The sequence below is a fragment of the Dioscorea cayenensis genome, chromosome 16, assembly GCF_009730915.1.
Source record: "Dioscorea cayenensis subsp. rotundata cultivar TDr96_F1 chromosome 16, TDr96_F1_v2_PseudoChromosome.rev07_lg8_w22 25.fasta, whole genome shotgun sequence".
NCBI classification, from domain to species: domain Eukaryota; kingdom Viridiplantae; phylum Streptophyta; class Magnoliopsida; order Dioscoreales; family Dioscoreaceae; genus Dioscorea; species Dioscorea cayenensis.
This window is the reverse complement of record NC_052486.1, coordinates 8,264,667-8,336,755: the sequence shown is the minus strand read 5'-3', so window position 1 is coordinate 8,336,755 and position 72,089 is coordinate 8,264,667. Positions and strand designations below refer to the sequence as shown.

Genomic DNA, 72,089 nt, shown 5'->3' with positions numbered 1-72,089 from the left:
AACCTCTCATTTCTTAAACGTAAACCTCATTTGTAAAACTGCAACCATATCAAATGAAAGGGGAAATGTACATTATAAACATTACACAAATCATAACAATTGAAAACTATTTCGGTCGTGTACAAAGACGAAAATATAAAACAAAACAAAACCTTAGCCGAGAAATCTCCCTGTAGACTAACAAAACCCCAGCCGAAAAATCCCCCTACAAACTTCAATATCTTCTAATAAAAACAGAACCACAAAACAAAACCGAAAAATCTTTCTTTGTAACAGAATAGTTAACATAAAACCATAATAAATACCTTAGATTACAATTGATAAAATGCCGAATACTTGCACGGGACTTCTCCTTTGAGACACCGGTGGAAAGGGAAAAGCTGAAATTACAGAGGATGTGCCGGTAGAGACAACTTCGGAAAGGAAAAAGCTGAGTTGAGAAAAAACAAGTATACGGCTCGAGTAAAGTCGTCTCTTGGGGTTACCCTAAGAAAAACCCCCCACTTCCTCTCAAACCGCTGATATGGTTGCAGTGCCACGACTTCTCATGCAAGGGCAATTTTGTCCATAAAATTTAAAAATAACTCCGTTAACCACCGTTACATGGGTTGGGGGTTTGAAAAACATTGGGTTTAAAAGGAAGGGGTTTTTAGGGATTTCCAAATTAAAGGGGTGTTTTTGGTAATATTGCAAACTTATGGGGTTTTTTTTGGCAATTTCCACCAAATAAAATGATAAAGGAAAAAAAAAGGGCTAAGAAGGATTGGAGGTTCTCTTCTACGGTGGGACCAGAGGTATTAAAAAAAGGAAAAAATTCAGTATGGGCATGAATGAGAGGCTTTCTCTTTTCATGGTGGGCCCGCCTTGTCTTAAGAGAAATGAAGCACTTAAGTATACTGTATGCATGCTTCACTCCCTCCTCTGGTGCATCTTTCCGATGAGAATCGTTGTGGTGGTGGCTGCCGCATCGTCAGTAGCCATGTTTACTACTTCATGCTCTTCCTCGATGGCACCTCTTTGCATGCACATTGGTTGTACGCATACATGTTACTATTTCCATCTTCCATTTTCTCTTTCTCTCTAAATGCCATTACCAAAAGATTGGAGAGAGCCATGGTGGTGATGGTATACGGCTCCTCACCACCAACTTCTAGCCCTGTGACACCTATGAAGCCGCCGACGAACCAGAGTCTCTCCAGGGAAAGTTTGATCCCAAATACATCAAGGATCACGTCCACCATGGCAAGTCCCATAAGTTTGGAGGGAAGCTGAAGAAATTTAAGAAGGAGGAGCTGAGTGAGTAGAGCAAGCGCTGTTGTGTCCTCCAGGAGAAGAGTGTGTTTTCTCTTGCTGATGATGCCCGCATACTATTCCCAGCTTGGCATGGTTTCTGATGAGAACTTGTGAAGCTTGTACGTAGTCCTTATTGTCGGTGTTGTGGGCAGCGTGCAAGCTTAATCCAGACAAGTGTGCATCTCTTGCCGTCAGAATTGGACTGGCCGCCGAATATTGCTACCCTCTTCATCTCCAAGTGCAAGTTCACAAGAATCATTCAATGAAGAAGAATAAGAGCAGGAGGAAGAAGGTTGGAGATCGACGTTGTTGGAGGATGGCTAATGATGAGGTGCAGCATTACTCGGAAACAACAAGGAGATAAAAATAAAAAAAAATCATGCCATGATATGTTTGGGTCCCGTCCCGCCTACATATAATATCCATATTATACAAATCAAATGCAATACCATGCACGTGAATGTTCTCAAATGAATTTATATATATATATATATATATATATATGCAAGCATGCTTTTATATATTGCTTGCAATTACGCTCTCCTATATGTATTTTCTCTATCTCTGAATGCTATTATAAAAAAAAGGGTAAATTATCTAAATAGTCACTCAACTTTTCGGGTATTCCTATTTAAGTCACCAAACTTTTAAAAATTTCAATCAAATACCCAAACTTTAAAATCACGCCTATTTGAGTCACCGGCACTCACGTCGTTAACAACAATCCGACATGTCATGACACATCATCACGCTGTGTGGCACATCATCACGCCACATGGTAGAGCATCTTTTTTTTTTTAATCTTCGCGCCAAGGTACCGTTTTCCCCCTTTTTTTCCCCCTCGTGAACTCCGAGACCTTTCCACAAACCCTAATCGGCTGAGAACCTATCCGTTGTTTCAATTTCCCAGCTCTGCCTGCAAGAACCCTAATCTCTCAAAGAATCTTGCTTTGGGAGTGAGTTGATTCCTTGTCCCAAGCCATGGCATCAAATGAGCAAGATCTGGTTAGTGCCCCTTTTCCTCTCTTTCCATTTCTTTTTCCCCTCATGTACTAGTTACATATTACCATGTTTAAATTTCTGAATTTCTTTCCTTTATTTTGTGGTTGAGTTTGGGTTGTGATTTCGGTTTTGTCTATGGTTTTTGAAAAGGTTGGAATTTAGAAGTGTTTGGGGGTGAGAAAGATGGATTTAGTTATGGTTTACTCTCCAAATGTGTAGCTTTATTTTGTAGTTATCAGGTCTTGATTATGTGAATCTTTTAATTTGGGTTTTATTGACAGTGTTGATTTTGATTTGATTTAATTTGATTTTATTTTATTTTTTGCGTCACTGTTCTTGAGGAATGGTGTAGTGGTCTGGGTTTTTGAATTTTCATGGGTTTTAGTGATTATGAGCGTTAGTGTTATAGTGTGCTGATTAATGAGTGTCATATTCTTAGGGCATTAATCAAGAGAGTCTTATTTTTCTTTATTCTGATAGTGGGTTGGTTTGGCTGATATTTTTGTTCTTGAGTTTTGGCGATATGCTCTGGGGTTTTTTATTTCTCTTGAATTTTAGTCTTCTTTAAGTGTTGTGGTTGTGTTGGGTTCTTCATTATGAGAGTCTGATTCTTTGGGCATTGCTTAATAGAGTTCTGTTTAGCTTTGATGAGCTATGGATTGGTCTTTTGATGTTTTGTCTCAACTCTCATCACTGTCTTCTTGTTTTTTTTTCTTTGTTATGACTTAGGTTCTTGAAGTGGTTTGCCTTTTTAAACTTTTTTGGGTTTTATTCTTCCTGAATGTTGTAATTCTGTTCTTGAAATTTCATGGATTCATAACTTTGGGGTCTTATTTGCATTGAATGGTTTATAGAAGTATGAAATAATTTGAATGGGTTCATAACTTTTACTTCATAAAGGTGTGTAATTCTACAATTAAACTGTAGTTAGGCAAGATAAATCATGTTTAAGCCAACAAACTACTGTTGAATTATATCGATTATGAATTTCTACTTGACTTAGGGAAGGAGCTTATTATTCAAATCTTGGCAGACTGTGAAATTTTGATAATTTCCCTATCTGTTGTTTCACTCACAAATATAAAATAGGCATTGATATTTTCTTTTGCTTATAATTAGTTACTAATTGTTCAACCTAAGTTTGTGTCTGCCTTGTTCTCTGTATTACATTTCAACTCAAGAGAAAATGAGGACTTCTAAAATTATACTGCATTAGTTATTTAATTTAGCAAAATATTGTATGTAATATGCAATACACATTGATTTGGTTTTTTTCATGTATATCTTTATTCAACTTTCTGGTTTATTACATAATTTTTTGTTAGTTTGTATAATATTATTCAAGTTCTGAATTCTTGCAGGTTGACTTTAATGCTTTAGACCAACAACTATTTGTTGATTCAATGTCTAGCATTGAAGTAGATATGGGTGGATGTAGGGTTTAATATAGAATCTGATAATGGTAGTTCAGACTCTGATTTTCATGAGAGTGATTATGATATGGAGGATGATGATGACCAAGTATTTGAAATTAGTGTTGATCTAGGAATAGAGAGGGATATGAGTGGTGTGGACCATAATTTAGGTTATGGGTTCAGAACTGCAGTACATACTGAAGATGTAGATGGTGTGGAAATCAATGAAGAGTCAGACTATGATAGTTCAGATTCTTTGCACAGTGTTGATGATTCTGATGATGCATCTAAGAAAAGGTTTTTAGAGTTTAACACCCAAACAGATATGGGAAACCCTAATTTAGAGAAAGGCATGCTTTTTCCTAGTAGAGAATCACTTAAGGGAGTCGTGAAGCAATATGGGAGGAAGAATAGGTATAACTTGAAGTTTGTAAGGAATGACAAAAGAAGAGTTAAAGCTATATGCAAGAAAGAATGTCCATGGGTGTTGTGGGGGTCTCCATTTAATCAAAAAGATAAAATGGATAGCACATGGTAGATTAAAACATATATTGGTGAGCATACTTGCCTAAAAGAGATGAAGAATAGGAATGTCACTTCTAGGTGGATGGCTTCTCATTACTTGCATAAGTTTTCCATTGACCATCATTATTCCATCAGTTCCTTGCAACAAGATGTCAGAACAGATTTTAATTTACTAGTGCCACTCAGCAAGTGTTATAGGGCTAAAACACTAGCTCTAGAAGTGGCTTTCGGGAATGCAAAGGAACAATATGCATGGATCTATGACTATTTACAAGAGCTTCGGCAGACTAATGAAGGAACTACAACAATCTGTTTATTGGAGGCCAGATTATTCTTGTGCATGTATGTTTGTCTACAAGCATGCAAGAGTGGCTTCAAAGATGGGTGCCGATCTATTATTAGCTTAGATGCATGTTTTTTAAAGGGGTACTGATAAGGTCTCCTTGCGTATATCTCGCAAGTGCACGGGTTTGTCAAAGTAATAATCCCGGATGAGCGGGTATCGTATCCACAGGGAGTAGGGAATAAAAACACTTAATTCGCTTCTTAGCTATGTGAAAGATGAATAGTGATATGTGTGACAATGATTCAATTCTCAAAAGTAAAAAACAATAAGTAAGAGAGCACAAGTAAAGGAGAAGGTAAGGCAATCGATAAAGATGGGGTACCCGGATATTGCTCCACCTAGGACAATCATTTTAAGTACAAGAACCCTCTATTATGCTTCCTAATCAATGCAAGTGAGTCGTGGAAATCCTTAATTACATAGTCACAAATCTAAGGTCAACTATGCCTAACTCTATACATGTCCCGGAGGAGGGATTGAATAACCTCTCAACCTCGCACTCGCATAGAATTGCAATAAGTTCTAGGGATTCCAAGTGATAAATCTATTCCTAATTGTAGAACAAACCCTTTGGTCCAGGTGGAAGGTCCCTAACCATAATTAAGCCCTAGATACTAAGATCACTTCTACGCTTCACTCCGTTGCACCTGCAACTAAGCCCCAGCGGAAGGTCATCCCTTAGACCATTCACTCTATTGTAGTTGCAAAGAACTCAAGGAACGGAGGTAGAATCTAACACATCGGAGGGGAAAGGGGACGCTCCTGTACCTCTCGACTCACCCTCTCAACCCTCTCCAACCTAGCTTTGTATAACACTCGTGGTGTGTCACTCACTCACAAGGTTACCAACAAAAACTCTCAACCCTAGTGTCACTCTAGGGGAGTATTCACACAATCAAGCATTCAAAGTTGGAACTCACAATAAACATCAATTAATTGAAAGCATAATAAAGAGATTCAAAGAAATGAATACATCCTAGGGTTCACAAATACCCAAGTACCCACTAGGGGTTTAGCTCTCCATGGAGCTAAGTACAATCAAAGAAATAGAATGTAAAAGCAATGAATCCATAGAAAATCCCCTCGATAATCGTGTCGATGGTCTTGTGGAAAGTCCTCTACTTGTCGTCCAAAAATCCCTTTGTCCGGTATAGGATACGCCTCAACGGAAGCTCCCCTACCAATCTTCTTCCAAAGAGATGACGATGTCAGAGGCATAGAACCTCTCCAAAAACCTAGCCAATACCTCTCAAAACCCTAGCCGAAACCCTCTCTCAAGTTGGGGAAAAGATGGAGAAAAGAATACTAAAATCGGGGCTGAATCAGCTTTAAATAGGGCTGGAATCGGGGATCCACACGCCCCTGTGGACGCCCCTGTGGATTTTTCACACGGGCGTGTGGAATTTCCACACGGCCATGTGGACTCTCTGTTCTGCAGTTTTCTCGGCCGGCTGTGAACAATGCTGCTATAGTACTTTGCCAGATTGTTGCTACAGTGCTTTGCTACAGTATCCGGCCTGAAATACTTACCGAATCCATACTTTCATCGAGGTAATGCAAATGGGCACACGTTCACGTCGTGGATCGCTTTGCTCCTTCAATGATGCAAAAGTTGGTGGAGATCTTGTTCTATATGCATAAGTCGGAATGCTTGAGTATGACTGCTCTTGTACCCCTCCAAATGGTTGTGCTAACTTAAATACGAGGAGGTTGGCACACACTCTAGCATCTCACACCCGACTTATGTGTTCGCGTTTGAACCTTAGCAAAATTTCCTCCAAATTCGGTGCATTATGATCCACATTGGCTTCTTTCCTTCATAATCGGCCTCACAACCCTACCTGCATAAAAGTAACATAAAAACACACATATTAGTGTAAAAACCCGAGAAAGGTAATGCTTAACATAAGGAAAGAATGCTTCGCATTCATATCGCACAAGCACTTATCAGGTACTATGGAGGTCATCTAATGGTGGCAGTAGGGATTGATGCAAATGATTGCATGTACCCCATTGCCTTTGTTGCGGTTGAGAGTGAAAACTTTGATTCATGGTGTTGGTTTATTAATTTGTTGATACAGGATTTAGAGATTGTCAATTCATATCATTGGTCTTTTATGTCAGATAAAAAGAAGGTAACTTGCTTACTTTGGCTTACTGAATTTTATTATTTTTTATCTGCATTAGTTATGACAGAGTTATTACTTGGATATTTTCTTCATAGGGATTAGTTGATGGCTTAATGGAGTTGGTGCCAAATGCTGAGCACAGGAATTGTGTGAGCCATTTATACACCAACTTTAAATCTCAACCCAACACCAAAGGAAAGGCATTAAAAGATTGTTTGTGAAGAGCTGTGAGGGCGACCTACATGAAGGAGTTTGAGGATGCAATGTCTGAAATGAGATGTTTATCGGAGGCTGCACATAAATGGATGGAAGGTAAGGAGCCAAGACATTGGTCTAAGGCTCATTTCTCCACATTGAGTAGGTATGACATGTTGCTCAATAACCTCTGTGAATGCTTCAACAAATACATATTGGAGGCAAGAGGGAAGCCTATATTAACAATGATGGAGATTATAAGGACAAAATTGAGGCAGAGAATTGCAATAAAAAATGAAGTAGCCCAAAAATATACAGGACTTTTGTGCCCAAAAATCCAAAAGAAGCTAGACAAAATAATTGATGTGTCAAATAGATGCTAGGCTAGGCATGCTGGAGGCCCAAAGTACCAAGTTTCATGTGGATCGGCAGACCAACATGTGGTGGACTTGGAGCTGAAGACATGTTCATGCAGGAAATAGGATTTAACTGGCATCCCGTGTAGGCATGCAGTTGCAGTGATGTTCTCTATAGAAGAAAAGCCTGAGCAATATGTTGATGCTTGCTATCATAAGGACACTCAATTGAAAATTTATTCACATTTCATTCAACTAATCAAAGGAGCAAACCAGTGGAGTAATGTACAAAATTTGGAACCTATAATCCCTCCCATGATGAGAAGACCTCCAGATAGACCATACAAGAGTAGAAGAAAGGAAGCTGATGAACCATCTGCAAATCATTCTAGGGTTGGGAGAAAAGGAGTACAAATGACTTGTCACAAATGTTGAAAATTAGGGCACAACATTAGAACATGTAAAGCAGAGGTTGGGAGTAACAAGAGGTTGCCCAAATATGCTGTAAGTAATGTAAATTTATTTGTAGGGCAATTTACAGATACTAACAATATTGTTTGCATTTTGCATTTTAGGTTAGAAGAACTATAGGAGTAAACCCAAGGCAAGATTCAGCAACAAGGGTATAAATATAAATGGTCTTTTTATTTTTGATTTTCCATATAACCAACATTTCAAATAAAAAAAATAAACTTCCAAAAATATAAACTTCATGTTCCTAGTTATCCACACAACAGGGGCAAGCTGAAAATGCTGGTGGAGAAGAGAGAGTGGAAATGGGTGCATTCATAGAGGTGAAAATATTAATACATGATGTGTGCTTTATACAAAAGTTTACTTCTAATTTAAACATTTACATTGCAGGTAAGAAGAGCCAGGGGAAGAAGCCATAGGTAGCTTTCAATACCATAAGTGTTCATGAGGTTCAATGTGTTTTTTCACTTAAAGGCTTGTAATTTACTTGTGATATCCTAAAAAAAAATTGCAATTTATGTTTCCTAGGAATCCACCCAACAAAGACAAAATGAAATTGCAAGTGGAGGACAAAGAGAGGATACAATTGCATTGGTGAGAATGTTTTTCAAATGTATCTAAGAAAAGTAATTATTATTTTTGTAACTCTTGCAACAAACTTTAGGATGGAACAAAACTAAGTTCTAATACACTAAATTGTTCTTAAATAGGGACCTAGACCTAATCCAACTACTTCAAATGAGACAATAACCCATTCACCTGGATTTACTCTTAGGTGGATGCTTGATGTGAGTCAGTTGGCCTTGAACCTATGTTTTCCTCTTAATAAAATGCTTACATGGTTTGTGAATGCTTTCTAAGGTTCCAGTCAAGTTATTTACTCACAACAGAGCTCTATCACAAGAGTTGCAAATGCTAACCCAACATGAGGTGTCAAGGAGACAACCAAACAGGCAAGTCCTATCAAGGTACATGGAAGGAAGACCCCAAGCTGCAAATGTAGCACAAAAAAAAAAATTGCCTCAAAATGAAGGCAAAAGGTGTCTGAGGAGAGGATCCAAATGCTATTGGGGAGGTTGTGCAAACTGTAGAAATATTTTGTAGTTGGATGAATTTTTGTTGACATGTAATTTTTGTTCAATGTGGAGCAGTTGCACGTTCAGTTGTTTTGAAAATATAACTGTTTTGTGAAAGTGTTTGACTTGTCATGTAGTTTTAAAACTTTCAGTATTTTCAATCAAATATGTAAGTCTGATAAGTGCACATGATTTTTTTTTTGTTCAGTATGAAGATGTGCTTACAATAGATTTTCTTCTTAAGAAAATAGCAAAAATTTTTCTGCAATGTTCATAATTTATAAATGAATCTATTAAATATACAATGGTGCTGAGTTTCAGAAATTCTGAAAATTTAATTACTTACCTTTATGCAGTTTGAAGATGTGATTTTCTACAATGTTAATATATTTTTTTTTCTCAATATGAAGATGAGATTTGCAACAACCTGCATTCTTAACAAGGATCTTGTCTACTAGGAATGTAACAAATTATACCCAAAGAAAATTATTGGAATGTAAAATATTATATTTTGACATGAAATAAAAATCAAATAACAAGCTTGTCCCAATTAAAACAAATTGGGTTAATAAGGGTAATTAAACTTGCTGAAAAAACCAAAAGTCTCCTACAATGAAATTACAATGCTCAATAGCCTTGAAAACAAGTTCCTTAACTTTCACTTCCAAAAAATAAACAAAAAAACTGAAACCCTAATTAACGGCCAAGGGGAGTATCATGGATAAGCCAGATCTATGCTGGGACCTCTTCAGTTTAATGGTATTATCATGAGGATGTCTGTCATCAATTGATTAAAAAACAGGCTTCATCCTCTCCGACGATTAGGGTTCTTGAAAGGGCCTCAGAGTTCACGGGGACGGAGGAAGAAGGGGAAGAAGGTACTTGGCGTGAAGATTAAAAAAAAAAAAGATGCTCTGCCATGTGGCGTGATGATGTGTCATGACAAGTTGGATTGCCGTTAACGACGTGAGCGCCGGTGACTCAAATAGGCGTGATTTTAAAGTTTGGGTATCTGATTAAAATTTTTAAAAGTTTGGTAACTTAAATAGGAATACCCAAAAAGTTGAGTGACTATTTAGATAATTTACCCTAAAAAAAATTGAGAAAAAGAGTTGAGGATGAGAAAAAGTGCAGTATGGTGGTGTTGATTTATGGCTTATGTCGCCGTCACCACCCTGGCTAAATATAAGAAGGAGGACATTGTGGTGGTGACGATATATGGCTTATGCCACCGTCATCACCTTTGCAGAGCCCAAGAAGTCAACATCCTCAATATACTTATGAGGTTCGTTGAATAGATATTGTTTTAAGGAGGTAGATGCTCTTATGAAACTCCATACAAAGAAAAATTCATGCATGATCTTATATATGTTTTGGTTGCCAATTCCATGTAAAAGTGACTAGACTTTTCTTAAAAAAATTCTTTGTCATCCCATGTAAATCTCTTTCATGATGGGTCCCAATTACATATGACACCTATATTTTGACATGTCCGATGCAAAACCATGCGCTACTTTTCTTGATGAACTATAGTATGCATGCATCTTTTGCTAAAGAAGTCAAGCATGCTTCATCTATTATGCTAGGCCCACATGCATCCTTCCTCTTCCTGACCCTGCTAATGTGCAAACATGAACCAAAGTTAATATACTACACACATGTAGTCATGCCATGCATTGTACTAAAGTTCTCTCTTGGTTCATATAAAAATAAATAAAATAATAATAAAAAGAAAAGGAAAATTTTGAGGACACATATGCAAAATTGTGTGAAAATATGAAAGCTCAAGGGTTTAACTGCAAAATCCATGGAAAATATGAGAGTTGAGGGTTTATTTGCAAAATTTGATAAAATGTGTAAAAATAAAAAGCTAGAGGGTCTAAATGCAAAAAGGAAAAAAAGAAAAGAAGAAAAAAGGGTTTTTTAGCAAAGATGAGGGGTATTTTGGTAATTTCATAAGACACCCTATAAGTTTACCGTGAGGTCCAATACATGGTGACTGCTCTCCTTGAGAGGGCCTCTCCATTGTCTCTTGACAGTCACGGGAGTGGATGGGTTATTGAAACACTCTTAAAGACTCTTTTCAAGCTCGCCGCGATGTTCAATACATGGCGATAGCTCTCTTTGAGAAAACCTCTCCATTGCCTCTTGACAGTTATGGAAGTGGACAAGTTATTGAAGACTTTTAAAAAACTTTCTTGAAGCTTGTTGTGATGTTCAATGCATGGCGACTGTTCTTCTTGAGAGGGTCTTTTCATTGCCTCTTGATAGTCACACAAGCTAAAAGAGTTAAAGCTCAAAGCATTGGAGAATCAAGATGTAAGAAAAAAATCAACACAATCTTTAGTTGTGCCCAAGAACTCTTTCTCCAACCCTAAAAGACTCCTTTTATACCCCCAAGCCATACGGGTCTTATGAAGGTCGTATGAAGACCGTACGAAGCCAAAATGATAAATTCCCGCTGTATACTGGGGTCAATACCGGGGGGTATACGGGTTTGATAAGAGCCCGCATGGAGGCTTCATGACTTAGGCCAAAGTTTCTGCCTCGGAAAATCTCAAGGTGCTACAATGAAACTATTGCAGTATATCTGTTACAGTAAATCTACTACAGTAGTGCACAACCTGGTTTTCTCCTTCTTTTTGCCCTAATTGTATCCTCATGTTCTCCATGGCTTCTTTGTGCCCTACTAAGTAAATAACACACAATTAAACATAAAACGAGCATCAATTCTTAACAAAATGCATGCTAAGTGTATAAAATACATATAAGAAAATACATACATTTAGATACTTATTAAATAACATAGATATCAATAGAAGATATATAACAGTAGCGCTGAAGAATGAAAGATGAAGAGGGTGAATGTACAAGAGGGTTGGATGTACATGGATGTACATGTCTGCATGACTGCATGCAAAGTCTTGGCTGCATGTAAAAATTAAAAATAAAAATAAAAACCATTGAGGATTTACTGTTTTCCATGCGTCAAATCCTTTGTCGTTTTCCTTTGATGAATACAAAAATAGTGATTTAATCACCGTTTTGCCTAAATCAGTATTTTTTTAAAAATACTTATTTACATAATTAAAATAAAAATATATAATATTTAAAAAAAAACCTAGTAGTTTATCCAAAATAACACAGACGAAGGATGCACATTACATCAAATATGAAGTACATGCTTCAATTAATAAAATTGAAACTTTGATGACTAATTGGGAGATTGAGAATGAAACATGCTCTGGCCTAAAATTCTTTTTTAATGAATGCGATAAATGCTGCTAAGAGACAAGTAGATGCGGAAGTGCATTATTTATTATGATTTATAAGGGAAGAATGCGTATGCACCATCTCCCATAGGAACTCACCTAAATCTAATAAACAGTATCCTGAGCAATACATAAACGATACTACTATAATACTTTAGTCCATGAATTTGACCATGCGTCGTGGCCATGCATCACTTGATAACACACCACTAGTCCCTACACTCGCCCCTATTTTTCATTTTAATTTTGAAAGTCAAAGAAAAATTGCACTCCATTCGTTCCTTTTTATCTGTCGTGGTTAACCTAATCTCCTATATCAAGAAACTTAATTATTTTACAAAATTTTAAAAAATTAGTTATCTTTCCAAAATTACCCCTAAGTTATATATTCAGATTTCTCTCTCATATTTAATTCCAACAAGAGTGTTGAATATAATTTTAAGGGTAATTTTAAAAAAATATAATAAATATTTTTTAATATTAAAAAACGACAGATAAAAACAAACGTTAATTTGTTACAGACAAAAAGAAGCATAAGGAGTTTATTTTTGGCATGGCAAAACAAATTATTCTAAATAGTGATCTGGTTCAAGGGGTGTTAATGTCAGTTGATATCAGATGGTCATTAACCCTTGAATTAAATTAAACCCTTGATTAACAATTAATTACTCATGCCGTGAACTCGTACCGCATATAAATACTCTGACCGCCCTGCGGGCGAGCGAGAGAGAACAGAATCAGCTTGCATCCCAGATTCATAATCCCAGCGTGATCCCTCGCTCGGTAAAACCTTAGCATTAGCTTAATTTTTCTCCATAATTTCGAGTAATTTGAAGGATTTCGTTGTTCGAGGAAATGTTTTGTGGCCATTGATGCACTAACGGTGATGGATATCGCCTGTGATGGTTTTCTTCTGGGTTGTGATTTGTTTTGGGTTTTCCAAGGAATTGGAATTTTAGCTGTGGGTTGTATTTTTATTTATTTATTTATTTTTGAATGTTGGAGGTTGGATTATAGGTAGATATAATTTTCTTATTCTATTCAAAAATTAGAATTTTGTGGGGCATTTATTTTTCCTTTTTGGTAAATTTGGTGAAAACTTATTGCTGTTGAGGAAATGCTCTGTTTTTTTTTAGGGGAACTGTTATTAAAGGTTCTATATTGTTATTTTCTCATTCAACATGTTAAAGATTAATAAACACTTTAGAGATGCAGATTGGTCCTTTCCTTAGTGGAATCTTTTATATATGTATATATATATATATATATATATATATTTGAATGCTGATTCCGCATGTTCATACATCCAAATGTTCTTTATTTGTGTTAGTTTGGATTTTTGTTTAATCTTTACTCTCAAATTATGGGGGGTTGAAAGTTCTTTGGATTTGTCACTGGAAGGAGCCTTGTTTATTGTTCTGTTATGCTATGATTGGCCTTGTTGACAATTGCCTTACCTGCAATACATGGTGCATTTTATAATGCTGACAGTTTTTTACTTGGTTGTTTGATTAACTGTGATTGGGTTCTAGTTCCTTGTTAATAAAAGATATGGCCAAATTCAGTTTTGTTTTAGGAAATTTACCTTTGAGCCTTTTTATCTATGTGTGTCCACTTAAGTCTATGCCATGCTCTTGGGAGTTCTCTGTTTCTCAGGAAAGCTTAAAGCTAAGTATAGCATCTTGAATTTTTCTTGCCTTTAGCTTTTTGTGACATTTGATGGAATTCAATTATAGGTTTAAACTGGAAATTCCGTAATCCATGCCACACTACCGGGAAGAAACAATAGGACAACTGTCGATATAGAAGAAATAGGTAGTGCAACCATCAGCTACTTAGCATCCTAGACATTTTCAGCAGTGTGGTATAGCTTCTATAAAGAAGTCATGGGGAGATGAGTATTAAAGAACACTCGTTTGTGGAAGAGTCTACATATGTTCATCATGTGCTTATGCAATTGAGTATTAATTTATGTCATGTGCAAGGATATATATTTATTTGGCGAATAATTTTGCTAGATCCATCTACCTAAGGTAGAAGTTAGGGATTGATGAGAATTATGCTGTGGAATTGTCTCGATATATTGATTTTATACTTATGTAATTGAAGATGAATCGTTGGTTTCTGGTTAGCTTTGTTGTGTTTAGGCTTGTACACCATCAATCTCTGCTAAAGGGTACTAGATGTATACCATGAGAACAATCATATTGTGTGAGGTCTTTAAAGATCATTTTGATCTTCGTGGCCTTCTCCAATTCATTGCCAAACCGCATACTTCACATGCTGACTACAATGAGTATCTTAATTGAGTGTTGTATGAAGAGTTGATGTGTAGTTAGGTTATATACTTGTATGACAATATGACAATTTTTTTGTTTCAATTGGAATTGCCATTTCTTTGTTCCATTGTATTTTCTTGCACTGTTAACATCTGGAGCTTCTTTCTTGGTGTATTTATTTAAAGGCACCTTTCCCAAGTTTTGCTTTGCAGTTATCATATGTCATGGTTAATAATATGTTCATTCTAAGTTTTCTATATTCAATATTTTTACCTATTATTGATTTTACTTGCTGAATAACCCTACTCCGCAAGTGCTTTTCATTGTTGTGAGCCATATGTTTTTTACAAGAGAAATTAGTGGTGTAACGAATCCTGTTTACATATTTTGGTACATAACTTGATGAAGGATCTGTCCATCGTACGCGAATTTGATAACAGATGATCTCCATCAATGTTTACTAGTTATGAATAAACAAAATCAGATTGAACAGAAGTTATGCCTTCCCAATCAATTAGTTAGAATGATACTAAAGTTTGGCATTAACTATTCTAGTCAATGTAGTGAGAACTTTATTTGCAATTTTTTTTTGGACATGATTGTTCAGAAATATAAATGATTTAATCTTGTATATTGTGAGATTAGTCTTGTCCTTTGTGTCGCATAAGAAGCAGCATCTTTTTCTTTGTGTGCATTTATTTTATTTTGGTAAAAAACATGAATCTCAACTAGTGATTTCAATGCATGCTTTGTGCTTGAATACCTATTGAGAAACTTATTTGCAATTCTGAGCCCCTCGAGTTCATGTTTGTTAGGAAATTCAACTCATCTAACACGAACAAATTAAACTTCTCTGTAACCATTCATTCTGTTTGCATTTATTGTAGCCTTCATTGCAATACTTATCTAACTGTACAAAAATATATTTCAGAAGTATATAATCTTCTCATAAAATTCTCTCCATCAAAAACAAGGAGAGGCAAATAATGGCTGGTGGTGATAGTACTCAACAGAGCTTAAGGAAAGTTCTTGGAGCATTGAAAGACTCCACAACAGTTGGATTGGCCAAAGTGAACAGCTATTATTACAAGGTAGTGTTTATAGTTTTTTGTAGCTTTTATTTTTCCTATTAAGATACTGAATTTTCCTAATTCTCAGTGGGTATTTCTTGGATAACAACCATTCTCTTTCCTAATTTCTCATCCAGGATCTTGATGTGGCAATTATCAAAGCCACCAATCATGTGGAGGAATTGGCAAAGCAGAAACATATAAGAAGTGAGTTCTAGTTTCTTTTTCTCAATTTCCTTGCACATATGCTCCATTAGCTATTAATATCATTAATATTATTCAAGAGGAAGGTAGCCACAGTATTTCTTCTCACAAGCAACACTATTGATATTTCTTTCAAACTGTAAATTTCTATCTTATTTGAACGGTGTCATTTGTGAGACAATGTTGTAACAATGTTCATCTTCAAATCTTGTGCAGCTATTTTTGATGCTGTTTCAGCCACACGACCCCGTGCTGATGTTGCATATTGCATAAATGCTCTTGCTAAACGACTTGCAAAAACACACAACTGGGCTGTATGCTCTTTCAACCCATTTTGTCCAACATTTCTTTTCTTTAGCTTATGTTTTTCCAGCCATGGTGATTAATTTTTTCACATTATCCTTTTAGTTTTTATAGAATAGAGAACTAACCCACCTTGAAGGTAAACTCTACACATCCATATAAAAAAAACTGTGCTATGCGAAAACCCATTTCCATCTCTGCTGCATCTGATAGGAGAGGGAACCATAGGACAATATTTACCTTGACAATTATTCACAACATTTATGCTAAATTCTACATGGCTTTATTACATTATCCAGATCTGCACTGAAATTTTATTCCAGCAATAGCCATATGGCCATTATTTATTAGTGTCAAGCATTAGTTTGGTGACTTGTTTTTTTTATTGTTTCTGTGCTAAAACTTTAGCTTAACAATTTGAGGTTTAGCACATGAGCAGGCATGCCCTGTGTGTGTGTGTGTGTTTGTGTTGATGTGGTCCTCAAATATTACAAGTTTTCCTCAAATTACTGGCCATAAGTAACACAAAAGAAGTTGCTGCCTAATGGCTCGGACATTATGTGCCTATCTGTATGTGTCTGTGCGCGTGTGCGCGCATGCACGCAGACATAATCCTCAAATGTAGCAACTATTACTCAGATCATTGGCAAAAAGCAACATAGAAGAAGCTGATGCCTATTGGACTGGAAATCGAATAAAGCTCCTAGATATATAATTTATGGTAAGTTATCAAATTGTATAAATAATACATTTTAAATTCTTGTTAGAAATGATTTGCATATAATAGGGAATGAGCGTTTGCTCAATATATAAACAAATAAAATACTATTGATTACTGAGTCCCTTTTTATTCACTACTGAATTCAGGTTAGGACTCATGAAGTTAACCAAGAAACTGATTATGTATTCTTGCTGGAACTCCACCTTGTTGAACTTTAGACTCTGTTACAAATGAAATTCAAATCTGGATTGGTTTACACCTATTCTTTTATATTGATGGATGGTTTGGTTGGGATTCAATCTTTGAAAACACTACTCATACTTTTAGTTTTATCAGACAAGAAATTCATTAAACAATAATATGCCCTTTTGCTGACGCTTGGTCTGCTCTGGACAGGTTGCATAGGCGTTTATCATGGATGACGTGCATGATTAAACAAATATACCTATATATACAAGCCCAGTTTAGTGCTTCAAACTTGAATTTCTGAAGAAAAGTGAGCTAAAAATGAATAGCACAGTAGACTAAAAGTAAGCCATATAGATATGTAGGTCATTTTTGTTTGCGTAACTATATATAGAAAATGCAAACTTGCTTGAATTAGGTGAAGTATATCCAAATTTGAAAGGTAAATTTGCATTATTTATGTGTCTCTTGGTTCAAACGACCAGTGAGGTCACTGGCTTCTTACTCACTGGTTATTACAAAGGTTATTGTTTCTGAAGCATCCTTGTGTGGATAATCATGATTGCATCTAATCAATTTACTTTTGTTTTAGTAGGTTGCCATAAAAATCTTAATTGTCATACATCGTGCTTTAAGAGAAGTTGATCCATCATTTCGAGAGGAGCTTATCAACTACACCAAGAGCAGTGGTCATATGCTTAACCTATCACATTTCAAAGATGGCTCAAGTCTAAATGGTACTTGCTCTTGTATTTTATTTTGTTTGAACGAAAATATTTTGTGTTCCATATGCATAAATTGGCACTTGAAAAAAATTATTTTGTAGCTTCAGCAATTGCATCATTTTTCCCTCTTTCAAAGATTTCAGTGATTTCACCTTGTCCTTTGTTACAACTGCTGTATGCTTTTTGATTGAGATGGCGATTTAAGTTGCGGCACAGAATATATTGTTGCAGAGTGTTGCAATACTATTTATGAAAGATGAAAATAAACTTTTCTATTCTTTTTCTTCTCAAGCATGGGATTATTCTGCTTGGGTTCGCACTTATGCCCTATATCTGGAGGAGCGACTAGAATGCTTCCGTGTACTGAAATATGATATTGAGACTGAACGCCGTGTAAGTTGACTATGCTTGACTTAATTCATAATCTGTGTTTTTTTTTATTTGGTGTAATCTTACTAATTTCTTCTGCAAGTGCTTCTGATTGATGTATGCAAGGCTTGTTGTGATATGCGGTGGGCCCATAAATTAGAAATTTCAATTTTACTATTTACCATTTTATTAACCTTCTAAAGCCATGCTTGTTTTTCATGATAGATGCCATGAGAAAGTAGGATTTGTTGGTTCCTTTAATTCCAGCAATAATCGTGGCTTTTTAATTTGTCCTTTAACTTTTAGTCCCTTTTTCATTAGTATTTGTATAGTTCCTTGTAGTATAGTTTAGCAATAGCCTGTCTGGTTTTCTATTTTTTGACTTTGCAGCACTGAAAGTTTCATGGGATGCTGATTAACTTGTGTTTCATGATTTCATTTTAGCTCAACTTATTCTGAAATAATGTTTGTTGACAGCGAACTTCTGAACTTGACACCATTGACTTGCTTGAACATTTACCTGCTTTGCAACAGCTTCTCTTCCGACTCATCTCTTGCCAGGTTATAGCATTTATAGCATTTAACAGTATCAGTGTCTTTCTGTAAATTCTTGATGCTTGTAATGCTGTTTGGAAGGGTACACTTTTGCTATATTTACAAAACTGTGAGGTGTGTGCTACTTTTGCAGCCAGAAGGAGCAGCTGTATACAACAATGTAGTTCGATATGCACTTTCAATTGTATGTAGATGCATTGCTTGAATAATCCTCTGGTTTAACTTATTTGACTTTAGCTTCTATTATGACTGACTTGTAGTCTTGTATAGGTTGCTGGTGAAAGTGTAAATATATACAATGCAATTAATGATGGCACCCTAAATGTTGTTGACAAGGTTGGACATCTGGTTTCATTCCATCCACAAATCTCTGCGTGTGTGATTTGCATATGGCCTCTGTAAGTTCAGTAATTGCATGTGTACCCCTTTAAAGTCGAGAGTATTAAAAAAAATAAAAATAAAAATAAAAATAAAAATAAAAATAATAATAATAATAATAATAATAATAATAATAATAATAATAATAATAATAATAATAAGAACATATAGGCTCAAGAAATTGTATCGGAGAGAATTCTTGTTTCATTTCATGGAATTATCTTTTTATCCTCTAATGCCCTCCTGGAAAAGATGCTTAGGATAGATAGTTTGCATGTATGGCCACCATGATTGTCCTTTGAAATTTTGACAAAGGAAGAACCTTTTATTTTGTGCATACTCCTACATCATAGTAGGAGCAAGGAAGATGAGAAATTGAGTCATTTTAACAATAGTTTAGTATGCTATATGTACAATATACAATTTGGACTTTTTTGTGGGTGCACATGTTATTTTGAGGTTTATGAGGTATGTGCAAAGTTGCAAACCACTATACCTGTAATCCAATTAATAGACATGTTGTTAGAGTAATGGTGATCGAAAAAACCTAATGGTGCTCTTTTATTAGTTCTTTGAAATGCAGCGTCATGATGCTCTTAGGTCCCTTGAAATTTATCGGAAAGCAGGCTATCAGGTACAATACTTTTTTTTAAAACTTTTTTATAAAAATATGTAAACTTTCAGGATTGGCCCTAAAGAGAGGTGTTCGCAATAAGAGCTGTTATTTCATTTTTTGCCTTAAATTATTCTCTGGTACCTTTGGTTGCAGGCAGAGTTGTTGTCTGAGTTCTATGAAACCTGTAAGGGCCTTGATCTTCGTCCAGGCCAAGAGTTTGTTAAAGTTGAACAGGTTTATAACTTATAAATCTTTTTATTTCCAAGTGATATTTTTGCCTTCTCTTCAAGGGTGATCTTTGATTTTGAATTCTGCATGTTTACAAATTTTTCTAAACATTTCCCTATTAATTGCCTTGTTATTTTTAACCTTTTTGGCTTACTTATATGCAGCCTCCTGCATCATTCATCTCGGCCATGGAAGAGTATGTAAAGGATGCCTCACGTTCCTTAACACTCCAAAGGCATATGGTATATTCAAGTAAATTTGAGCAATTTCTGTGGACATAATAGGATATTGATACTGCTATCATCCTTGAATGATTTTGGAAATATTACTACGAAGCTTTTACATTTTCCTAGTTTTGGAGTTATTGGACAAAAATCTAAATTTCCTGCTATCATCTTTTTTCTAGACAAAACAACCAAAATTTCATCTCTAACCCATGAGATTTTCCACTTGAGGCCAACTTTTGCTGCTGTTCATTTATCAACCTCATGTATGCGTGATTTTCTGCCTTCCACTGAAAAATTTATAATTGCATTTATACTTAGACCAAGATTGAAGCATATATACTTTGTATTTAAGGTTTGCTTCCATTTGCTCCTCTATACGAGCTCACTTTTGCATGGATATGCACATGCACATGTTATGCATACTCTATAAGAGCTCAATTTTTGTGTAAAGATGTGTATTACACCATATAAAAGTATGTTTTTGAGATATATATATATATATGTATACTCTTTGAAAGCTCAGAAACTATATTTCTAAACTGACATGAAGCTGATTAAGTTACTGAGGCTGATAAGGGCTGTACCGATGAATTTGTGGCCAACATTAACTTAATTACTGTCTTGCGGGTCTAAGGTAATTATTAAAATGCAAATTAGACTAGAGTGGGGGGTTTTTTCCCAATAATTCCCTGTTCCTTTCAGAGATCTAGAAGACAAGATACTTGAGAGACCTGGAACAAGAAAATAATTCTAATAAAAAGGGAGAAAGGAAAGTTAAGTGAGGAAAATCTTTTGAAAAAACAAGTATAGGTTAATATTGTCCTTCTGGACCTACAAATCCAAAGGGAGAAAAATACCTGTTGGTTGGGACGATTTTGAATCTTTTATGTTTTCTTTAAATTTCTTTTCTTTCCTGTTTCTTTTTTAACTTCTCCTTTCGGAATTTTCTTTGCATGAGCATACACAATAAAATTATTTTTTTTAAAAAAAAATACTCTCTTGCTTAGCTACCAAATAGAGTATGACAATTGGAAGTCATGCTGATAAATGTATATTTGAGTTAAGAGTTCATATTGGGACAATAGTGTTGTAAAGGGGTTGGCAAGCTTTGTGAATGGGATCCCAAAGTCCATGGGATTTGTCCTAGTTGTGTTTCCATTGGAACAACCATTTTTTGGTTTTCTTAACTCTCAACTTTTTCTTGTACTCATTCATATTACAAATATGCTGTTTGTTCCATCAGGTTGTGAATTCTATTGGTATTTGACTTGGCAATGATTGAAATATTAAGATGGATTAATTTTCAAAGTGGGATTGAAGTTGTAAATGTTTTAGATTAGTTATCCTTTGCTAATGAGTTTATACGCATATCTAAAAGGTTTGAGGCACCTCTTATTTTTAAATTGCAAACATCATCAGGCTGATGCTGATTTAGAAATAGCGCACCAGCCTATCTTGGCCATCGAACAGAAGAAAGAAAACGATGATCAAGAAAGACCAAATTCTGAAGCAGCCTCAGTACCTCACGAACCACCTACAGTTGAACCTCCTCCTGCAGAAGCACTTGTTACTGATTTACTGGTAAGATTTTTGACTGTACATACAGTCTGAGTAACTAGATTTCTACTCAAAATTTGCCTGGAATTTGATTGATTCTGTTCATCACAGAGTTTAGATGATTTTGGCAAGTGTGCAGATGCGCTTGAGGAGAAAAATGCCTTTGCTCTTGCCATTGTTACTGATGGTGGAAGTAATTGTTGCTTATTTCATTTTTACCCTAGAGTTCTATTGTTCATTATTTTAATTTACATTATCCTGATTACAGGCAACTCTACAAATGCTATGGTAGCTTCTGATCTTGCAAGTGATACTTCTGGGTGGGAGCTTGCACTCGTTGGTGCTGCTAGTTCCACCGAAAGTTCTGCTATAGAGGTTAAACTGGTAATTTGCATTTGTCTTGCACTTTTATCACTTGCTCATGATAAGCTAACCATATGCATCATCGTGCTATATACGAAAGCTGATCATATTTTCCATCGGCAGGCTTGTGAGATAGACCAACTAACATTAGATAGTTTATACGATGATGCGATAGCCAGAAGTGCTAACCAAAATGGGAGCTACCACATGGGGCAGGTGGCCCCAAATCCGTTCGAGACTCTTCCATATCCTCAAGATCCTTTCTATGCCTCCAATAGCGTAGCACCATCCGCAAATGTGCAGATGTCTGCTATGGCCAAGCAACAATCACTTATAATGCAACAACAGCAACAGCAACCAATGGGTCTGGAGGGCAGCAATCCATTTGGTAACCCATTTGCAGGGCAAGAGGCAGGACTTCAATCTTATCTTAACCATAGCCCACAGACAGGTTTTATGTAGATAACTTCTTGTTGTGGTTGCAGGAGTATTTTTGTGTCAGGACCTAAAGTAAAGAGGTTGAGAATTTATTTGAATTCCAGAAATGTAGATAGAGGTAGACAATTTATTAAATTAGTTTAATTACACATTGACTTTTCTACCATTGTTTTGTAGTGGTTATCATGTTCTCATATGTTTTTTGCAGTACATTTTTCATAGCTCCATGACTATTTTGTCTGAGAGAACTTTCTCTGATTTAGAGACCAATTTTGATATCTTTGTTTAATATTGAGCATCTGAAAAAAGTGTGATTCAGCCAGATTATGTTAGAGAAGAGGTATGGATGTGATTTGTAGGAGTGATGGCAAAAGCACATGTTATTTTAACAAGGTTTTTGGATTGATTTCGTTTTTTACTTTTTGATATTTTTAACCTTTCAAATTACACAAGTCCTTTATGTTTGTCTTCTCTTCTTCTCCATAATTTTTTTTTTAAATGATATGGTATTATATTGAATGAAAATTGGCCTAAACACTGCTTGTGCTTTGTGAATAACTGTTTTTCCACTGTCAGTTATGAATAAGCTCTCCCACCATTTCAGGTTACATTCAGAATGTGCTCATTGTCAAGGTTGTCAGACCCAGCCCGGGCATTGACCCGGTTGAGTTCAGGGGTCAGGGGTCGATGGGTTCAACCAGATCGAACCGAGGTTGAACCGGGGTCAATAATAAAATATTAAAAAAATATTATAATAATTAATAATGATAAAAAAATAATTTAACTTATATTTTGATAATTTAAAAACATAATTATTTTAATTTATATCTTTTCTGTTATTTTTAAAATATCTAAAACATAATGAATTTAATATTCAAAATTTTAGTGTAATATATAGATTTTTAAAAAATATATAAAATATTAAAAAAACCCTAATCCAAGTCCCAAGACTTCAATCCCGGGACTCACAAAATTCAAAAACAAAATTTAAAAATACAATCTCTCTCCCCCGTCTCTCTCTTTCTCGTCTACTTGCCGCCCCCTTCCACCCAATCTCTCTCTCTCGCATCTAGCTCTCACCGTCTCTCTTCCATCTCTCTGAGTCTCTCCTCTCTCTCTCTCTCTCTCTCTCTCTCTCTCTCTCTCTCGCATCCAACTCTCACCGTCTCTCTTCTATCTCTCTTCCATCTCCCTCGCAAATCCCTGCCTCCGTCTCTCTTCCATCTCCTCTAGCTGCGGCCTCTTTTCCATCCACCGTGACCTTTATTTTTTTTATTTATTTTTAAAACTTATTATCCGGGCCAATGGATTACCGGGTAAACCGGCCGGTTCACGGTCGAACCGGCCGGGTCATTAAATTAATACCGGGTTTTTATATACTCGGTTCAAAGGTCATGCCCGGACCGGTCACATGGCCGGTTCCCGGTTTTTCTGGTTGAACCGGCCGGGCCGGTCCGGGTCTGACAACCATGCTAATTGTATGTCTTTATCAAGAATGATGTGGTGAACATGTTCATCAGTTCGCAATATTATCAGGTCATGTTAAAGTAAATTGTTGTGTAGTTGGGTTCAGAATATTGTTGTTACTTCGAACAAGGATTTGCATATATTTCTGATGTTAACCATCTAGCTACTTCATCTGATGGCTAAATGCAACTTTTGGTTTTTATATTTAATTTTATTGTTCAGTTTTATCCCCGTATTTAGCTTTCTTTATTTTAATTGGGCATACAAATTTATGTGCCAAGTTTTTTTTTTTATTTTTTTATTTTTTTTTATTTTTTATTTTTATGGAAAGACCCACAGAGTAGCTAATTTATTGATAATAAAAAAAAAGGTTCAAACAAACAGACACACAAAAAACAAATACAAAAAAACCAAATACAGGGAAACACAAACATAGAACCAACCAAAGACAAAAAGAAAAGAGAAACAAAACTTTAACCAGAAAAACCAGACTGGTTATACAACTTCATCAGCCACTTTGGAGTCTCCATACCTCGATGAAACAGCGAGAGCTTGGAAGCATGGATACCTCGAGCGGCCAGCATAGCAGCAATACTATTCCAGTGTTGGGGTATGAGCTCAAAACGAGGCTGATTCAACCGGTTCAACAACTGAGCAAGGGAAGCCTTAGCAGCACATTGACGCCAGGAAACCAAATTCTCGTTGAAGAGAAACAACCTCCACAACTCCTCAGAACATGTGTAAATATTGGAACACTTCTCCCTGGCATTCACAGTACACTGAAGAGCCCAGCTTATGGCCTGAAGATCCATTTCCAGTTTACCAGCCAAAGAGATTGGGCTAGAACCGGCATAACAAACAAAAGCATTAGAATCAATCAAAATAAAACCCATCCCACCCTTACCCGTTGCATTGTTCCACGCAGCTGCTGAGAAGACCCCCAAGAAACCAGAACAAGGTCGGTTATTCATCATATAATTTCGCAACAAGTGATTAACAGAACATAAGGAAAAATCCTTCACATGAAGCATGACCAAGTTAGCAATATTATCAATATCAGGAGAGTCCTGCCTGAAAATTTTATTACACCTGCTTTTCCAAATCTGCCAAAGAGTAGCAGCAGTGATAGAAACTAGAGCTTTAGAATTACCCTAAATACTGAAGTCGAGCCACTCACCATTAGTAAACACATTCAGAAGATGGAACTTACATTTACCAAGGGATTCAACCATCCTCCAGATCCTAATACTGACATGACAGAGTCTAAAAGATGGTCAGAAGTTTCCAAAGTCAAGCCACAAAACACACAGGGATCAGGAGGACCCAAATTAAGACGATGTAAATAGTCATATGTTTTGATTTTATCATGCATCAACAGCCATATAAAAGTTTTGGCTTTAGGAGCAATATTGAGCTTCCAATTGTTAGACCAACCACACCACTGTTGGTCCACCCAAGGGTTTTTGTTAAGGACCTTATATATATTAGAAGAGAGCCTGTTGCCATGGGAATCAGGAAACCAGACCCAATGGTTGCCATCCTCATAACTAATCTTACCAAAAGAGATAATAGGAGAGTTCCAATTACTGCCAAGAAGACAGTTCAGGGCATCCAGATTCCAACTATCATTGACGAGCAAATCACAAACTTGATAATCATTTACATTAATATTCATATTGATAAAAACAGGTTTAAAAGCAAGAGGGGTATCAAACAGCCATGGGTGATAAAGAAAAGAGGTGACAGCAGGGTTGAGGCCATTAATCCAAAGAAAAGGGTTAAGAACATAAGCAGTACAACAAAGGCCTCTGAAAAAAGCAGAACAATTGGGAGGAGGCTTCATGGTCCAAAAATTAAAATCCCCATATTTCAGATGGACAATTTTCACCCAATAAGTATCATGCTTATTAAGAAAGTTAAAAAGATTCTTTGCTATAAGAGAATGCTTAACCTTGAGTAAATTACGAATGCCTAATCCCCCCTCAGATCTACTAGAGGTGATGATATCCCAATTCACCAATGTATGTGCCAAGTTTTTTATTCTGTTTTTTAAACCAAGTAGCATTGCTTGGCATGTGGAAGTTGGTAATACCTTTTCTATGTCATACTAGTTGTAGCAGGCTTTGCGACGTCCGCCCTTGGTGGGGCGTGACCGAGTCGCTTGGACGAGATGATCGTCGAGGGCGAGCATCGGTAGCACAGATTGTATAACCGGACACCACACTCGGTCATTAGCGGGTATAACATCTCGCGCAACCTAACCTAAGGCGTGACCGAGGCGCGTCGTCAGGGTTGCACGCAATGACTGAGTGAGGTGTGGTGGTATCGGCAGTGCTAGGCCGAGAGAGGCAAAAAATATTCTAAGGCATTGGCCTATAATATATATCCATGACTTAGGTGGGTTAGGGATCAGTTACCAAGAAGCATGGCGCGGCACGGCCGAGTTACTCTCAGTAAGGTCAGGTGATGCAAACGGTATAGCTTCTGCTGACGCGAGCACATGGCGCTGTATGGCACCTGACAGGCCGGTAAGGTTGGTAAGCTGGCAGGGACTGGTATCTTGGCCAAGGACGGTGCATAGCGTTGGCAAGGCGAGGCGTCTCGGTATGGCGGGCATGATCGGATGACGTCGGTTGTACAGTTGGTTATGACGCCATGGTGTTGATATGGGCAAACGTCCAGGCATGTCCGAAGATGTGAACGGCCATACCCGAAGACAAGTGAGAATTGTGGCCTTAGGTGAAGGTTGTAAACTTTTCCACTTCAAGAGAGTTACTTTTTCTCTCTTCATACTTGGTGTCCTTTGCTTCTTTGTCTCTTTCTTGATCGGATTCTAGGGCTATTTGGGGAGAAGGCTGGGTTGGTGCAAACGAGCGTAGCCAATCGCCACATGGTGCCGATCTAGGCGGATCAGCCCTGTGATACTAGCTATAATGTGGGTTTTAATAAGAAAATCCATTGCAGTGACAACATGATGATTTGCCTCGTGATCTATCAGTGGGTTTTAAGTATATTTTTGAAATCATAAGTTAATTTTGATAGAGAAAGAGAGAGATTGGATCAAATCCTCATTCATAGCATAAGAAACATATATGACCTTAGGTCTATATATAGAAGCCAATGTTACAAATATACCCAACTACCTCTGTACATACATACATCGAACACATGTATAGCTATATATAAATACATACATCTAACACCACCTCCTCAAACTCAAGGCGGATCATGCGTCTTGAGTTTAGATAACATAAAGAGATACTGGTCACGCGTCTGTGCCTTAGTGAAAAAAATTAGCCACCTGGAGCTCTATAGAAAGATAGTGAGGTGATACTACATGGGCCCGTACATGACAGCGGATGAAGTGTGCATCCACACCAATGTGTTTGGTTAGCTCATGCTTGACCGAATCGGCAACAATCTGAAGGGCTCCAATATTATCACAGTGAATAGGAATAGGAGAAGTGATCGGTATACTTAAATCCTGCATAATCGAATGAATCTAAAGCACCTCTTGTGCAGTAGAAGCTAAAGCACGAAGCTTAGCCTCAGCACTAGACTTGGCAACAGTAGACTGTTTCATAGTCTTCTAAACAACAAGTCAAGACTCAAAAAAGATAAATAGCCAGTGATAGAGACCCAATCACTAGGAGAGCTAACCTAGGTAGCATCAGGATAGACTTGCAGCTGAAGTGTGGACTGGTGTGAGTAGAACAGACCACGCGAGGCAGTGCCACAAAGATATTACAGTACCTAGAGAAGATGCCCATAATGAGCAGAAGTGGGGGCCATAACGAACTGACTAAGAATGTGCACAATATGAGAAATGTCAGGATGTGTGATGACTAGATGTACCAAGCTACCAACTAGATGCCGATAGCGAGAAGGATCCAATAAGGGGAATCCCATCAAAAGCACGAAGCTGCAAATGTAACTTCATCAGTGTAGCGGCAGTACGAGTATCTGTTAAACCAGAGTTAGCACAAAGTTAGCAAAGATATTTAGAGTGTAACGCTGCTGAGATAGTCGATAGTCATCAGGATGAGATGTGACTCCAATACCCAGAAAGTAACGGAGCGGACCTAGATCAGTCATCAAGAAAGTCTCACATAGTTTCTGCTTCACAAAGGTAATGTGAGCAGAATTATCACCAGTAAGGATCATATCATCCGCATTCAGAAAAATAATGGTCCGCCCACAAGGTGAAGATTGTATGAAGACTGTTGGATCATGTATGCTCGGAGTAAAACCAGTAGCCTCAATGACTGTGCTGAACCTCTTAAACCAGGCTTGTGGGGCTTGCTTGAGACTATATAGAGCACGGAAAAGACAACAAACAGACCCCGAAGGCACCTAAAGGATAGGGGGACGGGTCATGTAAACCTCCTCCTTTAGGTCTCTATGAAGGAAGGCGTTCTTCACATTAAGCTAATGAAGAACCCACCTACGAATGACTGCGGTAACAACTAATGTACGCACAGTGTGTATGTAAGCCACTGGGATAAAAGTCTCCTTATAGTTATGGCCATATTCTTGCTGAAAACCGTGAGCAACAAGATGTGCTTTATAGCACTCGAGAGACCCATCAGAATAAGTCTTCACCCGGTAGATCCAGCGACAGGTGATGGGAATAGCATGGGAAGGAAGAGGGACTATATCCCACGTGTGAATCAGAGAAAAAGCATCAAACTCCTCAGCCATAACAGTTCACCACTTAGCGGATCAATCCGCTTCCCTATATGTACCTGGCTCAAAGAAATCTGAGACACTAGTGCTAGCAAAGACCTAACAAACAGGGGGATATAAAGTGGAGCGATCATGGTAGGAGTAAAGGTGAGAAGAAACCTCAAGAGCTGGATCAGTAGTAGGAAATGCGTCAGAGGACTTGCCGAGGTAGAGTTGCTGTGAGATCCCGATGATGGTAAAATAAACGGACAGGAGGGTGAGCAAGAGGAAGTGAAGAAGACCGGGGAAGACACTGCAGGAGATTCAATAGATAAAGGAGAAAGAGGATCAAGAGAAGAGGGACTAAGAAGCTTTGGAGAAGTGAGTAAGGGAGGAGAGGAAGGCATAAGGGAAGCATCCTTAGGATAATGAGTAGGGAAAAAGAAAAGATAAAGGAACCAAGGGAGAGGAAGACTCAGTAGAAGAAGGAGAAGCATAAAAGGGGGTGGACTCATCAAACTTTACATTATGAGAGATATATATACGACGAGTAACGGGGTCATAGCAATGATAACCTTTATGCTCAAGGCTATATCCCAGGAAAACACAAGAAACAGACTGGGTGGTGAGCTTGGTTCGCTCCCGAGGTGAGAGCAAAACAAAACATCAACAGTCAAAGACAAGGAGATAATCATAGCAGAGAGGTGTCCCATGAAGACACTCTTCTGGGCTGCGACCATGAAGGTGAGATAAAGGTTGAAGGTTAATTAGAGAAAAATCGTACTAACAACATTGGCCCAGAAATGAGGAGAGAGAAAGGCACTAAGAAGAAGAGCACAAGTCATTTCTAAAATAAGACGATGCTTGCATTAAGCGACCCCATTCTGAGGATGAGCCCCAGGATAAGATAACTGAGGCAAGGTGCCCTCAGAAGACTAATGCACGAAAAGCTTAAGAAGTGTACTCTCCACTAGAGTCAGATCGAAAGTTCTTGATCGAGGCAGCAAAACTGAGTGTGAACCATAGCTATAAAAGATCAATATATTGACAATAACTGACTACGATGATGCATAAAATAGATCCAAGTGAAGCGAGTGTAGTCACACTAAAAATAACATAATAACGGTTACCTCCTTTAAAAACAAAGGGAGTGGGACTCTAAACATCAAAATGAATAAGCTCAAAAAGGAGCAGTGGTTTGGGATACACTCAAAGGATAAGGGATTTGTAACTGTTTACCTAGCTTACAACCAACACAGACAACATTAGAGGAAGGAGAGATGGTTCCTAAAATGGCAAAACGAATAAGAGATGACATACAAGATGGACACAAATGACCAAGATGATGATGCTATATATGATGAGCCAAAACTGTAGTATGACATTGATGAATGGGCCCAGCTAAAGATGGGAGGTGAAGGGTATCTAACACATAAACTCCACTATGGTGGCGGTCAGCTCCAATCACCTTCCCACTATGATCCTACACACGACAAGATGTACGGTAAAAAATAACCTGATAGTTATAATCAGTAAGCTGACTAACATACATAAGGTTCATGGATAAATGATGAACATAGGGAGACAGAAGGAACAAGGAGTGTGTTGTTAGCAGTGGAACACGTGTGATAAGTAATAGTCGACGGGAATGATGAAAATGAGTGGCATCAGGAGTCATGTAAAGTGAAGCACCAGAATCAAGCCAGAGAGGACAGGGATTACTTAGAGTGGAGGGAAGGACCTGAGCCGATTTGGCATGTCTATTGGAGTCTGCTAAATGGGATTGCTGGAACTGTCGAGACATTGCCAATAGCTACTGATCACTAGTAGACAACGGAGCAAGAGATTGTGTAGCAAAAGAGGCCTGTACAGAATGTGCTTGAGGGAAGTAGGGTAGTGGGACAAAAGGTGGAGGAGGTGAAGAAGCACCATAGGTAGTAATACATGGAAGTCCATGTTGCTTCTTCTGGAAATCATGCTTAAGATGACCAAATATGCCATAGTAGTAACAAGTCACAATCTGTTTCGGCCGTGGAGAAGGTCGAGATGAGACAGTAGAAGGAGCCGGAGATCGAGTAGAGGAGGATACCGGAGAGACAAAGAAGGGCGAGAGACAAGAATACTACTCTCCTGTGAAGGAAGCCGGGAGTCGGGTTTCCTCAGCACGAATAAAAGCGAAGGCCTTATCCAAAGAGTATGCTGATGGAGCATGAAATAACTGAGCCTGAGTTGGCTCAAAGTCGATGAGGAGACATATAATGAACTCATACATACGTTGTGTCTCATCATGGCTACGGTGACAAGAGTAAGACCCAAAACAGGTAAGAATTTGCACAGCATGAACATCACAATATAGTGGGGTGAGAGCATCAATCTGATGCCATAGGGCATAGTATCGACTATAGAACTAGTCAACTGTGTCCTCATCCTGCTAGAGACTAGTGAGGGCCTAATATAAGGTGTAGAGCTACGCCTGACTAGAACTACAGTAGCGACGCCAAGATATTCCCACATCTCACAAGCAGTGGGAAGATCAGCAATCTGAGTACGAATCTCAAGAGTGACTGTCTAACAGATCATCATCTTAGTTGTAGAATCATCAACAACCCACTTCTCAAACTACTGCTCAAATGCTATGAGAAGTGCAGAGGCCTATAAGGAAGAAATGGTGTCGAGGAGAGAAGGGTCAGAAGGAGCAGTACAGGTACCATTAACGTGGCGAAGAATGCAGATGCAACAAGAATTGGCTTGATAGTGAGCCACCAAGAGATGTAGTTGGTGCCATCAAGCACCACATTTGAATGGTGGAGATTGCGGTGGCGCATCTTTGGTAACACCCCATTTGATCCATATTCCATTTTTTAATGTTATGGGCCCCACTATGTTGGTTTTTGGTAATTTGGAAAAACAATTCTGCAAAGTGGTTGGGCCCTACGATGTAGGTTGGTAATTGTTGGCACGATTTTTCATGTTAGTTGAGTGGGCCCTAGGAGATTGGTTGGTTGATAAGTGTTTGTGTATTACTAATACGAAGTATTCTTTTCTTACTATGAGCATTACTTTTATCAGGATTTAGGGCTAATGCATGTGTATTTGTAAACTTTTGTGCATGAAGGGTTGTGAAGCCGAATATGAAAGAAAGAAGCCAAAGTGGATTACGATTATACTTTGTTGATGAAGTCTTAGAGTGAACAAATGTGAAGACACAAGTTGTGATTGAAGATACGTAAATCTGTGCCAACCTCCATCCACTCAAGCAATTATAATAGTTTGGAGGGGCACAAATACAGTCACATTTGCGTATCCTGACTTATGCAATGATAGCAAGATCTTCACCATTGGGACCTTTTATTGAAGAAACGACACGATCTACGGCATAAACGTGTGCCCGTTTATGTTGCCTCGATGAAAAGTGTAGATTCGGGAGTATTTTGCCTGAGTATTGTACTAGGTTATCGTAGCAAATCACTGTAGCAATTTACTATAGCAGTTATTGTTTACATCCCGCAGAAAATCAAAGTTCAAGAAATCCACATGGACGTGTGGAAATTCCACACGCCCGTGTGGATTCTCGACTCCAGCTTATATAAAGCCGCGAACAGCCCCGATTTCAAGATCCATCATTCATTCTTTCTTCTATCTTTTCTCCAACTTTTGGGAGACCGGCGACTAGGGTTTAGAGAGGTTTTGGTAAATCTTTTGGAGTGGTTCTACGGCTTTAACACCATGTTTATCTTGGAAGATAGTTTTTTGGGGGAGCTTTCGTCGGCACTGATCTGCCGAGGTGTACCCTAGGCTTGACAAGGGTACCTTTGGAGAGGACAAGACTACTCCACAAGACCATCAAGACGAATACCTAGGGGGTCTTATTATGGATTGCATGTTTTTACTTTCGATTTCATTATGGATTGTATCTTGCTCTATGGAGAGCTAAACCCTCTAGTGAGTACTTGGATTTGTGAACTCTAGGATGTATTTGTTTCATTAACCTTTTGTTATGCTTTCCTTAATCTATGTCTTTAATTGAGTTCCAATCTTGAATGCTTGTTGAATGATTTCTCCATTAGAGTGATACTAGGATTGAGAGTCTACATTGGTAATTCTTGTGAGTGAGTGACACACCGTGAGGGTTAGACGAAGCAAGATTGGAGAGGGTCGAGAGCGTGAGTCGAGAGGTAGCAGAGCATCTCCTTTCCCCTCCGGTGTGATTTATCTTACCTCCACATTCCAAGAGATTTTTCCGGTCACAATTGAGTGAAGGGTTAAGGGATGAACTCCACTGGGGCTTACTTGTGCGAGCAACAGAGTAAAGCGTTGAAGTAACTTTAACACATGGGGTTTAATTGTGACTAGAGGTCTTTCGCTTGGACCAAAGGGTTAGATCTACATACAGAAATAGTGTTTATCAATTGTAATCCCTAGAGTTTCTTGCAACTTTACACAGTGTGAGGTATTGAGACTGGTTGATTTCTTCGCTAGGGCATTATGTAGAGTTAGTTACGGTTGACCTTAGATTTGGGACCTTGTATTTAAGGATGTCCACGACTCATTAATCATTAGTCAGGAAGCATAATAGTTGGTTTTGCACTTGAAACAATAATCCTAGGAGGAAGAATATCCGAGTACCCCAGCATGCGGAGGCCGAGGCACCCCCTGCACCATGGGAGCCACCACCAGTGCGCATGTTCTCTCCATCTCGAGCCTATGATCGATTTGAGAAGCTCGAGAGTGCTATAGGGATGTTACGGACCGAGATCGCTGAGGTTCACGTGACACAGGCCGCGCAGCACACAGAGGTGATGGCACGTCTCGACATCCTACAATAGCTATTAGAGCGAGACGTCGCCTCACCATTCATCATGAGACCCCGCATCCATCAGGCATCCACAACACCACCATCACTAGTTCAAGCATCGATTGATCCACCAGCATCCGCATCATCACCTGCATCAGCAGTAGTAGTAGAGAAGCCCCAACCAAACACCGACTCTTGATGTGTCTTTCCTTTTCTTGTCTTTTACATTTTCAAATTCCATTTCCGTATTTTATTTTGGACTTGTTTACTCAGAAATGATCCTCTTTCTGAGTTTATCTTTTATTTTTGTCAAGAGTTGTATTTTATTGCTCTATCTTTTATATACTCGAGTTTATTTTGTTTTTGTTGAGCTTCACTGAATCCCCCTTGTGTATGAGTGCAGATGGTCTTATCAGTATGGAAATTGAGAACAAGTCATGGGCACGACCAATGTGTTTTTACACTTGGCCATGTGTGCTTTACCACCCGTTGGAACTCCACTCCCAAGGAATTTAGCTCCATCAAACGCACCACTAGAACTCCAGGGGAGTATTGTTTCAATTGCCCACTCCCATATATATTTTGATTATTACATCTTTTATTGTACTTGCATGTGTACATTGGAGGCAATGTACATCTTAAGTGTGGGAGGGAGTTCACATTACACATGTTCTATACTTATGCTTTTATTGTGCATGCTAACATAGCTAATGGCGGTTCACCTTAGTTACCATGATTGTATTCTTCAGTTTAGGAGAATTTTCATCATTGAATGTTCTCATGCTCTAGTTTTTACTTGGAGTTTTAGGAATTTTTGCCAGATTCACACTTGTTGTACTACTCGTTCATTAAACTCTTTTGAAAACTCAGGTTTGATGTTTAAGGGAGTAATTATTTTTGTTTCTTGTGCTATTTTGCTAAAAAAAAAACTTGTTTTAGTTGTGCATTTGGGGTGGAAAGAGCTAGCACCTATGAAATATGAAGTTACTCTTATAAGTCGATACTAGTTATGCCCTAATGAGAGAAAGAGTTATCTCATGGGATGTGTGAAAGCTACTACCCCAGTAGATAGAGCTACTACCTCGGAAGTGTGAAAGCCACCTTAACGGCCACTTTGGAAATGGCTACCTTAGAGGATGTGTGAAGCTACTACCATCTCTTTACTTTGTTTTGTATATAAATAAGTCTCTTACGCTTAGAACTTTGAGGAGTATACTTTGGGTTGATTTGAGTGAGTTCACACACTTACACAATTTCGGGTTTGTTGTCCTTTTTTATTCGAGTTTTTAGCTAGAGCAATGATTTTTCGTATTTAGTGTTGAAATTTTTCTTACTTCTAGAATGCTTCCCTTGCATGCTTTGGTGAACCTAAGGCCAAGCACTTTCAATGTTCCCTTCATCTATGCTTCAATGTTTTATTTTTGCCTGAGGACAAGCAAAAGCTTAAGTGTGGGGGAGTTTGATAAGTTTTTGTGTATTAGTAATACGAAGTATTGTTTTCTTATTATGAGCATTCCTTTTATTAGGTTTTAACGCTAATGCATGTGTATTTGTGAACTTATGTGCATGAAGGGTTGTGAAGCCAAATATGAAAGAAAGAAGCCAAAGTGGATTGCGATTGTAATTTGTTGATGATGTGTTGGAGTGAGCAAATGTGAAGACACAAGTTGTGATTGAAGATACGTGAATGTGTGCCAACCTCCATGCGCTCAAGAAATTACAATGGTTTGGAGGGGCACAAAGGCAGTCACATTTGCGAATCCCAACTTGTGCAATAATAGCAAGATCTTTCACTAATGAGACCTTTTATCGAAGAAGCAACATGATCTACGGCATAGACGTGTGCCCGTTTATATTGCCTCGATGATAAGTTTAGATTCGGGAGTATTTTGGCGGAGTATTGCACCAGGTTACCGTAGCAAATCACTGTAGTAATTTACTATAGCAGTTACTGTTCATAGCCCACAGAAAATCAGAGTTCCAGAAATCCACATGGGCGTGTGAAAATTCCACACTCCGTGTGGATTCCCGATTCTAGCCTTTATAAAGCCGCGAACAACCCCGATTTCAGGATCCATCTTTTATCCTTTCTTTTATCTTTTCTCCAACTTTTGGGAGGCTGGCGGTTAGGGTTTAGAGAGGTTTTGGCAATTCTTTTGGAGTGGTTCTACGGCTTCGACACCATATTTCTCTTGGAAGAAAGTTATTGGGGGAGCTTTCGTCGAAACCGATCCGGCGAGGTGTGCCTAGGCTTGACAAAGGGACCTTTGGAGAGGATGAGGCTACTCCACAAGACCATCAACACGAATACCGAGGGCGTCTTATTATAAATTGCATGTTTTTACTTTCAATTTCATTTCGGATTGTATCTTGCTCTATGTAGAGCTAAACCCCCTAGTGGGTACTTGGATATGTGAACCCTAGGATGTATTTGTTTCATTAACCTTTTGTTATGCTTTCCTTAATCGATGTCTTTAATTGAGTTCTAATCTTGAATGCTTGTTGAATGATTTCTCCATTAGAGTGATACTAGGATTGAGAGTCTACATTGGTAATTCTTCTGAGTGAGTGACACACCGTGAGGGTTAGACGAAGCAAGATTGGAGAGGGTCGAGAGGGTGAGTCGAGAGGTAGCAGAGCATCCCCTTTCCCCTCCGGTGTGATTTATCTTACCTCCACATTCCAAGAGATTTTTCCGGTCACAATTGAGTGAAGGGTTAAGGGATGAACTCCACTGGGGCTTACTTGTGCGAGCAATAGAGTAAAGCGTTGAAGTGACTTTAACGCATGTGACTTAATTGTGACTAGGGATCTTTCGCTTGGACCAAAGGGTTAGATCTACATATAGGAATAGTGTTTATCACTTGGAATGCCTAGAGTTTCTTGCAACTTTACACTGTGTGAGGTGTTGAGATTGGTTGATTTCTCCGCCAGGGCATAGTATAGAGTTAGTCACGGTTGATCTTAGATTTGCGACCGTGTATTTATGGATGTCCACGACTCATTAAGAATTAGTCATGAAGCATAATAGTTGGTTTTGCACTTGAAGCAATAATCCTAGGAGGAACAATATCTGGGTACCCCACTTTTATCGATTGGCTTTCATCTCATTTTATTGTGCCTTTCGTTCTTATTTTCTTTAGTTTATTTGTATCAATTTTTATCCACACCATCATTGTTTCATTTCCACTTAGTTAAGTAGCAATCTTGGTGTTTCTATTCCTTTTCCATGTGGATACAATACCCCACTCACCTGGGATTTATTACTTCGACAAACCCGTGCACTTGCGGGTTACAAGCAAGGGGTGTGTCATTAGTAATGGTTGGCAAAATTCTTAAGCCTGGTAGCTTGTGATTGGAAAAAGATGCTCCATGTTTTATGCGAACATGTGTTTGCAAAAGTCCAACCTCCAAGGCTGAGTTTCAGATGATTAGCTGTCCGGTGGGAGCTCCGGCGGTGGCACGAGTAGCAAACTGTAGTGAATAGCATCAAGGACGCTGTGATGGCTGGTAGCAAGTGAGCATTGGTGGTGTCAGTATATGGCAATGAACGGAGATGGTGGCAACAAATAAGTAGCGAGCATTTTGAGTAGTCAACGACGGTGACGATGAAGCTTGGTGAGGCGCAGTTGCTGATGGTGCAGGTGGGGACTCCAGTGGTGGAGGTGTGGGCTATTTCTCTTTTTTTTTGGAATCAGCCAAGAGAATAAAAGAGAAAGAAGAGGTCAAGAGGATGGATAATAGTCGGGAGAATTAGCCGAGAGAGATAGTCGAAAGAAAATGGCTGAGGAGGATGGCCGGAAGAGGTAGTCGGGAAAGAAACCGAGTCTAATCTGATACCATGATAGAGAAAGAGAAAGATTGGATCAAATCCTTATTCATAGCATAAGAAATATATATGACCTTAGGTCTACATATAAAAGCCAATGATATAAATATACCCAACTACCTCTTTATATACATACATCGAACACATATATAGCCATATATACATACTGATAAGTGCTTGTGTGTTAAGAATGCAAAGTGTTCTTTCCTTATGATGAACATTAGTTTTATCAGGTTTAAGCGCTAATGCATGTGTATTTGTGTTCTTTTGCACATGTAGGGTTGTGAAGCAAAGTATTAAGAAAAGAAGCCAAAAGTAGATGGTGAACGCACTATTTGGTGGAATCTTAGAAGAAACAAACGAGAAGACAAAAGTGGGGCTCTAAATTACTGTTTACAGCCGACCGAAAATCAGTTTTCCAAAGAATCCATACAGGCGTGTGGAAATTCCATTGGTCAGTGTGAAAAATCCACAGGGACGTGTGGATGCCCGATTCCAGCCCTATTTAAGCCGCCGTCCAGCCCGATTTTGGGGGGAATCTTTCACCCTTCTCTTCAACTTTTCTCCATTCTTTGAAAGGCCGTCGGCTAGGGTTTTGAGAGGCTTTGGCAAGTCTTTGGAGTAGTTCTATGGATTCGACACCGCGATTCGCTTGGAAAAAGGTTATTGGTGGAGCTTTCGTCGGCATCAGTCCGGCAAGGTGTACCTTAGGCCGGACAAGGGGACGTTTGGAGAAGACGAGGATACTCCACAAGACCATCAACACGACTACCGAGGGCGTTTTCCTATGGATTACTTGTTTTTACTTTTGATTTCATTATTGATTGTATCTTGCTCCATGGAGAGCTAAACCCCCTAGTGGGTACTTGGATTTTGTAAACCCTAGGATGTTAATATTTCTTTTGCCATTTATTATGCCTTCCTTAATTTATGTTTTTAATTGAGTTTCAATCTTGAATGCTTGTTTAATGATTTCTTCCTTAGAGTGACACTAGAGTTGAGAGTTTATCTTGGTAACCTTTGTGGATGGGTGAAACACCATAAGGGTTAGACAAAGCTAGATTGGAGAGGATTGAGAAGGTGAGTTGTAAGGTAGCAGAGCGTCCCCTTTCCCCTCCGGTGTGATTTATCCTACTTCCAATTCCTAGAGTTCTTTGTGGTTACAATAGAGTAAAGAACTAAAGGATAAACTCCGCTGGGCTTAGTTGCACGAGCAACATAGTGAAGCGTTGAAGTGACTTTAGTATCTGGGGCTTAATTGTGACTAGGGGTCTTTCTCCTGGACCAAAGGATTAGATCTACACATAGGAATAAGGTTTATCACTTGGAATCCCTACATCTCCAGGGAGCATTGTTCGAGTACCCTACTTTTATTGATTGCCTTTCCTCTCACTTACTTTGACCTCTCATTCTTGTTTCTTTTGTTTCTGCTTACATTACACTTTATCAACACAATCATTATTCATCTTCGCTTGGTTAAGTAGTAATTTTAGTATTTTTATTTGCTACTCTCTGTGGATACGTACCCCACTCACTTGGGATATATTACTTCGACAAACCCGTGCACTTACGGGTCACACGCAAAGGGTGTTGTCAAGTTTTTGGCGCCGTTGCCATGGAGTAGGCATTTAGAGATACTTTGTACTTTTTTATCTTAGCCATTCATCATTTATTCTACTTCATATCTTTGGCAATGCCCCTTGCATGTTACCCGCAAGTGCATGGGTTTGTCGAGTAATAAATTCCCAGGTGAGTGGGGTATCGTATCCACAGGGAGTATGGAGTTAATATACTTAAATTGCTACTTAACCAGGTGAAGATGAGAAATGATTGTGTTGATAAGGTATGGTGTAAACAAGAGTAAAAGAAATAATAAAAGTAGCACAAGTAGGTGAGAGATAAGGCAATCGATAGATGTGGGGTACTTGGATACTATTCGGCCTAAGATAATTGTTTCAAGTGCAAAACCAACTATTATGCTTCCTAACTAATACATTAATGAGTCGTGGAGATCCTATGATACATGGTCCCAAATCTAATGTAAACCATGACTAACTCTACACCATTTCCCGGTGGAGATATCGATTAGTTTCAACACCTCGCACTGTGTACAATTCTAAAACGCTATAGGGATTCTAAGCGATAAACCCTATTTCTATCTGTAGACCTAACCCTTTGGTCCAGGCAGAAGGTCTGTAGTCACAATTAAGCCCTAGGTGCTAATATCTCTTCAACGCTTCACTCTGTTACCTTTGCAACTAAGCCCCAGTGGAAGGTGATCCCTTAGCCCGTTCAGTCTACTATGACCGCAAAGAACTCTTGGAACGTGGAGGTAGAGTAAATCAAATCGAAGGGGAAATAGGACGCTCCGCTACCTCGCGACTCACCATCTCAACCCTCTCTAATCTAGCTTTGTCTAACCCTCATGGCATGTCAGCCATCCACAAAGATTAACAATATAGAATCTCAACTCTAGTGTCACTCTAAGGGAGAAATCATTCAACAAGCATTCAAGATTGGAACTCAATTAAAACATCAATTAAGGAAAGCATAATAAAAGGTTTAAAGAAACAATAACATCATAGGGTTCACAAATCCAAGTACCCACTAGGGGGTTTAGCTCTCCATGGAGCTAGTTACATTCAACAATAAAATCGAATGTAAAAACATGTAATCCATAGAAAAACCCTGATAAGTGCTTGTCTGATAGGAATGCAAAGTGTTCTTTCCTTATGATGAGCATTACTTTTATCAGGTTTTAGCGCTAATATGTGTGCATTTATATTACTTTCATGCATATATGGTTGTGAAGCTGAATGTTAGAGAAAGAAGCCAATGTAGATCGTGAATGCACCATTTGGAGGAAATCTTGAGAAGGATCAAATGCGAAGACATAAGTCGGGCTCAAGATGCGAGAATGTGTGCTAACCTCCATGTATTCATGTTAGCACAATGATTTGATTTGGAGGGGCACAAAGGCAGTCACATTCGAGTATCCCAGCTTGTGCATTAATAGCAAGATCTTCACCGATGAAGCTGTTGTTGAAGAAGCAAAGAGATCTACGACATAAATGTGTGGCCGTTTATGTTACCTCGATGAAAACATAGATTCGGGAGTATTACGGGGAGGTACTATAGAAGGGCTCTATAGCAGACACTGTAGAAATTCACTGTAGCAGGTACTGTTCACAGCCGGCTGAAAAAGTGAATTCCAGAGAATCCACATGGGCGTGTGGAAATTATTCACGCCTGTGTGGAAATTCCACGAGCTGTGTGGTGAATCCACAGGGGCGTGTGGATTCCTGATTCCAGCCCTATTTAAGGCCGATTTCAGCCCCAATTTTAACATTCTTTTCTCCGTCTTTTCCCCAACTTGAGAGAGGGTGGCGGCTAGGGTTTAGAAGGGTTTTGGCAAGGCTTTTGGAGTGGTTCTTCGACTTTGACACCGTGCTCCACTTGGAAGAAAGTTATTAGGGGAGCTTTCGTCGGCAGTGATTCGGTGCGGTGTGCCCTAGGCTTGACAAGGGGACGTTTGGAGAGGACGAGGCCACTCCATAAGACCATCGACAGGAACACCGAGGGGGTTTTTCTATGGATTACTTGCTTTTACATCCGATTTCATTGTTGATTGTAACTAGCTCCATGGAGAGCTAAACCCCTAGTGAGTACTTGGATTTGTGAAAACTAGGATGATATTGTTTCTTTAAACATTTTATTATGCTTTCCTTAATTGATGTTTTAATTGAGTTCCAATCATAAATGCTTGTTGAATGATTTCTCCCTTAGAGTGACACTAGGGTTGAGAGTCTATATTGGTAACCTTTGTGGATGGGTGACACGCCATGAGGGTTAGACAAAGCTAGATTGGAGAGTGTTGAGAGGGTGAGTCGAGAGGTAGTGGAGTGTCCCCTTTCCCCTTCGATTTGATTCATCCTATCTCCATTTCCTCAAGTTCTTTGCGGTCATAGTAAAGTGAATGGGCTAAGGGATGACCTTCCACTGGAGCTTAGTTGTAGAGGTAACAAAGTGAAGTGTTGAAGTGATTTTAGCACCTAGGGCTTAATTGTGACTAGGGACCTTCCACCTGGAAAAAAAGGTTAGGTGTACACATAGGAATAGGGTTTATCACTTGGAATCCCTAGAAGTCATTGCGATTCTATACGAGTGCGAGGTTGAGAGATTATTCAATTTCTCCTCCGGGACATGTATAGAGTTAGGCATGGTTGACCTTAGATTTGGGACCATGTATCTTAGGATCTCCATGACTCATTAATGCATTAGTTAGGAAGCATAATAGTTGGTTTTGCATTTGAAGCAATAATCCTATGCGGAACAATATCCGAGTACCCCATTTACATCGATTGTTTTTTTTCCTCTCAATTATTGTGCCTCTTTCTCTTATTTCTTTTATCTCTTTTTATATCACTCTCATTCATCATACCTTCGATTTATTCTCATTATAGTTAGATAGCAATCGTTGTGTTTCTATTCACTATTCACTGTGGATACGATACCCACTCACCGGGGATTTATTACTTCGACACCCGTGCACTTGTGGTTTACACGCATATTTGGTTGTGTAAAATCCCCTCGGTATTCGTGTCGATGGTCTTGTGGAATAATTGAGTCTTCTCCAAGGGCTCCCTTGTCCAGCCTAGGGCACACCTCGCCGGATCTATGCCGATGAAAGCTCCCCCAATAACCTTCTTCCAAGCGAATCACGATATCGAATTCTTCAAACCACTCCTAAGACTTGCCACAAGCCTCTCGATATCCCAGCCAACTGCCTCCCAAAGATGGAGAAAAGTGGAAGAGAAGAGGTGAAAAAGATCCCCAAAATTTGGCTGAATCGCGGCTTAAATAGGGTTGGAATCGGGCATCCACACGCCCCTGTGGATGTTTCCCAAGGGCCTGTGGAATTTCCACACAGGTGTGGGGAATTTCCACACGCCCGTGTGGATTCTCTGGAAATCTCATCTTTTGTCCGGCTGTGAACAATAACTGCTACAGTAGTTGGCCAGAACACTCCTACTTCCACACTGTTCATCGAGGCAACATAAACGGGCACACGTTTATACCGTAGATCGCACGTTTCTTCAATCAAAAGCTTTATTGCCGGAGATCTTGTCATCAATGCACGAGTCAGGATATGCAAATATGACTGCCTTTGTGCCCTTCCAATCCATTGTAGTGACTTGAATTCATGGACTTTGGCACACATTCACGTATCTTGGAGTCCCACTTGTGTCTTCGCGTTTGTTCCTTCCAAGATTCCATCAAACAATGCGATTACGATTTACTTTTGCCTTCTTTTCTCAATAGTTAGCTTCACAACCCTATGTGCATGAAAGTAACACAAATGCACAAGTATTAGCGCTAAAACCTGATAAAAGTAATGCTCATCATAAGGAAAGAACAATTCGCATTCTTATCATACAAGCATTTATTAAACTCCCACACACTTAAGATTTTACTTGTCCTGAAGAAAAAATAAAACATTGAAGCATAGAAAAAGGAAATAATGAAAGTGCTCAGCCCTAGGTTCACCAAAGCATGCAAGGAGAGCATTCTACAAGTGACGGAAATTTCAACACTAAAAACAAAAAATCAATGCTCTAGCTAGAAACTTGAATAAAAAAAGGACAACAAACCCGAAATCATGTAAGTGTGTGTAAACTCACTCAAGTCAACCCAAATTATACTCCTCCAAGTTCTAAGTATAAGGGACTTATTTATCTACACAAAGCGACAAAAATTAAAAAGATGGCAGTAGCTTCACACGCCCTCTAAGGTAGCCTTTTCCAAAGAGACCGCTAAGGTGGCTTTCACACTTTCAAGGTGGTAGATATTTCTACCGGGGTGGTAGCTTTCACTCATCCTATGAGATAGCTCTTTCTCTCATTAAGGCATAACTAGTATCCGACTTATGATAGTAGCTTCATACTTCATAGGTGGTAGCTCTTTCCACCCCCAAATGCACAACTAAACACTATATTTTTCTTTCTTTTCTTTTCCATTTTTTTTTGACAAAATAAAGACAAGAAACAAAACTAATTAGTCCCTTTAACATTGAACTTGAGGTTCCAAAAGAGTTTAATGAACGAGTAGTGCAACAATTGTCAATCGGGTAAAACTTCCAAGAAATTCAAGCAAGAACTAGAGCATGAGAACATTCAATGTTAAAAATTCTCCTAAATTCAAGAATACAATCATTGCAACTAAGGTGAACCGCCATTGGCTATGTGAGCATGTATGTCAATCAAAACTAATATAAAAGACATGTGCACTATGAAACTCCCCCCCACACTTAAGTTGTACATTGTCCATAATGTACACATTCAAGCTCACTAACAATGTAAAACAATCAAGAATATATGTGGGAGAGGCAATCGAAACAATACTCCCCTGACTCCTAGTGTTGCATTTGATGGAGCTAAATCCATGGGAGTGAAGTACCGACGGGTTGTGAAGCACACACGACCAAGTGTAAAAACACCTTGGCCGTGTCCATGACTAGTTCTCAATTCTCATACTGAAAAGACCATCTGCACGCAGACACAAAGGGGGTCAGTGAAGCTCAATAAAACAAAAACAACCCGAGTATATAGAAGAAAAAGCAATGAATACAACTAGAGACAACAAAATGAAAATAAAAGACATACTTAGAAGGAAAATCCTTTCTGAGTAGTGCAAGTCTAACAACAATTCAAAATAAAGTAAAGTAATAAGAAAATAAAGAATGCATCAAATGTCAGTGTTTCCCGGTGTCGGCTTTGTTGCTACTTCTGCAGGATAATCGAAAGATGCTGGTGGATCAGGTGATGGTGAGGCTGGTGGGGTCGGAGGAACTGGAGGTTGGCTAGTGAATAACTGCTGTAACATGTCAATACGGGCCATCATCGCGGTATATTGCGCTGACTGTATCGCTCGAATCTTGATGATCTCTGACCATAATACACTCACAGTGCTCTCGAGCCTCTCAATATGATCATAGGCTTGGGAAGGAGTGAACGTGTGCCCTGGAGCCTTGGTCTCCATCTGTGTGGAACCCTCCGCTGCGCCTCCTCTGACCTCGGCGCTCTCGGTGGTAGATGTAACCAAAATGTAAGCTCCCAGTGCATATTTGCACACTAGTCCCATCATCCTGAGCGTATCAAGTCCAAGAGGGGTAGGAACAACTATCTGTTCGGCCCCTCGGTAGCATCCCCAAGACCCATCCTCAGGATAAGTCTAGTAATGTAGGGTCCAGCAAATAATACTCCCACTCTCCCATTCTGGCCCTGGTGCCTTAGAAAATCCCCACAACGTACCCCAGGTGAATCGGCATAATCTAGACCATGGAATATAAATAGAGTAACCCCTTGACAAGTCTGAATATGCGTGTGAACCGCAAGTGCACGGGTGTCGAAGTAATAAAATACCCCGGTGAGTGGGTAGTCGAATCCACAGGGAACATGGCTACTAGTACTAACTTCTTCTCTGCTTTCTAGCCTAATGATAAATGGAAAGTTGTGGTGATCTAATGTGCGAAGAAATGAATACCGGAGACAAATATGCAAGAGTGAAATGGATGGAGATCTCAATCAGTAAAAGTGGGGTATTCGGGCAATGCTCCCCCTAGGATTCAGGTATTAGGTACCGGATAAGCAAAGTGTTTCTATGAAGAGTAAGTTAAGTCGTAGAAATCCAAATATAATCGGATCTGGCCTCCCGATCACCGATACTAGTCCCCTACAAGGTCCTGGTGGAGAAATCGCTCAATCTCAACACCTCACAACACATATGACTGCAAAGCACTCTAGGGATTCCAAGAGGTGTATCCGATTCCTAAAGATTGATCCAACCCTAATTCCTGGCGAAGGATCCTAACCCCCTACAAGGTCCCGGCGGAGAAATCTCTCAATCTCACACCTCACACCAAATATGGTTGGATAGAGCTTAGGGAACGGAGATAGAATACACCAATCGGAGGGGAAAGGGGATGCTCTCTATCTCATGACTCACCTTCTCAACCCTCTTCAATCTTGAGGTTCTAACCCTAATGGAGACCTCTCTCTCACCAAGGTAACAAATCATACAAACCAAATAACCAAAAGATCAATAAGGCAAGCAAGTATTAAACAATCAAGATTAAAACTTAATCAAACTCGGATTAAATAGAAACACTAAGCAAATCCACAAAAGATGAGAATCCTAGGGTTCACATGCCCAAATACCCTCTAGGGTTGTAGCTCTCCATAGAGCAACATACAAAACACACCATCAATGAATGAAAGTACATTAAATCCATAGAAATAAACCCCCTTATATATGAACTGATGGCCTTGATGGAGAGCTTCGACGTCTTGAAGGACCCACTCCGAAGCTAGGTTCACCGGTGGCTTCCTTGATGCTATGACGGAGGAGGAATCGATCAAAGTTGGTGACGAAGTGCCTCCAAAGCCGCAAAGACCTCCTCTCCAAACCCTAGCCATCTCACCCCTCAAGAGCTGCACAAAAGATGAGAAAGAATAGAGCGAAACGGCTATTTATAGGCCTTAGACAGCGTCTGTCACGTGCCCCCACGCGCCCATGTGGATTTTCCACGCGCCCGCGTGGGCTGCAGGAATTTCCACCCGGGCGCGTGGAACTTCAACGCTGGCCAAACACTCTTCTCTTGAGGCCACATGTCCGGGCCAAACACTCTTCCACACGGAACAGTAATTTTGCTACATCGAAATTGCTATAGTACTTTTCACAAAAATGCGGTCCAAACACTCTTCTCTTGAGGCCACATGTCCGGGCACACGTTCATGTGGTAGGCTATAAATTTTTCTTCATCGACGTATCTTTGAGAGGTCTTGCAATCTTCACAAAGAGAAGGAATATGAAGATGTGGCTGCCTTTGTGCCCTTCCAAATAGTGAATTGACTTGAATCTTCTTGGAAATTGGCACACATCTCTACGTTTATGAACTCCTCTCTTGTCTTGGTCCTTGAATTGAACAAGAACTCCCAACATTGTGTCTTTATAGCCTATCTTTGCTTCCTTTTAACTCTTCAAGGCATTCACAACCTATATGCATAAAAGAACACCAAATACACAATATGAGACATAAACCATAGTAAAAATGATGCTCAATGCATGTAAAACATATATAAAAATATGTCTACTCAAACACTTATCATCCCTGCCAGTTCAAAACATCTGTGCTGTCACCTCGGCCATGCACAAATCTGCTAAGGACTGAGTGTAAATACCTGTAGCTCGGTCGGGACAAACATGTGGCCTTGGACACTCCCGGTTCAAACTGCCCCTGTCCACACAAAGCTTCGCATGCCTGTTGTGGGGCAAGGTGCCAGGATAATCAGTCCGCAAATGTCCATACTCCTGTCACTGTATATGTCCCGTTATACAAGCCCATACGCACTGAAAACTCAATGACACTCATGCTAAACTAACGTCCGAACGCTCTGAACTGTATGACATCAATGATGTCAAATCTCCCATACGGCTGCTCAAACTCGAAGGACACCAGTATCTCTAGCGTTAGTGGCAAGATGGCTGGCTCTCGGATCGATAATAGTCTTCGCTAGCTTCCGACGGTCAACAGCTCATCAATCTCATTGGCCAACTCATTGCCTTGCTGGACCCCACTCAGTACACTTAAATCCACAAAGCGATACCGCCCAAAACTGAGTCTCGATAACCACGCAAATCGAGTCTGATGCTTGGGATTCGAGAATTCTATGTGCACTAACTAAAGGGATGTCTCCCTCGGGCGCTTACCCTCTTGCTTCCTTGTACGACGTGCCATACCTGTAGTAATTGATGAAGAAACGATCAAAGAAGCTCATAAAAAAACAATACTACAGAAATCCACATGGTCATGTGGAAATTACCAACGCCCGTGTGGATCTGCGGGTGTGAAAGCCGCACGGCTGCTTGTCCAAATTCCAAGAATACACTAAAAATGCTATTCCTAAACTCACTCTAATCATGCACAGACCATTTATCATAAGATAGGACAACATTTACCATTTTGAATAGTTCAAAATCACGTATGGCAAATAGAAGAAAGAATAAGGGTTTACTAACGAGAAGAAGATGAGAATTTCAGAAATCGGCCGGAAAAATCTCTTAAAGCCTTGTTAAATCAACGATGACAGGTCAGGGGAGTGATTAAAGTTGTTTTTAGAGTGATTGAAGGTGTAATGTAGAAGAAAGGCAAAGAGACTTTAAGGAAAACTCGCGTCTCTGGTTTGGTTGATGAGGATCCAAACAACCATATTGAAAACTTCTTGGAAGTTTGTGACATGCTGAAGATTAACGGTGTTACGGATGATGCTATAAGATTGAGGGCTTTCCTATTCTCTCTAAAAGGAAGAGCAAAGTAGTGGCTACATTCTTTACTATGAGCATCCATCACCACATTGAATGAAATGGTCGAAGCTTTTCTTGCAAGGTATTTCCCTCTGTGGAATTCGGCAAAGCTTCATAATGAAATATCATCATTTGTTCAGATGGAGCTTCAATCCTTGTTTGAGACATGGGAGCGATTCAAGGACCTCTTGTGGAAGTGTCCACAACATGGTTTTCCCGAATGGATGATCATTCATACTTTTTACAATGAGTTGAATCCAAGTACAAGACAACTTCTAAATGCCACCGCAGGAGGTACAATGGGGAACAAGACCCCTGAAGAAGCCTGACAGTTGATAGAGGAAATGGCCATGAGATCTACCAATGGAATGCAAAGGAAAAGAAGAAAGTGCTTAGAAACCCGTATGAACGACATAGAGAAAGCCTTGACTAGATTTGTGCAATCATCGGATACACGGTTCCAATCGGTCGAATCTACACTTCACAACCATATTGCTATATTGCCCAATTTAGAAAATCAAGTGGGGCAAATTGCGAAGTCTCTATCGGAGAGACCACAAGGAAGCTTACCGAGTAACACCGAGACTATCCCGAGAGAAAATGTGAAGGCAATCACTTTGAGAAATGGTCGTGAGGTCGAGGGTAGGCTTCCAAGTGAGAAGACCAATGTTGAAGCAACTGAGGTCGTGGGGGTTGAGGAGAGAGCCAATAAAGAGAAAGAGGTGGCACCCCCATCCTACAAGCCAAGAATCCCATACCCTTCAAGATTGAAGAACGACCAAAATGATGAGCAATACAAGAAGTTCTGGGGTCTATTCAAGAAATTGCACATCAACATTCCTTTTGTGGAGGCATTGTCTCAAATGCCTCGGTATGCTAAGTTCTTCAAAAATCTTTTGACCAACAAGAGAAAGTTGGAAGAGAGTGCATCGGTGATCCTAGATGCCTCTTGTTCGGCGGTGTTGCAAAAGAATATGCCAGACAAGAAGAAAAACCCCGGAAGCTTCATCATCTTGTGCAACATTGGTAATTTGGGTGAATAAATAGCATTGGCGGATTCAGGGGGTTAGTATCAACGTCATGCCATACTCGTTCTTTCAGAAGCTAGGCTTAGGAGAGCCTAGGCTTACTCAGATGACATTGAAATTGGGGGACCGAATGGTGAGACATCCGAGGGGCATCATTGAAGATATTCTTGTCAAGGTACACAAGTACATATTTCCTATAGACTTCATAGTGTTGGACATCGATGAGGATGCTGATGTTCCTTTGATACTTCGGAGGCCTTTCTTGCACACTTTCAAGGTACTTATCGATATGGACAGAGGGATGTTTACACTGAGGGTTGGCGACGACAAGTTGACATACCGCCTCACCGAAGCCATGCCACATTCTCTCGACTTTGATGATACTCTTTATTTTCTTGACACTACCGATGAGCTAATCGATGAATATGTACATCATGCTTCCAAGTCATGGGTAACAATCTCAACAACTCTCCCTCTACCTTCAAAAGGCTATATACATCATGCTTCCAAGTCATGGGTAAGAGAGGAACCTTCATCTATGAGCCCCCGTGAGGTAAGAAAAGGTACATCAAGCTATGTGACGTTAAACAAGCGCTTCTTGGAAGGCAACTCAAGTTTTTACTGTTTTCCTAGTTTTTAGTTTAGTGTTTGCATGAATAATGCTTTAAGTGTTGGTATCTTGATTTTTAGATGCTATTGCTGTGATTTTCTCGTGGACATTTTGGTGTTATCGTGTGCTTAAATGTTTATGGCAAAGTTGTTGGTCATTTGAGCGAGTTTTTCGTGTTTTTCCCTGATATATTTTCTCTGTAAGGTAGGCTCTGAGTGTATTTATATGTTGAGGAATTTTTTGCAGAGCCTACAGAGTTTTCTAAGGCATCCAGAGAAAACGCACGGCCGTGTGAAATTTCCACACGGCCGTGGGTCTCTATTGCAAGCTCATCCTGAGAGGACACAGGGGCGTGGACTCGCCCCTATGAACGACCTTGTGACGGTCCATGCCCGTGGGTAATTTCCACATGGGCGTGTTTCGTCCTACAGAGACTTAGAGATTTTTCCCGAGAAGACACAGTAGCGTGGACTCGCCCCTGCGGATGACCCTCTGACAAACACACGAGCGTTGGTAATTTCTACACGCCCGTATGGATCTCTATAGAATAGCTCTCTTCCATCCCGAGAATACACAACTGGTCCTATGAAGGTCCATGCCCGTGTGGAATTTCCCCATGAGCGTGTGAAACACTTAGAGATTTTTCTCGGATGGACAAAGAAGCCAGAGGGGCGTGCGTCTACTCCTGACGGTCAGACACACTGGCGTGGGTAATTTCCGCACGCCCATGTGGTTGCATTTAGAAGCATTGAGTGTTATCCCAAAAGCACATAGGGGCGTGCGTCTGCTCCTGTGGAGTCACACGGGCGTGGGTAATTTCCACATGCTCGTGTGGTTGTGCAGAATTACAAGAGACGCGGGTTTTTCATAAAATCTCCTTGCGTTTCTTCTTCATTATACTCCCAATCTCTCCGAGAACACCCTTTATCATTCTCCTGACCTCGCACCACTGATTTATAGTGATTCCTATTAGATTTTTCGGCCGATTTTGAAGTTTGTATCTTCAACTCGTCGGTAAGCCTTTAATCCCTCTTTTATTCGCCATTTCTCATTCTCATTGGATTAGAACTGGTGGTTATGCTTCGGTTGAAATGTAATTACATGTTTAGAAGTAGTTTAGGAACATCTTGGAGTTGTATACTTAAATTCTTGGTGCGCAGCTGTGCAATTTTCATGCACCCCGGATCCACACGGGTGTGGGGAATTTCCATACGACCATGTGGATTTCTGCAGTATTACTTTGTGAGATTCTTTGATCATTTTTTCTTCAATTCTTGCAGATATATCACCTCGTTCGAAGAAGCAAGAGGATAAGCATCCTAGGGAGACTTTACCTAAGTTGGCACATATTGAATTTTCGAATCCTGAGCACCAGACTCGGTTTGAGCGGTTGTCGAGACTTAGGTTTGGACAGTCTTGTTTCGTGGACTTGAGTCCGCTACGAGAGGTTCGACGAGGAGATGAGTTAGCTGACGAGATAGATGAGCTGTTGGCCATGGGAAGCTGGAGGAGATTATTATCGATTTGAGAGCTAGCTTTACGCACATTGACACTGAAGGTATTGGCATCCTTCGAGTTCGATCTGTCGTATAGGAGGTTCGACAGCATTGATGTCATGCAGTTTAGGGCATTTGGACATTAGTTCAGCATGAGTGTCACTAAGTTATTAGTTCGGATGGGCTTGTTTAACGAGAGATACAGAGATACAGAGGAGTATGGACACTTGCCGACAGATTACACATATACAGAGGAGTATGGACACTTGCTGACAGATTACCCCGGCACCTTGACCCTGCAGTAGGCATACCGAGCTTTATGTAGAAAGGGGAAGTATGGATCGGGAGTTTCCAAGGCTTCATGGTTGTCTCGGCTGAGCTACAGATACTTGCACTCAGTCCTTAGCAAATGTGGGAATGGCCGAGGTAATAGCACATGTGTCTTAGCCGACAGGAGCTACTTTATTTATATTCTGTGGTCTAGGACGTGCCGATTCACCTTGGGCACATAGTAGCGGACTTCTTGAGGCACCATGGCCAGTAATCTACATGCCACAAAACTAGGATTAGCTCAACAAGACTTAGAAGTTCTTAAGGAAAACATTGAAGGATAGAACTTAGTGTTTTAAGCCTAAGTACTCAAAGTAGTGTGTTCAGCATACAAGAGAGTTAGAGTAGTCACATTGGCTATTCCCTGGGCATTGACAGAAAATTCAGTGCACAAGACAATACTAGGGGTGAAACAGGATTCAATAAGCATAAAAACAAGTAACTCACATCAATCATTAATCCAAGTGGTAAGTGTTTGTGCGATATGAATGCGAAGCATTCTTTCCTATGTTAAGCATTACCTTTCTCGGGTTTTTACACTAATATGTGTGTTTTTATGTTACTTTTATGCATGTAGGGTTGTGAGGCTGATTATGAAGGAAAGAAGCCAATGTGGATCATAATGCACCAATTTTGGAAGAAATCTTGCTAAGGTTCAAACGCGAAGACATAGGTCGGGTGTGAGATGCTAGAGTGTGTGGCAACCTCCTCGTATTTGAGTGAGCACAACAATTTGGAGGGGCACAAGGGCAGTCATACTGTAGCAAAAATGTAATAAAGTACTGTAGCAACACTGTTTACAGCCGGCCGAGAAAGCTACAAAACAGAGAATTTACACGGGCATGTGGAATTTCCACACGCCCGTGTGAAAAATCCACAGGGGCGTTCACAGGGGCGTGTGGATCCCCGATTCTAGCCCTATTTAAATCCGAGTCAGCCCCGATTTCAGTATTCTTTTGTCCATCTTTTCCCCAACCTGAGAGAGGGCTTCGGCTAGGGTTTTGGAGAGGTTCCATGGCTCCGACATCGTCATCTCTTTAGAAGAAGGTTGGTAGGGGAGCTTCCGTCGAGGCGTATCCTATACTGGATAAGGGGATCTTTGGACGTCGAGTAGAGGACTTTCCACAAGACCATCGACATAACTATCGAGGGGTTTTCTATGGATTCATTGCTTTTACATTCTATTTCTTTTATTGTACTTAGCTCCATGGAGAGCTAAACCCCTAGTGGGTACTTGGGTATTTGTGAACCCTAGGATGTATTCATTTCTTCGAATCTCTTTATTATGCTTTCAATTAATTGATGTTTATTGTGAGTTCCAACCTTGAATGTTTGATTTTGTGAATACTCCCCTAGAGTGACACTAGGGTTGGGAGTTCTTGTTGGTAACCTTGTGAGTGAGTGACACACCATGAGTGTTAGACAAAGCTAGGTTGGAAAGCGTTGAGAGGGTGAGTCGAGAGGTACAGGAGCGTCCCCTTTCCCCTCCAATGTGTTAGATTCTACCTCCGTTCGTCGAGTTCTTTGCGACCACAATAGAGTGAATGGTCTAAGGGATGACCTTCCGCTGGGGCTTAGTTGCTGGTGCAACAGAGTGAAGCGCAGAAGTGATCTTAGTATCTAGGGCTTAATTGTGGTTAGGGACCTTCCACCTGGACTAAAGGGTTAGGTCTATAATTAGGAAGAGATTTATCACTTGCAATCCCTAGAACTTATTGTAATTCTATGCGAGTGCGAGGTTGAGAGGTTATTCAATCTCTCCTCTTGGGCATGTATAGAGTTAGGCATAGTTGACCTTAGATTTGGGACTATGTAATTAAGGATTTCCACGGCTCACTTGCGTTGATTAGGAAGTATAATAGAGGGTTCTTGCACTTGAAATGATTGTCCTAGGTGGAGCAATATCCGGGTACCCCATCTTTATCGATTGTCTTACATTCTCCTTTACTTGTGCACTCTTACTTGTTGTTTTTACTTTTGAGAATTGAATCATTGTTACACATATCACTATTCATCTTTCACATAGTTAAGAAGCGAATTAAGTGTTTTTATTCCCTACTCCCTGTGGATACGATACCCGCTCATCCGGGATTATTACTTCGACAAAACCGTGCACTTGCGGGATATACGCAAGGGGACCTTGTCAAGTTTTTGGCGCCGTTGCCAGGGAGTGGTCATTTAGAGATACTTTGCATTTTGTTTCTTAGCTATTTCATCATACATTCTATTTCATATCTTCTTTTTCTATCATCGTTCTGATTTCTTTTTCTTTCTTTTTGGGTACAGCTCCAGGTTATGACCCGAGGGAACCCCTCAATATTGATCGAATGAGATCCCGAGCTTGAACGTACACTTAGAAGAAAAGGGAAAGAGCCCGTACAAGAACAGTCTAATCTAGCTGATTTGGAAGTGGAAGAATCTGAAAACATGGCAGAACAGAATGAGCAACAACGGACATTATCCAATTATGTCAGACCTTCAGTGATGGGGACACAATCGAGTATTGTGCGTCCCCAATTACAGTTCAAAACTTTGAGCTGAAGCCGGCATTCATCCACATGTTACAGCAATCCACACAGTTCAATGGTTTGGCCGATGATTATCCAAACAGTCATATAGAGAGTTTTCTTGAGGTGTGTGATATGCTGAAGATAAATGGGGTGATGGATGATGCCATCAAGTTGTGAGCCTTCCCATTTTCCCTAAAGGGGAGAGCGAAGCATTGGCTACACTCATTACCTAGAGCATCAATTACCATGAATGAGATGGTAGAAGCTTAGGAATGAGATCTCATCCTTTGTTCAGTTGTAATTAGAGTCTCTATTTGAGACATGGGAAAGGTTTAAGGAGCTCCTGAGAAAGTGCCCGCAACACGAATTTCCAGAGTGGATGATTGTTCAGACCTTTTACAATGGTTTGAACCTGAGTACAAGGCAACTCTTGGATGCGGCAGCAGGAGGTACCATAGGTAGCAAGACCCCGATGAGGCCCGTCAGTTAATTGAAGAAATGAGGTTAAATAGCTACCAATGGAATGCTAGGGAGAAGAAAAAGGTGGCCGGTCTCCATGAGATAGATGTAGTAACTTCATTGGTGGCTCAAGTGGAAAATTTGAGTAAGAAGTTAGATCTTCTAACTTCGAAATAGAGTAACGACCATGACAAATTGCAACGGGTGTGGTGGAGGACATGTTCCCTCTGATTGTCCGATCTTTATTGGTGATGCATCTTCGGTTGAGATCGTCGATTTTGTAGGTAATGGCATGAGACCTCAAGAAAACTCATATAGCAATACCTACAATCCGGGTTGGAAGAATCATCCAAATTTCTCATGGAGCAATCAGGGTCCACCAAAGGCCATAGGGCCACCGGGTTTCCAACCACAACAATAAGCCCCGCATGTGGAAAACAGAGTTTTAGGTTTGGAAAGCCGAATTAATGATTTGGAGAAGGCCTTGACTAGATTTGTGCAATCTGCAAATACAAGGTTTGAATCAGTTGAGGCCACACTTCGCAACCACACCGCCTCTTTACATAACCTTGAAAATCAGGTGGGGTAAATTGTGAAGTCTCTCTCTGAAAGGCCACATGGAAGCTTGCCGAGCAACACAGAGACCAACCCTAGAGAGCAGGTGAAGACGATCACTTTGAGAAGTGGTCGTGAGGTTGAAGGTAAGCTCCCGAGTGAGATGCCAAAAGAACACGCACCCGAGGTTATAGAGGTCGAAGAGGGAACAAGCAAAGAGAAGGAGGTTGCACCCTCACCTTTCAAGCCAAGAATCCCTTATCCCTCTAGATTGAAGAATGACCAAGGGGATGAACAGTACAAGAAGTTCCTGAGTTTGTTCAAGCAACTCCACATCAATATTCCTTTTGTTGAGGCATTGGCCCAAATGCCTAAGTATGCAAAGTTCTTGAAAGACTTGTTGACCAACAAGAGGAAGTTGGAGGAGAGTACTTCGGTGATTCTGGATGATTCATGCTCGGCGGTGTTGCAAAGGAACATGCCGAACAAGAAGAAAAAACCGGGAAGCTTCATCATTCTGTATAGCATTGGCAATATGGGTGAAGAAATGGCATTGGCGGACTCAGGAGCCAGCATCAACGTCATGCCATACACCTTCTTCTGAAAGTTAGGCTTGGGTGAGCCTAGGCCCACTCGGATGACTTTGCAATTGGCGGACCGAACGGTGAGACATCCAAGGGGTATCATCGAAGATGTACTTGTCAAGGTGGACAAGTATATATTTCCTGTAGACTTTGTGGTGCTAGACGTCGATGAGGATGCGGATGTACCCTTGATAATTGGGAGGCCGTTCTTACGGACTTCCAAGGCATTGATTGGTATGGACGGCGGAGAGCTAACTTTGAGAGTTGGAGATGACAAGCTCACATACCGCCTTGCTGAAGCCATGCGGCATTCTCTTGATTTTGATGACACTTTATATTTTCTAGACACTACTGATGAGATTGTTGATGAATACATGCAGAAAATGTTCAATCCGGACCCGTACAAGGGTTTGTTCGACCAAGAGGAGGATTATGAAGAAGTAATGATGTTTGGTTCAACGGAAGAAGTCCCATCTACCCCGGGGATCTTGAAGAAGGTGCTTCAGAAAATGAAGAGGGCTAGGAGACGCCACCGGAAACGCTCCAAGGCTGTTGAAGATGTACGTGAACCGAAGAAGTTGGATGAACCATTGCTAGGTGGCCCCAAGCCCGATAATACACCCTCTACCTCAAGAGATTGCGCTCATCATGCTTCCAAGTCATGGGTAAGAAGGCAACATTCATCTGTAAGCCCCCGTGAGGTAAGACAAGGTACATCAAGCTTAGTGACGTTAAACAAGCGCTTCTTGGGAGGCAACCCAAGTGTTTCCTGTTTTTTCTTAGTCGAATAGTGTAGTATTTTGCATGAATAAATTGTTGAGTGTTGGTGTCTTGATTTTTAGATGCTTGTGCTGCGATTTTATATTAGGATTTGAGGATTCATCGTGTGTTTTCGTGAGGATTTGGCGAAGTTGGGTCGTTTGGGCTTCATTTCATGTTTTTCACTGGTACAACTTGCATAATAGGGCAGGCTCTGAGTGTGTAGACATGTTCAGAAAATTTCTGCAGAGCCTGCAAATTTTTCTAAGGCATCCAGAGAAAACGCACGGGCGTGTGGTATTTCCGCACGCCCGTGGATTTGCACTGCGAGCTCATCCAGAGAAGGCGCAGGGGCATGCGGCTGCCCCTGTAAATGACCATGTAAATATCGCACGCCCGTGGATAATTTTCGCACGGGCATGTGATTTCCTGCAGAGTTTGGCAGATTATCCCGAGAGCGCACAGGGGCGTGAACTCGCCCCAGTGGGCGACCTTGTGAACTTCGCACCGGCGTGGATAATTTCCGCATGCCCGTGCGAATCTCTGCAGAGGAGCTCTCTCCATTCCAAGAAGACACAGGGGCGTGCACTTGCCCTTGTGAATTGGACCTGTGAATGTCCACGCCCGTGTGGCATTTCCGCACGGGCGTGCTGAATACTTAGGAATTTTCTCGGATGTCTAGAGAAGCACAGGGGCGTGGGGCTGCCCCTGTGGATTGGGCGCACAGGTGTGGGTATTTTCCGCACGCCCGTGTAAGAGCGTTCAGAGTCAGTGGGTGTTTTTTTCCTAAGAGCGCACAGGGGCGTGCAACTGCCCCTGTGCGGTTCTTTTATGGAGGCGCACGGGCGTGGGTAATTTCCATACGCCCGTGTGGATGGACAGAACACCAAGAGGCACGATATCTTTTTAAAGGATAGCCATTCCTCTTCTTCTTCACATCCTCCGTTCATCTGAGAGAACTCTCACATCATTTCCTGACCCCTTAGCGCCGATTTGGTAGGATTTTTACGAGGTTTTCCGGCTGAATCTAAATTCTCTCATCTTAACTCGGCTGTAAGACCTATTCTTTATTTTCTTCATCAATTCATGATTTTCTTCGATGAATCTAGTTAATAATGCTTCGTTTCTTCAATTAGAATGATTATTCATGTTTAGAACGGAGTTAGAAGTAATTGTACATTGTATTTTTGGATTTTTGAGGCGTGGCCGTGCGATTTTCACACCCAGGGGATCCACACGGGCGTGTGGAAATTCCGCACGACCATGTGGATTTCTGCAGTATTTGTTAATTAACTTGTTTGATCGATTTCCTTTCAAATTTTGCAGATTATGGCACCTCGGTGGAAGAAGCAAGCTAATAAGCGGCCGCGTGAGCCATCTCCTAAACTCGAAAGTATGAGTTTTACCATTCCTGAGCATCAGGCGAGGTTCGAGCGGTTGTCTAGCCTCAGATTTGGCCAGACCAGGATCCCTGACGTTAGCACACTCAGGGAGATTCAGTTAGCTGAGGCTATAGCAGACGAGATCGAGGGTATGCTTGTAGTTGGAAGTTGGGGTCGTTTACTATCAATCTGAGACCCGGTCATCCACACACTGACACTCGAGGTGTTAGCCTCGTTCGAGTTCGATCGCTCATACTATAGTTTCGGCAACATTGGTACTATTTAGTTCAGAGCCCTCGGACGGCATCATAGCTTGAGTATGACTCAGTTTGCGATCTTGATGGAGTTATATGATGCGGCTTATACGGAGACAGAGGAGTATGAGTAGCTGCCCATAGATTATCCTGGGAGTTTGACTCACCAGTGTGTGTACACGATATTATGTGGGTAGGGGCAGTGTGAGCTTGGGGTTTCGAAGGCTAGTTGCCTTTCTCACCCTAGCTACAGATACATTCACGCTATTCTGAGTAGATCAGTGAGCGGGCTAGGCGACAGTACTGGTGTGCTTAGCCGACATGAACTTTTATATCTATACTCGATTGGGCGTCTTACACCGATATACTTAGGGCATATCTTGGCAGAGTACATACGACACCAGGGGCAGTATGCCATACTTGGAGTGATTTTCTCAGGCACCTATATCACGAGATTAGTCATTGGTATGGGATTACTTGACGCGATTAGAGGGGCTGAGAAGGTGACTATACCTGCTTCCTTGGGCATGGAAACACTGAGATTGATGGGGATGGTACGGAGAGTTAGGACAGGGGTTTACGCCTTAGTTCTACTGACTCCAGAGACAGCTGCCGACGAGGGTGATGAGGCCGCGGCATCTCAGCCTGCTCCCGAGCCTTAGCCAGCACCGATGGAGACTGAGACACTCCCAGTGGCAGAGAACGCTCCCCCCGTACGTATGTTTTCACCATCTCAAGCCCATGATCGCTTTGAGAGGCTCGAGAGTGCTTTAGGAGTGATACAGACAGAGGTCGTTGAGGCCCGAGTAGAGATTGCCGAGATCAGGGCCACGCAGGCTGCTCAGTATACAGAGTTCATGGCACGTTTTGACGCACTACAGCAGATCTTAGAGCGAGATGTCGCCTCATCATTTGTCTTGCGACCGAGGACTCCTCAGGCACCTTCGACATTTCCAGCATCTTCCCCATCACCTACACCAGCACCGGTGGACCTACCATGTACTTCCTCACCACCAGCAGCAGCAGAGGACCTAGAGCGTGATACCGACATTTGATTTTATTTCCATTTTTTTTACTTTTATGCACTTTATTTTGGACTTGTTCACTCAGAAAGGACTCTCCTTTTGAGTTTATTTTCATTTTGCATCTCGAGTTGTATTCCTTGTTCTATCTTTTATATACTCGAGTTATTTTGTTTTTATTGAGCTTTACTGAACCCCCTCATGTATGCGTGCAGATGGTCATGTCATCTTGGGAATTGAGACTTTGTCATGGGCACAGCCAAAGTGCTTCGGCACTTGGTCGTGTGAGCTTCACAACCCGTTGGAACACTACTCCCAAGGAGTTAGCTTCGTCAAACGTGATACTAGGAATCAGGGGAGTATTGTTTTGATTGCTTCTCCCACATATATTCTTGATTGATATACATTATGAGTGAGCTTGCATGTGTACATTGGAGATAATGTACAACTTAAGTGTGGGGGGAGTTTCATAGTGCACACATCTTTTCTATTGTTCTTGATTGATATACATGCTCACATAGCCAATGGCGGTTCACCTTAGTTGCATTGATTGCATTCTTGAGTTTAGAAGAATTTTCAACATTTAATGTCTTCATGCTCTAGTTTTATTTGAATTTCTAGGAATTTTTGCCCGATTTACATTCGTTGTACTACTCACTCTTTAAACTCTTTTGGAAACTCATGTTCGATGTTAAAGGGACTAGTTATAGTTGTTTCTTGTGTTAGATTCTTAAAAAAATGAATTAAAAGAAGGAACAAAATAGTTTTCTTGTTTATTTTGCATTTTGGGTGGAAAGAGCTACCACCTATGAAGTATGAAGCTACTCTCATAAGTCGGATACTAGTTATACCCTAATGAGAGAAAGAGCTATCTCATAGGATGAGTGAAAGCTACCACTCCGGTAGAAAGAGCTACCACCTCGAAAGTGTGAAAGCCACCTTAGCGGCCTCTTGGGAAAGGGCTACCTTAGAGAATGTGTGAAGCTACTACCGTCTTTGAAATTGGTGTTGTTTTCTTGTTGTAGATAAATAAGTCCCTTGTACTTAGAGCTTTGAGAAGTATACTTTGGGCTGACTTGAGTGAGTCCACACACTTTCACGATTTCGGGTTTGTTGTCCTTTTTTATTCAAGTTTTTAGCTAGAGCTTCGATTTTTTATGTTTAGTGTTGAAATTTCCCTTACTTATAGAATGCTCTCTTTGCATACTTTGGTGAACCTAAGGCCAAGAACTTCCAATATTTCCTTCATGTACGCACAAAATGTTTAATTTTTGCTTGAGGACAAGCAAAAGCTTAAGTGTGGGAAAGTTTGATAAGTGTTTGTGCGATATGAAAGCGAAGCATTCTTTCCTTATGTTAAGCATTACCTTTCTCGGGTTTTTACACTAATATGTGTGTTTTTATGTTACTTTTATGCAGGTAGGGTTGTGAGGCCGATTATGAAGGAAAGAAGCCAATGTGGATCATAATGCACCGATTTTGGAGGAAATCTTGCTAAGGTTTAAACGCGAAGACATAGGTCGGGTGTGAGATGCTAGAGTGTGTGCCAACCTCCTCGTATTTGAGTGAGCACAACCATTTGGAGGGGCACAAGGGCAGTTATACTCAAGCATTCTGACTTATGCATATAGAACAATATCTCCACATACTTTTTCATCATTGAAGAAGCAAAGCGATCCACGACGTGAACGTGTGCCCGTTTGCGTTACCTCGATGAAAGTATGGATTCGGGAAGTATTTCAAGCCGGATACTATAGCAGAGCATTGTAGCAACACTATAGCAAAGTACTGTAGCAGCACTGTTAATAGCCGGCCGAGAAAGCTACAGAACACAGAATCCATATGCCCGTGTGAAAAATCTACAGGGGCGTCCACAGGGGCGTGTGGATCCCCGATTCCAGCCCTATTTAAAGCCGAATCAGCCCCTATTTCAGCATTCTTTTCTCCATCTTTTCCCTAACTTAAGAGAGGGCTTCGGCTAGGGTTTTGAGAGGTATTGGCTAGGGTTTTGGAGAGGTTCTACGGCTCCAACATCGTCATCTCTTTGGAAGAAGGTTGGTAGGGGAGCTTCCATCGAGGCGTATCCTATATCGGACAAGGGGATCTTTGGACGACGAGTAGAGGACTTTCCATAAGACCATCAACATGACTATCGAGGGGGTTTTCTATGGATTCAATGCTTTTACATTCTATTTTCTTGGGTATTTGTGCACCCTAGGATGTATTCATTTCTTTGAATCTCTTTATTATGCTTTTAATTAATTGATGTTTATTGTGAGTTCCAAACTTGAATGCTTGATTTTGTGAATACTCCCCTAGAGTGACACTAGGGTTGAGAGTTCTTGTTGGTGACCTTGTGAGTGAGTGACACACCACGAGTGTTAGACAAGGCTAGGTTGGAGATGGTTGAGAGGGTGAGTCGAGAGGTACAGGAGCGTCCCCTTTCCCCTCCGATGTGTTAGATTCTACCTCCGTCCGTCGAGTTATTTTCGACCACAATAGAGTGAATGGTCTAAGGGATGACCTTCCGCTGGGGCTTAGTTGCTGGTGCAACGGAGTGAAGCGCAGAAGTGATCTTAGTATCTAGGGCTTAATTGTGGTTATGGACCTTCCACCTGGACTAAAGGGTTAGGTCTACAATTAGGAAGAGATTTATCACTTGCAATCCATAGAACTTATTGCAATTCTATGCGAGTGTGAGGTTGAGAGGTTATTCAATCTCTCCTCTTGGACATGTATAGAGTTAGGCATAGTTGACCTTAGATTTGGGACTATCTAATTAAGGATTTCCACGACTCACTTGCGTTGATTAGGAAGTATAATAGAGGGTTCTTGCACTCGAAATGATTGTCCAAGGTGGAGCAATATCCGGGTACCCCATCTTTATCGATTGTCTTACCTTCTCCTTTACTTGTGCTCTCTTACTTGTTGTTTTTACTTTTGAGAATTGAATCATTGTCACACATATCACTATTCATCTTTCACATTTATAAGAAGCGAATTAAGTGTTTTTATTCTCTACTCCCTGTGGATACGATACCCGCTCATCCGGAATTATTACTTCGACAAACCCGTGCACTTGCGGGATATACGCAAGGGGACATTGTCACCAAGCTAAAAGAATCTTACAAGAATGAACAAAGCCATCATAGGTAACACTAGCATGTAAACAATGGTCCTAATACATGAAATACACCCATCCCCACACTTAGTGTTGTACAATGCCCTCAATGTACACTAATCATTATAAGAATGCTAGATGAAGCAATGAAAATAATAGAGGTGGGTGAAAACAAACTTCCCCGGTACATCTTATGCTCGTCGTGAGGTATGACTCGACAAAAGGTGTGGTGAGCAATACGTGTCTTGTCCGACCTCCATTTAAAACTAGGAAAGCTCACCAAATTCAATCAATGCCCTGCGAGGCAAAAAGGGGACATCATCATTCCACAAAAATTTACAAATACAAACACAAGGGAGTAACTAGGGAGTAGTCAACAAAACACATAGATGAAAAGGAAATAAAGTTCTACACCACAAGTTGGTAGGGTAAGAACCGTGCCAACCCATCAAAATGCAAACACACAAAACAAAGCAAACCAAAGTAGATAACAAGTGTCCATGCCTAAATGGCTGCTACTCATCACAGGCTGGTGCAGGTGGTGGTGGCAAAGTTGCAGAAGAAGTGGTCATGGTATGTGAGGATGAACCATGGTGCGAGATGACGAATCGGTGAAAATCCTCCATGAGTTGACACTGTTCCTCAATAATCTAGCGAAGCTGGCCATGAATCTCGCGCTGCTCCTGACGCACAGCTTGAATCCCTCCCTCAATCCCCCTCAGTCTTGTCTCAAAATTAGGCAATGATGTGGTATCGGGGATAGGTTCAGGTGTGCCCTCAGGCTCTGACTCTGCGTGCAAGGCGCTCAATTACTGGACTCACCAGTGGCAGGGTAACGTGTGGGTCTGTCACTCTCACACTCACTCACCACCAAGCTGATCGCCTGTAGGTTGGCCTTCCCGAGGGATGTTGCACCTCCTACAATGGTCATGCCTCGAGGCTACTCAAATAAACCCATGCCATGAATCAATCTAGTCACATAGGGCCCAGAAAATATGGCTCCTAATCGCACGCACTGTCCCTGGTGAAGAAATGCATCAGTAATAAGGTGGCCAAGATGAGTAGAGCGCTGCTCAATGATGCCATACATCGTGTAAAGATCAGATTGTGTGACCACCCCCGTGCTATCAGCCCGGCCACAAATAGAACGAGAAATCAAGGCATGAATATATCTATGTTGAGGGAGCACGTTCGGAAGCATGGGCGTGATGAACCCTTGTGCGTTTTACTGGAAGTTTTATGAGAAGATCAACAAAGCCACTATGCTCCTTACACTAGAGTACTCTCCAAGTACGAGCAGTAAGCACGGGCATGCTTACCAGCGAGTGATTTACTGGATTTGCACAAAAATAATATTCCCTAGGACTAAGAGCCAAGCACGGTCATTAGCACCCCCGTCAACATGGGTGTGCTTACATCAGGAAAGGGTTATTTAAGCCCTAAAGTTTAATTTCAAGGGGATTTTCTTCTCTCATTTTAGAGGCAAGGATTAGGGCAGTCGTCGGCACCATTCAAGGCCATATCTAGAGAGGAGACAAGCGTGAAAAAGAGGATCATTGGTGATAACTATTGTCTAGCCTTCTCCAACATGATTGTGAAGCAAGAAGGGAGTTTAATGGATAATTTCTATTTCTCTTGTTGCTTTCCTATAATTGTTTGTAAGACAATGAGGGGCTAACCGTCTTTTAGTGCCTCGGATTATGAACCTTGACTTCTAATGCTTTGATTTTAGTGATATTGATTCTTGAGTTTCCTGGTGGTCTTCTTATTATTCATATTGCTTCTCATCTATGTGTTTCTTGCCTTGATTCTTGTATGCAGCTAGATTAATGGGGGACTTGCCAATTATCCATGTATGCATGAATTTTTGTTGCTATTTTCCTCATTGGTTGCCATTGTATTTAAAGTTGCTATTTAACCGTAGATCGATTTGCTGTCTAGAGGGTGATTTCTACTCGTCTAGCTATGACACACATTAGGAGAGGGGTTGAGTCTGCTCCGAGCTATGGGCAAGAATGTACATTTCCAAACCCTCTGTGGTGTTCACCACAGTCCAAGTGAAACTATTGAATCATTGTTTAGTCATTGCATTTGTTATGGGGATAAATCCGGGGTACTGTCCTTTCCACTGCTACCTTTTCAACCCAACCCTGTCTCCTCTTTCCTTTCTATTCTTCTATTCTTTAGAAGATTAATTAATTCAACCCTAATCTTTGAACTGGATAGATATTAGAAAATGAGTGAGTATTAAGAGCTATACTAGTCCTTGTGGATTCGGCTACCCGATCCTATTGGGTACACTTAACTACTTGTACGATCCGCGCACTTGCGAATACACAAGGGGCGTATCAATTATCTTTTGTAATCAAAGGCCATTAGTTTGGAAAGCCAGGTATACTTACTAGGGGTAGTCAGTTTCTGTTCCAAAAGTACTTCAAAGGCTGATGGCCAGTTTTGATAATAAAGTGCTTACCCATCATATATTGTTTGATATTAGGCAATGCTAACACTGGGGCTCAGGTGAGTGCTTGTTTAAGTGAATCAAAAGCTTCCTTTAACTTCATATTTTAATGAAATTTAACATCATTCCTTAATAAAGAATTCAAGATATGTGAAAGTCAGCAAAATTCCCTATGAACTTGCAATAATAACCAGTGAGGCCCAAGGATCCCATAACTGCTTAATTGAATCTAGAACTTCCCACTTGAGTATTGCTTGAAGTTTCCTAAAATCAACTTCCAACTCCTTGTAAGGTATAATATGACCCAAATACTCTACTTAGTCCTTTGCAAAGTTGTATTTGCTAAGCTTATCATATAGAGTATTTGAAGTAGCGATTGGAAAATCTAACTAATATGTGCAGCATGTTGTCTTAGATCCTAGCTGTAAATCAGGAGATCATCGAAAAATACTAGAAAAAATTTCCTCAAACAAGGTTTAAAAACGTCATTCATGAGGCTTTGAAATGTAGAAGATGCATTAGTAAGACCAAATCTCATACCCTTAAACTCATAGTAGCCTATATATAATCTGAATGTTGTCTTCTAAACATCATCTGGACGCATTTTGATCTAGTGATAGTTTGGCCTCAAGTCCAACTTAGAGAATAACATGGCTCCATGCAATTCATCTAGCCATTCTTCTATAACAAGTATAGAATATTTATTTTTGATAGTTAGACTGTTGAGGGTCCTATACTAAATGCATAGTCTCTAAGTATTATCTTTCTTTTTGACTAGAACTACATGAGATAAAAATGTGGAATTGCTGCCAAATATAACTCCTGTATCAAATAATTCTTGTCTATTTCTCAATTATATCTTTCTGGATGATCCCGTATCTATAGGGTCTTATGTAGACTAACTGTGCTCCTTCTTCTAACAGGATCCCATGATCATATATCTGTGATGTGGCAATCCTTTAGGCTCCAAAAAAATGAAGAGAACTCCTTAAACAATTCAGCCATTGTTGTTAGAAGACTACTAATCTTTGCCAAATGATTAATAGCTATTGATGGATGGAATCCTACAATGATTGCACTATTATAGCATAGTATTGAGATAATGACAATTATGCCTCTTTATTCAACAATTTAGCATGCTTTCTTATGAAATCAACTGGAACTAATTATCCATTTCACCCTTCAAAATGAATTCCTATCCTACCAATTCGAATTTCATTTGCAGCTGCTTGAAATTCCAAATAATATCACCAAGTTCTGTCAACCATTGAATTCCTAGCACCATGTCAAAATTATCCAAAGGTAACATCAAGAAATCTCTTTTAAACTTATATCCCTGCATACTCCACCCAAATGCTCTACAGATCTCTAGCATGTTAATTAATTCCCATTAGTTGTAGTCACCTTTGGTTATACAATTAGTTCTAATGTACAACCCAACTACTTAGAGACCTTTACATCCACAAAACTGTGTGTACTTCGTGAATCAATTTTATTAAATGAAAAGGATAAAATTGAAAAAAAATAATTAATGTTTTATAGAATTCTCAAAACTAACAAATAATTTGATAAAAAAATTTCTAAAATGTTAAATAATTTGAAACAAAGGGTACTAAATTAAAATCCAACGCCAACATCGGTAACTACCTTAATCACATCAATTTCCACCTCTAGACTTGTCCACAAAAATTCAACATTGGAATGTTAGAAATTTCTTCTAAAATTTAGTCATATTGTCCCAAGTTGCCTTATCTTTGGTGGAAGTCAATCACTAAACCAGAATTCTAACTATCACTTTATTGAATTTCTTCAATGGTTACTAGCCTCTTAAAGATGTCTGCTAGGGTGCTTTTTATTTTTATTTTACCTTGTCTGCTTCGTTCCGTTGGGAAAAATCCTTTTCATAAATATTCTCTAGACTATTTTTTCATTTTTTATTTTTACAAACAACCACTATCTTATTAGTTTATTGTGATTAACACCTAGATATAACTATTGAAAAAACACCTCATAAATTGTCCACTTTTGTTATAAATAACTCAATTTTTTTTTATATCAATCTATGAATTTTAATTATTCTACTTTCCAAATCTAATCTTTTAAAATAAAATCTAAAATGGATGTTAAAAAAATCAAAATTGTAATTACGTTTTTAATATTTACAAACTAACAAAAATGTTTCAAAATTTAGGACTCTTTTGGATGGGGGTAATGGAGCCTTAGGTTTGGGAAACATTACCCCCATCCATCTATACCCATCTTTGGGTACCTCTAGGCATGTTCAGAATTCCAAGGAGAAAGGCATGTGATGGGGGTCAACTAGCTCTTGTCATTACCCACCAAATTGGGGTAATGCTTGGATTGAGGTGGGAATTGACATTTTTGGCCTTCTTGCTTTATCATCCAACCTCCTGTCTGGCTTCATCCCTTCTCAAGTTGCCGCCCTTTGCACCTACATTGACATCATCAACCTCCACTCCAAACTCCTCAACGGCCCATCACCGAACAACTCAGTCTCCCCATCCACCTCTCGGCCTTCAACATCATCGACCTCCACTCCAACCACGTCACCGACCTCATCCTCGACCAACTTTGTCTCCTTGTCTACCTCTTCGCCGTTGTCGTCGTCGACTCCACTCCAACCTCCTCACAGGCCTCATCCCCGACCAACTCGGTCTCCTCATCCGCCTCTCTGTCTTTGAAATGGTAGACCTCCACTCCAGCCTCCTCGTCGGCCCCATCCCCCACCAACTCGATCTTCTCATTTGCCTCCTCGCCTCACCGGCTCCATACTAGAATTGAGGACCGACAACACCGGGAGAGGAACCACCATATCGGGAGAGACAAATATGGTAGATCTTCTTCACCATTTTCTTTCTTCATGATTTTGCAAACAAATTTACATCGTCTCACTTCCTCCATTAGAAGCCAACCTAGCAAACGGTCATCAGTGAAAAAATGACACTGGGGAAGAAGCAGATCTAGTTGACAAAATCTTAGGTATGTGCTCTTCATCCATTTCATCTCATCGTCTCATCTTTTCCCTTTGTTTTTCCTTTGCCATTTATCTGTTGATTTTTTATTTTTTCATGCTATTCCCATTATTCATGTTTTATCTTTTCTGATTAGGAAAGAAGAAGATAACATATAACAAAATGCTTGATGGACAGTTTACTTATCAATCAAAATATTATTTAATTTAACTAATAAGGATCATTAGTTGACAGTTCTGGTTAGACAAACAAAATATTAATTAATTTAACGAAAATTCTTTTTGCCATAGAGTTGTTCCTTTTAGCATCTCTATAAACAAGATAAGATAGTCAGTTTTGATTGTGTTTCATGTCTTTGCACATTAGTACTAGTGAATGTGTTTCATGTCTTTATACATTTCCCATAATCTTATTGTGTTTTTTTTTTAAACATATGCTCACAGTTTATATGGACAATATGGAAGGACTCCGACTATATTATTTAATGCCCATATGTTATATATTCCTACTGAATGTCATGATTGCTTCATATGCAATAAAACGGAGCAATTTATGAAATAGTATGGTCCAACATGACATTGAGACAACCTCTGTTAGGCGACATGACACGACCGTATATGAGTGTAAACCGCAAGTGCATGGGTGTCGAAGTAATAATCCCAGATGAGTGGGTATCGTATCCATAGAGAGTAGGGAATAAAGACACTTAAGTTGTTTCTTTACTAATGTGGCAGATGAATAATGATAAGTGTGACAAAATATGAAATAACGGAAATAAAAGCAACAAGATAGAGAGCACAAGTAAAGGAGAAGGTAAGGCAATCGATAAAGATGGGGTACCCGAATATTGATCCGCCTAGGACAATCATTTCAAGTGCAAGAAGCCTCCATTATACTTCCAAATTGATGCAACAATGAGTCGTGGAAATCCTTAATTACATGATCTCAAATCTAAGGCCAACCATGCCTAACTCTATACATGTCCCGGAGGAGAGATTGAATAACCTCTCAACCTCACACTCGCATATCATTGCAATGAACTCTAGGGATTCCAAGTGATAAACCCTATTCCTATATATAGACCTAACCCCTTGGTCCGGTGGAAAATCCCTAGCCACAATTAAGACCTAGGTGATAAAATCACTTTAGCGCTTCACTCCGTTGCACTCGCAAGTAAGCCCCAGCGAAAGGTCATCCCTTAGCCCATTCACTCTACTACGGCCGCAAAGAACTCTTGGAACGTGGAGGTAAGATAGATCACACCGGAGGGGAAAGGGGACGCTCTGCTACCTCTTAACTCACCCTCTCAACCTTCTCCAATCTAGCTTTGTCTAACTCTCATGGTGTATCACTCACTCACAAGAGTTACCAACAAGAACTCTCAAACCTAGTGTCACTCTAGGGGAGTATTCATACAATCAAGTCTCCAAGATTGGACCTCACAATAAACATCAATTAATTGAAAGCATAATAAAGAGATTCAATGAAACGAATACATCCTAGGGGTTCACAAATACACAAGTACCCACTAAGGGTTTAGCTCTCCATGGAGCTAGATACAATCAATGAAATCGAATGTAAAAAAAAACATCCATAGAAAACCCCCTCGTTAGTCAAGGCGATGGTCTTGTGGAGAGTCCGCTACTCATCGCAAGGGTCCCTTTATCCGGCCTAGGATACACCTCGCGGGATTGGTGCCGACGAAAGCTCTCCCACTAACCTTCTTTCAAATGGCGCGCGATGTCGAAGCCCTAGAACCTCTCCAAAGCCCTAGCCAATATCTCTCAAAACCCTAGCCACTGCCTTTTCTCAAGTTGAGGAAAAGATGGAGAAGAGAATGCTGAAATCAGGGCTAAAATAGGCTTTTAAATGGCTGGAATCGGGAATCCACATGCCATTGTGGGCGCCCCTATGGATTTTTCACACGGGCGTGTGGAATTTCCACACGCCCGTGTGGATTCTCTGTTTTCCTGTTTTCTCGGCCGGCTGTAAACAGTGCTACCGCAGTATTTTTGCTACAGTGTTTTCTAAATACCCTGCTACAGTACCGGCTTGAAATACTCCCGAATCCATACTTTCATCGAGGTAACGCAAACGGGCATATATTTACATCGTAGATCGCCTTGCTTCTTTAATAATGGACATGTTGGTGGAGATCTTTTTCTATATGCACAAGTTGGAATGCTTGAATGTGACTGCCCTTGTGCCCCTCCAAATAGTTGTACTAACTAGAGTACGATGAGGTTGGCACACATTCCTGCATCTGGAACCTGACCTATGTCTTTGCGTTTGAACCTTTGCAAGATTTCCTCCAAATTATTGCATTACAACCCACATTGTCTTCTTTCTCTCATAATCGACCTCACAACCCTACCTGCATGAAAGTAACATAAATACACCCATATTAGCATTTAAACCAGAGAAAAATAATGCTCAACACAAGGAAAGAACACTTCGTATTCTTATTGCACAAGCACTTATCAAACTCCACCACACTTAAACTTTTGCTTGTCCTCAAGCAAAGATTAAAACATTATATGCATAGATGAAGGAAACATTGGAAGTGCTTGGCCTTAGGTTCACCAAAGCATACAAAAAGAGCATTCTACAAGTAAGGAAAATTTCAACACTAAATACGAAAAATCAATGCTCTAGTTAAAAACTTGAATTAAAAAGGACAACATACCCGAAATCATTTAAGTGCTTGAGCTCACTCAAAACAACCCACAGTATACTCCTCAAAGTTCTAAGCACAAGGGATTTATTGATCTACACAAAGTAATAAAAACATTTCAAAGGTGGTAGTAGCTTCACACATCCTCTAAGGTAGCCCTTTCTAAAGCGGCCGCTAAGGTGGCTTTCACACTTTCGAGGTGATAGTTTTCACCCATCCTATGAGATAGCTCTTTCTCTCATTAGGGCATAACTAGTATCCGACTTATGAGAGTAGCTTCATACTTCATAGGTGGTAGCTCTTTCCACCCAACAAGCACAAATAAGAAATAAAACTATTTTGATTTTTTTTTAATTAACGAAAGAAACAACTATACTTAGTCCCTTTAACATCAAACTTGAGTTTCCAAAAGGGCTTCAAGAGTGAGAAGTACAACAAGTGTTAATCGGGCAAAAATTCCTAGAAGTCCAAGAAAAAACTAGAACATGAGGATATTCAATGTGAAAAATTCTCCTAACTCACGAATAAAATCATTGCAACTAAGGTGAACCACCATTGGCTATGTGAGCATGTATATCAATCAAAACTAATATAAAAGATGTGTGCACTATGAAACAATACTCCCCTGACTCCTAGTGTTGCATTTGATGGAGGAAAGTCCTTGGGAGTGTTGTTCCAACAGGTTGTGAAGCTCACACGGCCAAGTGCCGAAACACCTTGGTCGTGCCCATGACAAAGTTCTCAATTCCAATGATGATAAGACCATCTGCACGCATACACGAGGGGGTTCAATGATGCTCAATAAAAATAAAACAACTCGAGTATATAAAAGATGAAGCAATGAATACAACTCGAAACAGCAAAATAAAAGATAAACTCAGAAGGGGAGTCCTTTCGGAGAATACAAGTCCAAAATATAAGTGCAAAAGTAAAATAAATAAAAATAAATAAATCAAGTGTCGGTGTCATGCTCTGGCTCCTCTGCTGCTGCTGGTGCTGGTGATGAAGTACATGGTGGGTCAACTGGTGCTGGAATAGGGGGTGGAGGTGCTAGATATGTCAGGGGAGTTCTCGGCTGCAGGACAAATGACGAGGCGACGTCTCGCTCTAAAATCTGCTGTAAAATGTCAAAACGTGCCATGAACTCTGTATGCTGTGTGGCTTGCATAGCCCGAATCTCAGCAATCATGGGATTGAGATGGTGAAAACATGTGTACTTGGGTGGATCCTCTGCCATCAGAGGTGCTTCGGTCTCCATCGGTGCTGGCTGAGGCTCGGGGGTAGGCTAGGAAGCCTTGGCATCATCATCCTCCTCCTCGGCTATCTCTGGAACCGGTAGCACCAGAGCATAAACCCCCGTCCGAACCCTACAAACCATACCCATCAATCTCATCGTCTCCAGGCTCAGGGGCGCAAGTATACTCGTCTTCTCGGCCCCGTGAATCGCGCCCAAGAGACCCATACCCAGAGCTAATCATCTAATGTATGGACCCGAGAAGATCGCTCCCAATCTGGCATACTGGCCCTGATGTCGAATGTACTCAGTGATGATGTGCCCTAGATGGATCGGTATGTACTGCATCATCGAATACAATTACAGAAGCTCCTGCCGGCTTAGAACGCCAGTGCTATCACCACGGCCATTCATTGACCTGCTCATGATGGCATGTAGATATTGATACGCAGGTCGGGAAAGACACGTCCTCGCAATACAAAACCACGGGCGTGTGTTAATTCCACACGACCGTGTGTTTTCTTTAGATGCCTTAGAAAACTCTGCAGGCTCTGCAGAAAATTTTTGAACATGTTTACTGACACTACTGAATATGCGTGTAAACCGTAAATGCACAGGTGTCGAAGTAATAATACACCGGTGAGAGGGTAGTCGAATCCACAGGGAATAGTGCTTAGAACCACCAAGATTGCTATTTAACTAGATTGAAAATATGTTGAAAGTGATGTGAAAACAAACTCAATGCAAATAAAAATAAGAAAAGATAAAGGAGGCGCAAGTAAAAGATAGTGGAGGCAATCGACGATAAATGGGGTACCCGGATATTGTTCCGCCTAGGACAATCGTTTCAAGTGCAAAACCCCCTATTATGCTTTCTAACTAATGCATTAATGAGTTGTGGAGATCCTTTAATACATGGTCCTAAATCTATGGTCAACCATGCCTAACTCTATACATATCCAGGAGGAGAAATTAAATAACCTCTCAACCTCGCACTCGTATAGAATTGCAATGAGTTCTAGGGATTCCAAGTGATAAACCTTATTCCTATGTATAGACCTAACCCTTTGGTCCAGGTAGAAGGTCCCTAACCACATTTAAGCCCTAAGTGCTAAAATCACTTCGACACTTAACTCCGTTGCACTCGCAACTAAGCCCCAGTGGAAGGTCATCCCTTAGCCCATTCACTCTATTATG

At 40.2% G+C, this 72,089-nt stretch overlaps 1 protein-coding gene and 2 non-coding genes across 4 annotated transcripts; 1 reads left to right on the top strand and 2 right to left on the bottom strand.

Annotated features, from left to right (window-relative positions):
• Positions 1-12,818: 12,818 nt before the first annotated feature.
• Positions 12,819-22,560, top strand: LOC120278759 (putative clathrin assembly protein At5g35200). 2 transcript variants are annotated; one of them, XM_039285486.1, is made up of 16 exons: positions 12,819-12,866; positions 15,294-15,453; positions 15,570-15,639; positions 15,853-15,950; positions 17,442-17,583; positions 17,864-17,964; positions 18,418-18,501; positions 18,629-18,679; positions 18,766-18,831; positions 19,442-19,507; positions 19,643-19,723; positions 19,882-19,959; positions 21,364-21,525; positions 21,613-21,688; positions 21,770-21,885; positions 21,988-22,560. In XM_039285486.1, exons 2-16 carry the CDS (start codon positions 15,349-15,351, stop codon positions 22,324-22,326), a joined length of 1,635 nt encoding a protein of 544 aa, XP_039141420.1. In that variant the 5' UTR covers positions 12,819-12,866; positions 15,294-15,348; the 3' UTR covers positions 22,327-22,560. The 2 variants fall into 2 exon arrangements, with proteins under 2 accessions (XP_039141420.1, XP_039141419.1); XM_039285485.1 differs by having other exon boundaries at positions 21,613-21,694.
• Positions 22,561-47,527: 24,967 nt separating this feature from the next.
• LOC120279720 lies at positions 47,528-47,634 on the bottom strand. Its single transcript, XR_005542025.1, has one exon. It is a non-coding gene; the product is annotated as a small nucleolar RNA R71 (small nucleolar RNA).
• A 6,022-nt stretch (positions 47,635-53,656) lies between these two features.
• Positions 53,657-53,763, bottom strand: LOC120279745. The gene has a single exon (XR_005542048.1). It is a non-coding gene; the product is annotated as a small nucleolar RNA R71 (small nucleolar RNA).
• Positions 53,764-72,089: the final 18,326 nt, after the last annotated feature.

Excerpts from the sequence above, each read along its gene's own strand:
- LOC120278759 (XM_039285485.1), top strand. The coding sequence starts at position 15,349 with ATGGCTGGTGGTGATAGTACTCAACAGAGCTTAAGGAAAGTTCTTGGA. Across the intron at positions 19,960-21,363 it reads TAACACTCCAAAGGCATATG|GCTGATGCTGATTTAGAAAT; the intron begins GTATATTCAAGT and ends AAACATCATCAG. Across the intron at positions 21,695-21,769 it reads CATTGTTACTGATGGTGGAA|GCAACTCTACAAATGCTATG; the intron begins GTAATTGTTGCT and ends TCCTGATTACAG.